This window comes from Anoplopoma fimbria, chromosome 22 (genome assembly GCF_027596085.1).
Source record: "Anoplopoma fimbria isolate UVic2021 breed Golden Eagle Sablefish chromosome 22, Afim_UVic_2022, whole genome shotgun sequence".
Classification (NCBI taxonomy): domain Eukaryota; kingdom Metazoa; phylum Chordata; class Actinopteri; order Perciformes; family Anoplopomatidae; genus Anoplopoma; species Anoplopoma fimbria.
This window is the reverse complement of record NC_072470.1, coordinates 1,632,263-1,687,847: the sequence shown is the minus strand read 5'-3', so window position 1 is coordinate 1,687,847 and position 55,585 is coordinate 1,632,263. Positions and strand designations below refer to the sequence as shown.

The 55,585-nt window shown below is 41.6% G+C and overlaps 3 protein-coding genes across 7 annotated transcripts in view; all 3 read left to right on the top strand.

The window, feature by feature from the left end:
- The window catches only part of LOC129111878 (insulin-like growth factor-binding protein complex acid labile subunit), a 6,311-nt gene extending 909 nt beyond the window's left edge, over positions 1 to 5,402 (top strand). The window contains exons 2-5 of one of the 5 annotated variants that reach the window (XM_054624025.1): positions 1,045 to 1,108; positions 1,651 to 1,774; positions 3,333 to 3,500; positions 4,049 to 5,402. In XM_054624025.1, the coding sequence (XP_054480000.1) occupies positions 4,059 to 5,126 (1,068 nt within the window). In that variant the 5' untranslated portion in view covers positions 1,045 to 1,108; positions 1,651 to 1,774; positions 3,333 to 3,500; positions 4,049 to 4,058 and the 3' untranslated portion in view covers positions 5,127 to 5,402. Of the gene's footprint in view, positions 1 to 1,044; positions 1,109 to 1,650; positions 1,775 to 3,332; positions 3,501 to 4,044 lie in introns of all 5 variants that reach the window. The other 4 variants (XM_054624021.1, XM_054624024.1, XM_054624026.1 and 1 more) reach the window with 4 other exon arrangements.
- An 11,533-nt stretch (positions 5,403 to 16,935) lies between these two features.
- LOC129111786 (major facilitator superfamily domain-containing protein 6-A-like) lies at positions 16,936 to 26,095 on the top strand. Its single transcript, XM_054623883.1, is given in 8 exon segments — positions 16,936 to 17,584; positions 17,661 to 18,537; positions 19,916 to 20,013; positions 22,488 to 22,649; positions 22,859 to 22,957; positions 23,275 to 23,378; positions 23,381 to 23,566; positions 24,617 to 26,095. Coding segments are annotated over 8 exon segments (2,286 nt in total). The 3' UTR covers positions 24,728 to 26,095.
- Positions 26,096 to 42,737: 16,642 nt separating this feature from the next.
- On the top strand, positions 42,738 to 55,227 carry LOC129111839 (NGFI-A-binding protein 1-like). Its single transcript, XM_054623967.1, is given in 10 exon segments — positions 42,738 to 42,805; positions 42,996 to 43,171; positions 47,130 to 47,657; positions 47,660 to 47,931; positions 48,031 to 48,164; positions 48,322 to 48,373; positions 49,639 to 49,758; positions 50,879 to 51,047; positions 52,386 to 52,544; positions 52,760 to 55,227. Coding segments are annotated over 8 exon segments (1,509 nt in total). The 5' UTR covers positions 42,738 to 42,805; positions 42,996 to 43,171; positions 47,130 to 47,131; the 3' UTR covers positions 52,837 to 55,227.
- Positions 55,228 to 55,585: the final 358 nt, after the last annotated feature.

Genomic DNA, 55,585 nt, shown 5'->3' with positions numbered 1-55,585 from the left:
GACATAATCCTTAGCTGAAGCCCTATTTTAAAATATAAAAACAAATACAGAAAAAAACTAGAAAGAGGAAAAGTGATCTGGAGATTTAAATGCTGCAGCAGCAGAACATGGAGGTAATCCCTGTAGTCCTCAGGGATTAACGATTAGCGTCTTCATTTCATGATCTTCACTGTCTCGCTGTAATCCTGCTGCTACAGCCGGAGTCAGGAAAGTACCACAGACTATATCTCTGGATACTAAGTACACACATATACACAGTATCTGTAGTTCACAAACAGACACTCTAATGGTGGATTATAATATCTGTGACACAGTGAGAACAACGATCACAAGTTATTAAAACTACCATAGAAGAAGTAGAAGTATGTGTAATTAACAGTAGGAGTATATGAGGGAGTAGTAGTATTAATAGCAATACAGGCAATAGTTGTAGTAGCTGTAATAGAAGTAGAGGTACTAGTTGATGTTGAAGAATAGTACAAGTAGTGGTGGTAATTGTGACAGGAGCACCCCAAGTAGTAGTTGTAGAAACACTAGTGGTAGTAGAAAAGTGGTACTATGGAGTAGCAGTAGTACTGTAGTTGTACTGTAGTTGCTAGAGGTACTATAAGAAGTAGAGATAGCAGTAGAAGAAGTACAGGTGGTAGTATTGGAAGCAGAAGAGTAAAAACAGTAGTAATAGAAGTAGATGGTATAGTAAGTTGTGTTTTTATAAATAAACTAATCATAATTCATATGATAATTCTAGTTTGTATTTAGTTTCCTTAGAGAAACTGAAGAGAGTTAAATGAACACGAGTGTCAACAGGTACACGTTTGATGGTATTAATCAAGTTAAGTGTACAGTAGAAGGTAACTGAAGTAGTTTCCAGCTGCCAAAGGCTGCAGTGAAACTGGATCCCTGCAGACACTTAATATATACTGTGTACTGTACCTCCATCACCGACACCGTCTGCACTAAACTCACCAAATACACACAATGAGTACGACTGAGAATCATTCTCTGAACTGAAACATGTTGTTTCCTTTTCTTTACAATCAACAGAAGAGGAACTGAGCCGTGAAAGCTGCCGTTTCCAAAGAGTAGAAGAAGACGAAGACGCTGACAGGTGATCACATTAATGATTAATACTCATTATATCTGGTTTGTCTTATCATTGTGTGTCCTTTTGATACTATACCTCAACTACTCCTACTTCTAATACTAATACTTCCTCTACTGCTATTTTTACTGGCTGCAGTATTCTGCTTCCTCAACTCCTACCTGTACTTCTGCTGCTACCTCTACTTCTTATAAATCATACATTTATATAAATTGAAGGTTTTATTTTAAGAAAGCAAACAGTTTTCATCTTGATGTTGTTCGCATCTTTATTTTCTACTTGTATTGTGCTATTTTTACACCCTGTCAGAAGTCATTTTACTTCAGTTATTAGTCTGAATTCGTACGTAAAGTAACTAAACTACTATCTTGAACACAGTCGAGGTTTTGGGGAAAGATGTGACTCAGCTTTAAAAAGCCCAACACTCTTTAAGCTGTGATTCCTCAGTGGGTGGAGGCGGGTGGAGGTGTTTGGACGGCGGCTGCAGAGAGCCGTTGATCCGGTATTTTGAGCGGTATTAGTGTAATCTTCCCCTCTGTGACCAACAGGTCCGCTCGTCTTCATCCATCCAAAAACGTCCTGCTTCATCGTCCAGATGAGAATAAATAATGTCACATCTGTCCGTGAGGAGCTTCAGCGTCGCAGAATAACACGTCACATTTTAATTTAAAGGTTTCCAGCAGAGAACTTTCTCTCTTTGGTATCAGGTCTCTTATAGTTCTGTCTTTTACCTTCTTTTGATTTGTCGACTTAATCCAGGAAATCCCTCGAATATCACACCCAAAAGAGCAGGCTCTGACCTTTGACCTCTGTTCTGTTGTCAGATAAAGTTTAAACAATCCTGTAATGTCAGCCAGACAACTACGATTCAAAATGTAGCTTCTGTTTTTTTCAAACACATTCCTACAGTTTTGTTATTCATATAAAATTATGAATATTGTTAAAAAAAACTAATATAAACGCACTATTATTAACAAATAAATAAATTAAACCAGTATGAGTCTCAGTATCGATAAATACAGAAAAGAACATAGAATATCATATATATATATTTTACTTTGATGTGGTTTTTTTGTCTCTAAATGTAGTCTTAAAAAGTGTTTTTAAAAGCACCTTAACATTTTTCTTAAATACCTTTTCTTGCCACAGAGGCCCATCTAATCAATCAATAAATAAATCAATCAAACTTTATTTCTAAAGCACCTTTTTATTAGTGCAGTTCAAAGTGCTGACAAGTGACCGACAAGAAGAACAAGTGTAGACGGTGAAACAACAAAAAATACTAAACAATTTATTTAAAATAGAAATGATGAAAAGTAAATAAAATAGATTTAAAAGCCATAATACCGGTAATTGTATTAAAACAATGTGAAATAAAAAAATTATTACACAACAATAGTATACAATACAACTTGAAAACGATAAAGTAAGTGATTAAAAAAATATTAATACAATTTTACAACCTAAATATAATTAAATAAGTGATTTAATAAAATAACAATAAAGTTTTACAAACTAAATACGGGAAAAAACATGATTAATATAATAACAAAAATAAATATAATTTAAAAAGTGATTAATTAAATAACTATAAAATACCAATAAATTCCTAAAAACCTAAATACAATAAGACAACTGATTAATAAAATAACAATAAAGTTTTACAAACTAAATACGGGAAAAAACATGATTAATATAATAACAAAAATAAATATAATTTAAAAAGTGATTAATTAAATAACTATAAAATACCAATAAATTCCTAAAAACCTAAATACAATAAGACAACTGATTAATAAAATAACAATAAAGTTTTACAAACTAAATACGGGAAAAAAACATGATTAATATAATAACAAAAATAAATATAATTTAAAAAGTGATTAATTAAATAACTATAAAATACCAATAAATTCCTAAAAACCTAAATACAACTGATTAATAAAATAACAATTAAGTTTTACAACCTAAATACAATAAAATAATAAAGATAATGTCTATAAACCATTCTTTAATCAAAAGAATATTAGAGGGTGAAACTTGTGATTATGGACAAAGATCTATAAATAAACCTGGAGATAAACACCCGTCTGCCTGCAATCAATCAAATCCGTCCAGACCTTCTAATTCCCAGCTCTGTGGCCCAGTTTGGCTTCAATCTCTTAAAGCTCCTCTCCATCACCCTCTCCATCACCCCCTCCATCACCCCCTCCATCACCCCCTCCCACAGCCTGGTGAATAATTGACGAGCCGTCCCTCTCTTTCCATCACTCTTTGTGGCGTCGCTCGTCAGGTTCTGCGGCCCGTGACAAACCTGCCCTCCCTCGCCTCATCATGTCCAGTTTCCACCTGCCACCGGCTGCGTGTTGACGGAGGAAGAAAACAGGAGCAGCTGCTGGTAAGAAAGAACCTAAAACAAAACAGAAAAGAGGAGTTTTTACAGTTAAAAGTATCTCTACTGTGTCTGTTCCTCAATAATAATCAGATTATACTTTAAAAGAAGAGGGATCAGTAACATTAAGAACTCTCTTCAGGCACTTTGCCAAAATATAAGTATGTTAAGACTTGTATTTAGTCTGTTTTATTAATGGATAATGGAAAATAAATATATTACCTCCACCCTGATGGAGACTCTGTGATGTTTGCATTTCAGAGCATTAGTCCGCACGACTGAATAAAAGACAGAAACAGGCTGATGTACTCTAAAGAGTATCTTAAGAAACGCATGTTTTTATCTTTTAGAGGACTTTAATGTTTCTTAGACACCTTTTTTTATCATGAATAAAAAATAATGTACTTTTTTTTAATCTCTTATTTATGAAAAGCTGATGTTTGTTGTGATGTGGGAACTTAATTCTGTTTATTTTGATGCACCTTTTATCCATTTATTAAGGTAGTAAATAGTTAAATCATGGAATAAACTCCTCTCTGTGTTGTTTCAGAAAGCTTTAAAGCCATGAAGGAGCTCCTGCTCCTCCTCCTGCTGGTGACGGAGGCCTCCTCCAGGTCTCACAGCAGCTGGTGCGAGGGCGGCTGCGACTGTCGAGGAGACCTGAAGTTCACCATCTGCTCTCGGGCGCTCTTCACCCAGCTCCCCTCCAGAATCCCCCCCAACACGGAGCTCCTCGACCTCTCCGACAACCACATCTCCGTCATCCCCGAGCGCTCCTTCAGCAAAAACCGCAAGCTCCGCTTCCTGCTGCTGCAGAACAACAACATCAGCGTGGTGGAGGACGGCGGCTTCTCGCAGATGGAGTTCCTTCAGAAGCTGGACCTGAGCTGGAACCGGATCTCCACCCTCACTGGAGGTTTCTCCATGGGCTTGGGGTTCCTCCGTGAGCTGCAGCTCGCCCACAACCGCCTCAGGAGCCTGGACAGCCGCAGCTTCCTGCACCTGGACGGCCTCCAGAGGTTGAACCTGAGCTGCAACGGCATCCACACCATCCAGGTGAGGTCGTTCTCCTCCATGAGCAGCCTGCGGCAGCTCCACCTGCAGGACAACCAGCTGACGTCTCTGCGGAGCGGCATGTTCTCCATGCTGCGCTCCCTGGAGGTCCTCAACCTGGCCGGGAACCGGATCGGCGAGATGGAGATGGCGGTCTTCAAGCCGCTCACCAGCATGACGCTGCTCAACCTGGCCGACAACCAGATGTCCACCATCTACTTCAAGACGTTCCTCAGCATCCACACCTACAGCACCCACATCCTGCTGGAGGAGAACCCGTGGGACTGCGACTGCGACCTGCAGAGAGTTTTCCGGAAGCTGAGGAGCATCCAGAGGCTCTTCCTGGACGACTACTCCAACCTGACCTGCGGGGAGCCGGCGGCCCTCAAGGACTACCGGCTGACGGCCGTGGACTCGGAGCTGTGCCTCGCCGAGACGGTCACCGTGCTCATCATCACCGTCACCGTGGTGATAACCGTGCTGGCCGCCATGCTGATGGGCGAGAGGAAGAGGAAGAAGAAGAAGAAGAGGAAGCACTGGACGCAGCAGGGGGATCTCTCAGACGAGTCGGACTACTGAACCTTGAGTTATATCACCATGAAGCTGCATCCTGTCTTTTTTACGCTCTTTATTTTCACATTAAAACAAAGTGATCTTCAGCATTTTGACTTTCAGAAGTTGACAGAAAAACATCTGCTCGCCTGGAAAGACATTTCAGATTTGTGGTTCACTGCTGCATAATAAAACCTTTAATTATTAACAGCTATATTAATAAACATGGTTTATTCCCTCATCTTTACATGAATGGATACAAATACAGTGTGTTTGTGACTGAAACATTAAATGGGATGTTGTGACATTTCATTGACTAAAACTTATTATTTAAGATCAACTTTTTGCCACATTTTCAGCACAGGACATTCACGTCGACCTTTTCAAGGTGACATGAAGGTAGTTTACAGCGCCCCCTGCAGGTAAAACAGGTGAATTGCTTTGGAAATATCATTATGACATAACTTTTAATAGTTTTAATTGTATTAATATATATAAGGTGCTGTTATTTCCCTATAAGTCACTGTAGGGACATCCACCTACCCACCTGTTCCTGCACTGGGGTGAGTTTAATATATATTTGTTTATTCTACTGACTTGTTTTACAGTTAAAGTTGTTCAGAGATATTTTAAACTGAATTGTTGGAATGTTTTTACCATGAATAATGGAATTTTCCCTTTGATGGACATGTTTAGGTGGAGTCGCTCTGCTTCATCAAAGTCGACCGAATTTAGCACGGATGTGACCGGATATTAACAAAATAAAAGCACAATAGTGTCTCTGGAAACAAATTCAGGAATGCCAAAGTATACTGACACACAGAATCAGACAAATAGACAAAATAATAATAAGGTATTATTGCAACTATAATTGTATGTGATTAACTACATTATAGAACATCTAGATTAGATTAGATTCAACTTTATTGTCATTGCACAGAGTACAAGGACAACGAAATGCAGTTTCAGCATCTAACCAGGAGTGCAAAAGAAGCAGTAAAGGATAAATAACAGTATAAATAACAGATAAATAATAATAAAAATAAAGTAAAAATAACAGTATAAATAACAGATAAATAATAATAAAAAAAAAAAAATAACAGTATAAATAAACAGATAAAAATAATAATTTTAAAAATAACTGATTATAAATAACAGATAAATATTAATTAATTTAATAGTGAAAAAATCTAAAAAAAGATACAGTTGAGAGTATAAACAGGATAGGAAAATACACTTTTTCATGAATATAATATAATTTGAACAGTAGCAGTCAAAAGTTTGGACACACCTTCTCATATTTTTCATTTATTTTTATTTTTTTCTACATTGTAGATTAATATTGAAGACATCCAAACTATGAAGGAACACATATGGAATTAGCATTTGTTTGTAAACATAATTATATGTGTTCCTTATAGTTTATGTCTTATATTATCTACAATGTAGAAAAAAACAATAATAATAAAAATAAAGAAAAATCATTGAATGAGAAGGTGTGTCCAAACTTTTGACTATATATATATATATATATATATATATATATATATAACGTTTAACCACGTTTAACCAAGCTTCAAAATCCACTAAACCAGAATGACCAGTCTAAAATATAAAACATATTCTGGTTTGTTGAGCATTTGTTTGTTTCCCACATAATTCCATATATGTGGTAATGTAGGTATGTTTGGATGTCTCCAATATTCCTCTACAATGTAGAATTGAATGAGAAGGTGTGTCCAACCCTGTGCTGCTCCTGTAGGAACATAGATAGTAGGTGTGTCCAAACACAGATAGTATTATATTATATCCACCACTGAGTTTTACTTTGAAGGCCCGGCTCGGAACCCTCTCCCTCCATGGACGCCTCTTTACGCACAGACAGGTGGGCTCTCCGGTTAGACGAGCTGCTGCTGCGAACAATAGAGCCGGAGGAAGGCGTCCTTTACACCCTCAGATCAGACCAACCACTGTGCTGGAACAAGACACTCATAATCCTCTTTACTGGGCTGTTTCTGGGTGAGAAATGTGAGAATAACCTGCAGAACCTGCAGTCCTGAACAGGTGAGACCTTTGTGCGTAAAAGTGGATCATTTCTGTCTCTTTGTGCTTTTATATGAGCTGCGTTTGGTTTTGTTTTTGAGCATGAAATAAGAGAGATTTGTTCAAGATAACAAGGACTTCCGCATAGGATCCTCAGTGACAGGCGGTGACGGGCAGACGAGGCTCAAACTGGGGCTCAAGGGACCTGCAGCGGCCGGGAGGGTCTCCATGAAGGGCCGCAGAGAAACACTGTCTCTGGAGGGGTTGTTCATGTGAAACACTGTCTCTGGAGGGGTTGTTCATGTGAAACACTGTCTCTGGAGGGGTTGTTCATGTGAAACACTGTCTCTGTCTCTGTGAAACAGAGGGGTTGTTCATGTGAAACACTGTCTCTAGAGGGGTTGTTCATGTGAAACACTGTCTCTAGAGGGGTTGTTCATGTGAAACACTGTCTCTAGAGGGGTTGTTCATGTGAAACACTGTCTCTGGAGGGGTTGTTCATGTGAAACACTGTCTCTGGAGGGGTTGTTCATGTGAAACACTGTCTCTGGAGGGGTTGTTCATGTGAAACACTGTCTCTGGAGGGGTTGTTCATGTGAAACACTGTCTCTGGAGGGTTGTTCATGTGAAACACTGTCTCTGGAGGGGTTGTTCATGTGAAACACAGGGGTTGTTCATGTGAAACACTGTCTCTGGAGGGGTTGTTCATGTGAAACACTGTCTCTGGAGGGGTTGTTCATGTGAAACACTGTCTCTGGAGGGGTTGTTCATGTGAAACACTGTCTCTGGAGGGGTTGTTCATGTGAAACACTGTCTCTAGAGGGGTTGTTCATGTGAAACACTGTCTCTAGAGGGGTTGTTCATGTGAAACACTGTCTCTGGAGGGGTTGTTCATGTGAAACACTGTCTCTGGAGGGGTTGTTCATGTGAAACACTGTCTCTGGAGGGGTTGGTGAAACACTGTCTCTGGAGGGGTTGTGAAACACTGTCTCTGGAGGGGTTGTTCATGTGAAACACTGTCTCTGGAGGGGTTGTTCATGTGAAACACTGTCTCTAGAGGGGTTGTTCATGTGAAACACTGTCTCTGGAGGGGTTGTTCATGTGAAACACTGTCTCTGGAGGGGTTGTTCATGTGAAACACTGTCTCTGGAGGGGTTGTTCATGTGAAACACTGTCTCTAGAGGGGTTGTTCATGTGAAACACTGTCTCTGGAGGGGTTGTTCATGTGAAACACTGTCTCTAGAGGGGTTGTTCATGTGAAACACTGTCTCTGGAGGGGTTGTTCATGTGAAACACTGTCTCTGGAGGGGTTGTTCATGTGAAACACTGTCTCTGGAGGGGTTGTTCATGTGAAACACTGTCTCTGGAGGGGTTGTTCATGTGAAACACTGTCTCTGGAGGGGTTGTTCATGTGAAACACTGTCTCTGGAGGGGTTGTTCATGTGAAACACTGTCTCTGGAGGGGTTGTTCATGTGAAACACTGTCTCTGGAGGGGTTGTTCATGTGAAACACTGTCTCTGGAGGGGTTGTTCATGTGAAACACTGTCTCTAGAGGGGTTGTTCATGTGAAACACTGTCTCTGGAGGGGTTGTTCATGTGAAACACTGTCTCTGGAGGGGTTGTTCATGTGAAACACTGTCTCTGGAGGGGTTGTTCATGTGAAACACTGTCTCTGGAGGGGTTGTTCATGTGAAACACTGTCTCTGGAGGGGTTGTTCATGTGAAACACTGTCTCTGGAGGGGTTGTTCATGTGAAACACTGTCTCTGGAGGGGTTGGGGTTGTTCTGGAGGGGTTGTTGTGAAACACTGTCTCTGGAGGGGTTGTTCATGTGAAACACTGTCTCTGGAGGGGTTGTTCATGTGAAACACTGTCTCTGGAGGGGTTGTTCATGTGAAACACTGTCTCTAGAGGGGTTGTTCATGTGAAACACTGTCTCTGGAGGGGTTGTTCATGTGAAACACTGTCTCTGGAGGGGTTGTTCATGTGAAACACTGTCTCTGGAGGGGTTGTTCATGTGAAACACTGTCTCTGGAGGGGTTGTTCATGTGAAACACTGTCTCTGGAGGGGTTGTTCATGTGAAACACTGTCTCTGGAGGGGTTGTTCATGTGAAACACTGTCTCTAGAGGGGTTGTTCATGTGAAACACTGTCTCTGGAGGGGTTGTTCATGTGAAACACTGTCTCTGGAGGGGTTGTTCATGTGAAACACTGTCTCTGGAGGGGTTGTTCATGTGAAACACTGTCTCTAGAGGGGTTGTTCATGGAAACACTGTCTCTGGAGGGGTTGTTCATGTGAAACACTGTCTCTGGAGGGGTTGTTCATGTGAAACACTGTCTCTAGAGGGGTTGTTCATGTGAAACACTGTCTCTGGAGGGGTTGTTCATGTCTCTGAAACACTGTCTCTGGAGGGGTTGTTCATGTGAAACACTGTCTCTGGAGGGGTTGTTCATGTGAAACACTGTCTCTGGAGGGGTTGTTCATGTGAAACACTGTCTCTGGAGGGGTTGTTCATGTGAAACACTGTCTCTAGAGGGGTTGTTCATGTGAAACACTGAGAGGGGTTGTTCATGTGAAACACTGTCTCTGGAGGGGTTGTTCATGTGAAACACTGTCTCTGGAGGGGTTGTTCATGTGAAACACTGTCTCTGGAGGGGTTGTTCATGTGAAACACTGTCTCTGGAGGGGTTGTTCATGTGAAACACTGTCTCTGGAGGGGTTGTTCATGTGAAACACTGTCTCTGGAGGGGTTGTTCATGTGAAACACTGTCTCTGGAGGGGTTGTTCATGTGAAACACTGTCTCTGGAGGGGTTGTTCATGTGAAACACTGTCTCTGGAGGGGTTGTTCATGTCACTGTCTCTAGAGGGGTTGTTCATGTGAAACACTGTCTCTGGAGGGGTTGTTCATGTTAAACACTGTCTGTGAGGGGTTGTTCATGTGAAACACTGTCTCTGGAGGGGTTGTTCATGTGAAACACTGTCTCTGGAGGGGTTGTTCATGTGAAACACTGTCTCTGGAGGGGTTGTTCATGTGAAACACTGTCTCTGGAGGGGTTGTTCATGTGAAACACTGTCTCTGGAGGGGTTGTTTGAAACACTGTCTCTGGAGGGGTTGTTCATGTGAAACACTGTCTCTGGAGGGGTTGTTCATGTGAAACACTGTCTCTGGAGGGGTTGTTCATGTGAAACACTGTCTCTGGAGGGGTTGTTCATGTGAAACACTGTCTCTAGAGGGGTTGTTCATGTGAAACACTGTCTCTGGAGGGGTTGTTCATGTGAAACACTGTCTCTGGAGGGGTTGTTCATGTGAAACACTGTCTCTGGAGGGGTTGTTCATGTGAAACACTGTCTCTGGAGGGGTTGTTCATGTGAAACACTGTCTCTGGAGGGGTTGTTCATGTGAAACACTGTCTCTGGAGGGGTTGTTCATGTGAAACACTGTCTCTGGAGGGGTTGTTCATGTGAAACACTGTCTCTGGAGGGGTTGTTCATGTGAAACACTGTCTCTGGAGGGGTTGTTCATGTTGAAACACTGTCTCTGGAGGGGTTGTTCATGTGAAACACTGTCTCTGGAGGGGTTGTTCATGTGAAACACTGTCTCTGGAGGGGTTGTTCATGTGAAACACTGTCTCTGGAGGGGTTGTTGAAACACTGTCTCTGGAGGGTTGTTCATGTGAAACACTGTCTCTGGAGGGGTTGTTCATGTGAAACACTGTCTCTGGAGGGGTTGTTCATGTGAAACACTGTCTCTGGAGGGGTTGTTCATGTGAAACACTGTCTCTGGAGGGGTTGTTCATGTGAAACACTGTCTCTGGAGGGGTTGTTCATGTGAAACACTGTCTCTGGAGGGGTTGTTCATGTGAAACACTGTCTCTGGAGGGGTTGTTCATGTGAAACACTGTCTCTGGAGGGGTTGTTCATGTGAAACACTGTCTCTGGAGGGGTTGTTCATGTGAAACACTGTCTCTGGAGGGGTTGTTCATGTGAAACACTGTCTCTGGAGGGGTTGTTCATGTGAAACACTGTCTCTGGAGGGGTTGTTCATGTGAAACACTGTCTCTAGAGGGGTTGTTCATGTGAAACACTGTCTCTGGAGGGGTTGTTCATGTGAAACACTGTCTCTGGAGGGGTTGTTCATGTGAAACACTGTCTCTGGAGGGGTTGTTCATGTGAAACACTGTCTCTGGAGGGGTTGTTCATGTGAAACACTGTCTCTGGAGGGGTTGTTCATGTGAAACACTGTCTCTGGAGGGGTTGTTCATGTGAAACACTGTCTCTGGAGGGGTTGTTCATGTGAAACACTGTCTCTGGAGGGGTTGTTCATGTGAAACACTGTCTCTAGGGTTGTTCATGTGACTGTCTCTAGAGGGGTTGTTCATGTGAAACACTGTCTCTGGAGGGGTTGTTCATGTGAAACACTGTCTCTGGAGGGGTTGTTCATGTGAAACACTGTCTCTGGACTGTCTCTGGAGGGGTTGTTCATGTGAAACACTGTCTCTGGAGGGGTTGTTCATGTGAAACACTGTCTCTGGAGGGGTTGTTCATGTGAAACACTGTCTCTGGAGGGGTTGTTCATGTGAAACACTGTCTCTGGAGGGTTGTTCATGTGAAACACTGTCTCTGGAGGGGTTGTTGAAACACTGTCTCTGTTGTGAAACACTGTCTCTGGAGGGGTTGTTCATGTGAAACACTGTCTCTGGAGGGGTTGTTCATGTGAAACACTGTCTCTGGAGGGGTTGTTCATGTGAAACACTGTCTCTGGAGGGGTTGTTCATGTGAAACACTGTCTCTGGAGGGGTTGTTCATGTGAAACACTGTCTCTGGAGGGGTTGTTCATGTGAAACACTGTCTCTGGAGGGGTTGTTCATGTGAAACACTGTCTCTGGAGGGGTTGTTCATGTGAAACACTGTCTCACTGTCTCTGGAGGGGTTGTTCATGTGAAACACTGTCTCTGGAGGGGTTGTTCATGTGAAACACTGTCTCTGGAGGGGTTGTTCATGTGAAACACTGTCTCTGGAGGGGTTGTTCATGTGAAACACTGTCTCTGGAGGGGTTGTTCATGTGAAACACTGTCTCTGGAGGGGTTGTTCATGTGAAACACTGTCTCTGGAGGGGTTGTTCATGTGAAACACTGTCTCTGGAGGGGTTGTTCATGTGAAACACTGTCTCTGGAGGGGTTGTTCATGTGAAACACTGTCTCTGGAGGGGTTGTTCATGTGAAACACTGTCTCTGGAGGGGTTGTTCATGTGAAACACTGTCTCTAGAGGGGTTGTTCATGTGAAACACTGTCTCTGGAGGGGTTGTTCATGTGAAACACTGTCTCTGGAGGGGTTGTTCATGTGAAACACTGTCTCTGGAGGGGTTGTTCATGTGAAACACTGTCTCTGGAGGGGTTGTTCATGTGAAACACTGTCTCTGGAGGGGTTGTTCATGTGAAACACTGTCTCTGGAGGGGTTGTTCATGTGAAACACTGTCTCTGGAGGGGTTGTTCATGTGAAACACTGTCTCTGGAGGGGTTGTTCATGTGAAACACTGTCTCTAGAGGGGTTGTTCATGTGAAACACTGTCTCTGGAGGGGTTGTTCATGTGAAACACTGTCTCTGGAGGGGTTGTTCATGTGAAACACTGTCTCTGGAGGGGTTGTTCATGTGAAACACTGTCTCTGGAGGGGTTGTTCATGTGAAACACTGTCTCTGGAGGGGTTGTTCATGTGAAACACTGTCTCTGGAGGGGTTGTTCATGTGAAACACTGTCTCTGGAGGGGTTGTTCATGTGAAACACTGTCTCTGGAGGGGTTGTTCATGTGAAACACTGTCTCTGGAGGGGTTGTTCATGTGAAACACTGTCTCTGGAGGGGTTGTTCATGTGAAACACTGTCTCTGGAGGGGTTGTTCATGTGAAACACTGTCTCTGGAGGGGTTGTTCATGTGAAACACTGTCTCTGGAGGGGTTGTTCATGTGAAACACTGTCTCTGGAGGGGTTGTTCATGTGAAACACTGTCTCTGGAGGGGTTGTTCATGTGAAACACTGTCTCTGGAGGGGTTGTTCATGTGAAACACTGTCTCTGGAGGGGTTGTTCATGTGAAACACTGTCTCTGGAGGGGTTGTTCATGTGAAACACTGTCTCTGGAGGGGTTGTTCATGTGAAACACTGTCTCTGGAGGGGTTGTTCATGTGAAACACTGTCTCTGGAGGGGTTGTTCAAACACTGTCTCTGGAGGGGTTGTTCATGTGAAACACTGTCTCTGGAGGGGTTGTTCATGTGAAACACTGTCTCTGGAGGGGTTGTTCATGTCTCTGAAACACTGTCTCTGGAGGGGTTGTTCATGTGAAACACTGTCTCTGGAGGGGTTGTTCATGTGAAACACTGTCTCTGGAGGGGTTGTTCATGTGAAACACTGTCTCTAGAGGGGTTGTTCATGTGAAACACTGTCTCTGGAGGGGTTGTTCATGTGAAACACTGTCTCTGGAGGGGTTGTTCATGTGAAACACTGTCTCTGGAGGGGTTGTTCATGTGAAACACTGTCTCTGGAGGGGTTGTTCATGTGAAACACTGTCTCTGGAGGGGTTGTTCATGTTGAAACACTGTCTCTGGAGGGGTTGTTCATGTGAAACACTGTCTCTGGAGGGGTTGTTCATGTGAAACACTGTCTCTGGAGGGGTTGTTCATGTGAAACACTGTCTCTGGAGGGGTTGTTCATGTGAAACACTGTCTCTGGAGGGGTTGTTCATGTGAAACACTGTCTCTGGAGGGGTTGTTCATGTGAAACACTGTCTCTGGAGGGGTTGTTCATGTGAAACACTGTCTCTGGAGGGGTTGTTCATGTGAAACACTGTCTCTGGAGGGGTTGTTCATGTGAAACACTGTCTCTGGAGGGGTTGTTCATGTGAAACACTGTCTCTAGAGGGGTTGTTCATGTGAAACACTGTCTCTGGAGGGGTTGTTCATGTGAAACACTGTCTCTGGAGGGGTTGTTCATGTGAAACACTGTCTCTGGAGGGGTTGTTCATGTGAAACACTGTCTCTGGAGGGGTTGTTCATGTGAAACACTGTCTCTGGAGGGGTTGTTCATGTGAAACACTGTCTCTGGAGGGGTTGTTCATGTGAAACACTGTCTCTGGAGGGGTTGTTCATGTGAAACACTGTCTCTGGAGGGGTTGTTCATGTGAAACACTGTCTCTGGAGGGGTTGTTCATGTGAAACACTGTCTCTGGAGGGGTTGTTCATGTGAAACACTGTCTCTGGAGGGGTTGTTCATGTGAAACACTGTCTCTGGAGGGGTTGTTCATGTGAAACACTGTCTCTGGAGGGGTTGTTCATGTGAAACACTGTCTCTGGAGGGGTTGTTCATGTGAAACACTGTCTCTGGAGGGGTTGTTCATGTGAAACACTGTCTCTGGAGGGGTTGTTCATGTGAAACACTGTCTCTGGAGGGGTTGTTCATGTGAAACACTGTCTCTGGAGGGGTTGTTCATGTGAAACACTGTCTCTGGAGGGGTTGTTCATGTGAAACACTGTCTCTGGAGGGGTTGTTCATGTGAAACACTGTCTCTGGAGGGGTTGTTCATGTGAAACACTGTCTCTGGAGGGGTTGTTCATGTGAAACACTGTCTCTGGACTGTCTCTGGAGGGGTTGTTCATGTGAAACACTGTCTCTGGAGGGGTTGTTCATGTGAAACACTGTCTCTGAAACACTGAGAGGGGTTGTTCATGTGAAACACTGTCTCTGGAGGGGTTGTTCATGTGAAACACTGTCTCTGGAGGGGTTGTTCATGTGAAACACTGTCTCTGGAGGGGTTGTTCATGTGAAACACTGTCTCTGGAGGGGTTGTTCATGTGAAACACTGTCTCTGGAGGGGTTGTTCATGTGAAACACTGTCTCTGGAGGGGTTGTTCATGTGAAACACTGTCTCTGGAGGGGTTGTTTCATGTGAAACACTGTCTCTGGAGGGGTTGTTCATGTTCATGTGAAACACTGTCTCTGGAGGGGTTGTTCATGTGAAACACTGTCTCTGGAGGGGTTGTTCATGTGAAACACTGTCTCTGGAGGGGTTGTTCATGTGAAACACTGTCTCTGGAGGGGTTGTTCATGTGAAACACTGTCTCTAGAGGGGTTGTTCATGTGAAACACTGTCTCTGGAGGGGTTGTTCATGTGAAACACTGTCTCTAGAGGGGTTGTTCATGTGAAACACTGTCTCTGGAGGGGTTGTTCATGTGAAACACTGTCTCTAGAGGGGTTGTTCATGTGAAACACTGTCTCTGGAGGGGTTGTTCATGTGAAACACTGTCTCTGGAGGGGTTGTTCATGTGAAACACTGTCTCTGGAGGGGTTGTTCATGTGAAACACTGTCTCTGGAGGGGTTGTTCATGTGAAACACTGTCTCTGGAGGGGTTGTTCATGTGTCCTGGTCTGCATCACCACAGCACATGTTACATACAGGTTTCACAGGTCTAAAAGTGTGTTTAAACAGTGAAAAATATATATATATTATTCAAAATGTGAAACCTTTTGGACCCATTGAGGATAAAGTAGTCTTTAAAAGAGTTAAACATTTCAAACTGTCTCTAGAGGGGTTATTAATGACTTTCTGTTGTTTCCATTCATTAAATACAGGTTTCACAGATCTAAAAGTGTGTTTAAACAGTGAAATATATATATATATTATTCAAAATGTGAAACCTTTTGGACCCATTGAGGTTAAAGTAGTCTTTAAAAGTCTCTGTAAGGGATTATTAATGTGTCCTGGTCTGCATCACCAAATCATATGTTAAATAAAGGTTTCACAGATCTAAAAGTGTGTTTAAACAGCGTTAGGGCTTTAAAAATGATATCTAATGTTTTACAATACAATAAGATGTGAAAGTGTTCAACCTTTTGGACCCATTGAGGATAAAGTAGAGTTTAAAAGAGTTAAACATTGTCTCTGTGGGGATAAAGTAGTGGGTTAAACATTTCAACACTGTCTCTTATTAATATGTCCTGGTGTCTTTTTGTTGTTTTCATTAATTAAATAAAGGTTTCACAGATCTAAAAGTGTGTTTAAACAGTGATATATATTATTCAAAATGTGAAACCTTTTGGACCCATTGAGGATAAAGTAGAGTTTAAAAGTAAACATTGTCTCTAGAGGGATTATTAATATGTCCTGGTCTGCATCACCAAATAATATGACTTTCTGTTGTTTCCATTCATTAAATAAAGGTTTCACAGATCTAAAAGTGTGTTTAAACAGTGAAATAGATATATATATTATTCAAAATGTTTTCAATACTTTTGGATGTGAAAATGTCAATCTTTTGATGTTCCATTGAGGATAAAGTAGTCTTTAAAAGTCTCTGTAAGGGGTTATTAATGTGTCCTGGTCTGCATCACCAAAGCATATGTTAAATACAGGTTTCACAGATCTAAAAGTGTGTTTAAACAGTGATATATATTGTTGAAAATGTGAAACCTTTTGGACCTGATATAACTTCTGTGTGTCTGTTTTATGAGCTCGGACAGTAAACATCTGCTACATCCCTTAATCCTAACTCTTTTTATTGGTTTTATTACCCAGAGAAAGCGATTTAATGACAGTGTCTGCTGTGTTTAATGCTCTATTTATATTACTATTGGCTGTGTGATTAATAACAGACGAGGACTGGTGTGTTTTTAAATACGTTCACTAATATATTTACAGCGGAGGACCCTCGTTTCTCTTTCTGGAGCAGAGAGAGTAGATTCAGCATCATTTGGTTATTTGACCTTTGTGGCCCTGTCGTCCTCATTTCCTTATCTTCCAGATATGGTTGCTGACGACAAGGTTGCCATCCTGTCAGATGACGAGGAGGATCAGAAGAGGAAGTATGTGTTGGCCGAGCCGTTCGACACGCAGTCGAGCGGTTCTGCGCCGCCGCCGCCGGCCTCGGACCCGCTGCCCGAGCAGCCGGCGGCCCTGCAGCCGGACTCCATAAACTGCTGCATGAGGATGTGTCTCCGCATCAACACCCGCCTCCTCGTCTCCAAAGTCTTCTACTTCTTCTTCTTCGCCGCCTACGGCTCGCTGCACCCTCTGCTGGCCGTGTACTACAAGCAGCTCGGCATGTCGGCCGGCCGCAGCGGGCTGCTCGTCGGCATCCGCTACTTCATCGAGTTCTGCAGCGCCCCCTTCTGGGGAGTGGTGGCGGACCGCTTCAAGAAGGGGAAGGCCGTCCTGCTGTTTTCGGTTCTGTGCTGGTTGGTCTTCAACTGCGGCATCAGCTTTGTGAAGCAGGCTGAGATGATTTGTGAAGAGATAGGTGCCGACACGACCACGACGGTGGCGCCCGTGACGACGACGCTACCGTACGAGAACGTCACGCAGCCGAGCAACTCCACCAACCACACCAGAAGGCGACGGAGCTTTCTAGACCTGGAATGGCTTCCTGAGGTCCTGGACTCCTATTCAAGCGTGCGCCACAGGCACGAGCGAAGCCTAGACACCAACGCCACTTCGCCACTTCAGCCAGCTACCACCACCCATGCTGCCAGCTACCACCACCCAGCTGCCAGCTACCACCACCCAGCTGCCAGCTACCACCACCCAGCTGCCAGCTACCACCACCCAGCTCATGCTGAACACCACCCTCCCATCACCAAACACCACTCTCCTCACCACCACGACCTCCCCTGCTCCAACCAAAGCCAAGGAGTACCAGATCGTCTACAACAAGGACCAGGTGGAGAGCATCTTCCTGCTCATCCTGCTCGTCGTCATCGTGGGCGAGTTCTTCAGCGCCCCCACCCTCACCATCGTGGACACCGTCACCCTGCAGAACCTCGGTCAGGCCCGCGACCGCTACGGCCTGCAGAGGATGTGGGGCTCGCTGGGCTGGGGTCTGGCCATGCTGCTGGTGGGCATCTGGAGCGACCACACGTACATCACCGTGCTGATCGAAGGCGTCGGCTGCGGAGAGCACCAACGAGACTTCCCCAACTACCAGATCGCCTTCATCGCCTTTGGCGTGCTGATGGGGCTGGCGTTCATCGTCGCCACTCAGTTTCACTTTGAGAAAGGTGGCGACTACCAGCAGGAGCCTCCAGAGGGGGTGGTGGAGGACACGGGAGCCCCGAGAGCGCTACCCGAGTCCAACTCCTCGGACCAGACTCCCAACCCTGATCCGGCTCAGGAGTTCCAGTACAGCGACCTGCTGAAGCTCCTCTGCAGCGTGCGCTACAGCTCCGTCCTCTTCGTCGCCTGGTTCATGGGCTTCTGCTACGGCTTCGTCTTCACCTTCCTCTACTGGCACCTGGAGGACCTGAACGGGTCCACCACGCTGTTCGGGGTCTGCTCCGTCCTGAGCCACGCCTCCGAGCTCGCCACCTACTTCGCCAGCCACAAGTTCATCGAGCTGGTCGGACACGTCAGGTAAGACTCACACCTTTGGGGGTCACATCTTATGAGAATAACCTGATGACACTTTTTATTCCCACCATTATTTCTTTAGTCTATAAAATGTAAAAAAAAATGTCCAAAATAATCATCTTAAAACAGAGAAAAGCAGCAAATGATCTCATTTGAAAACCTGGAATCATAGAACATAAATGATAGAAAAGGTAATAAACAAACTAAACCTCTTATCCTCTTTAAGGCCTCCTGAGGTGAATCTTTGGGACAAAGCTGCCATTGGTGCTCGGGGGGGGGTTCTGTTGGAGTGCATTCGTGGGGGAACATTTGAGAACGTGGTGTTAGATTTCAGCTGCAGATCCGATCTGCAACAGTTGCCTCAGCTCCTGAGTCAACAGCAGAGACGTGGCAGGTAGAGAGCTGGAGGTGAAGTCGGAGGGAAGGCAGTGCGTCTGCTCATTAAATACCAACTATATACACCAGCTGCTGCTGGGGGGGATATTTATGAGTTACTTATATTAATCAGGAACTAAAAGCATGTGTCGAGGAAATTATTATCCCCTCAGATTTATCCTGCAGCCACTTGTGTGTTAATCATGATATAAATCATAACTCATTAAAGCTTCTGTTTTCTTTTATGTTAATTATTGAACAGCTGCATGTGTTCACGGAGCATCAAAAGATATTTTCATATGAATAAATATGCTACGCTTTGTACAGAAAAAAAGAAGATATAACATGTTTTATGATTTTATTTTTTATCTTTAGAGCTGGTCGGTAGATTTTGTAGCATTTGTGCAGAGCTAGGCTAGCAGTTTCCCTCTGTTTCCAGGCTTTACGCTAAGCTAAGTTAACCAAACCATCTGCTTCAAAGCCATTTCTTTGCTTTCAGCAGTCGTGCAGCAGGTTCATCTCAGACGTTGTGCTTTCTTCATGTTGTTTGCTCTTCACAGGATGTGACACACCTTCCTGGAAAGTCTGTTTCAGAGCAGAAACAAGCTGCAGCTGCAGGTGTTTAAGCATCACATTCTGGTGGTTGTCCATCTGTTTATCGATGGGAGGATGTTAATAAGTCATCACTTAATAAGATAAATAAGTTTGGCATTGAACCGTGCATCTGTCTGTGTGCTCAGCAAACCTTCTTTGTATGAACAAACATGGAGGACATTCTGTCTGGTGCTTTTTTGAGGGTGTGTCTGAGCTGTTTGACTTGTTCGTTTGTCCTGGTGAGAGCAAAGACGTTCAACAAATGAAGAAAGTCAAACCAACACATTATGTAACGCTGTCAGCTGATGTTTAATCATCATTATGTTTCCCTCTTAAAGACTTAACTGAAGCTATGATTCCACATGAAGTCATATATTTACACTCCGTCCTCCTCCACCTTTATCCCTCTCAGGGTTCTGTACATCGGCCTGGCCTGTAACACCGCCCGTTACCTGTACATCTCCTACCTGGAGAACGCCTGGACCGTCCTGCCCATGGAGATCCTTCAAGGTAACCCTTCTCCGTCTGCAGGGAGGCGGTGGGAGCTAGGACCCCGGGGTCACCACAGGAAGCGGCTGTTTGTCTAACAGGACGCTTATCAGGCCGCCTTTTCCTCCAACAGCTTCCAGCTCAGCCTCTTTTATTATCAGCAGGCATTAAGAACCACGCCAGCACCCTACTTCACCTGAAACGACCGCTAACACCAGAGGAAGTCCAGAAAAGAGCCGCTCAGTATCAAAGGAATCCACTGATACTTATCTGAACATCCAGGAGTTCATCACAAACATGAACTGCTAATATTTAATTCAGCATACTTTTAATGGTTCCAATTTGACTAAATGTAAACAAATATAGGCTAAAGAAACATTATACATCCTGTTTACATCCTCAAATCATTATAGGAAGGGTGGTTTCAAAACGTAACAATTGAAGTCTAATTTATTTTAGAACTGGCACCAAATTACGCCAACTTTTTAAGGAACCCTCAATAAAATAACAGGAAAATATGGGACCAGTAAATTTAAGCTTTAGGAGTGGAACATTTAGTTTATTTCACATATAAACAACCTTACGTTTATGTAGAATCAATCCAACCAATGAGGCATAAAAACAATGATGCTGAAATATCAGGAATGTTTGCAGGAAATGTAACAATGCAAGAAGGAATTTAAAAGCATATAATTAGATTAAAGATGGTGGATAACTATAGTGAAGACATCAGTGGGGAACAACTGAAAGTGTGTGTGTTTTAGTTTGAGATTTCCGCCCTGAGAAAACGCAGACGCCTCGCAGAACAAACAAGTGAAAACCAGTTCCGTATTTGACCAGCGAAACCATAGAACAGTTTTAAGCTGAGTACGTTAAACTGGACGAACATCAGGTCATCATTTTAGTTTTACAACGCCAGATAAGCTGCAACCGGCCAACCTTGCGGTGACAGAGTCGCTTCACGCCGCGAGAGCGAACTCTCTCTCCTCTGTCCTGATCCTCCTGGACCTGTCAGCGGCGTTTGACACGGTGGACCACCAGATCCTCCTCTCCACCCTCGAGGGGATGGGCGTCTCAGGCTCTGCACTCTCCCTGTTTGCATCCTACCTGACAGGCCGATCCTACCAGGTGACATGGAGGGGGGCCGTGTCGGAACCACGCATGCTGACTACGGGGGTTCCACAAGGTTCAGTTCTGGGCCCCCTTCTCTTCTCGCTCTACACAACATCTCTGGGTTCTGTTATTCGCTCGCATGACTTCTCTTACCATTGTTGCTGCGTGCTTGGCTGACATCTCGAGGTGGATGGCGACACACCACCTGAAGCTCGACCTGGACAAAACCGAGCTACTGTTCCTCCCGGGGAAGGGTTGTCCGCACTGAGACCTGTCCATCACCATTGACGATGCCGTGGTGACGCCAACATCAGGAGGATTCGCCCCCTTTTCTCTGTCCTGACCCCTCAGTGGTGGAATGAACTCCCCACTGACGTCAGGACAGCAGAGTCGCTGCCCATCTTTAGGCGCAGGCTGAAAACTCACCTCTTCATGAAGTACTACCCTGAGCCTTCCTCGTAGCACTTATCCTATTCGTATTAGTTGTTGCACTTTTGCATTCGTATTAGTTTACTGCACTTATCCTATTCGTAGTAGTTTGTAGCACTTATTATATTCGTATTAGTCTGTTGCAATTATTGTTTTCGTAGTAATTTGCCTCTGCACTATACTTTTGCTCTGGTTTATGCTTTAAGATGCTTGTTTAAGAAAGGAGATGCACTTATGACTTCTGGTGACTAGTAGTTCTCTTGAATACCTATGTTGAATACACTTCCTGTAAGTCGCTTTGGATAAAAGCGTCTGCTAAATGACTGTAATGTAATGTAATGTAATGCATGGGGGGTCATGTGACTTCAGACAAGACGTGGGCAAAATGAAAGTGTAAATGTTGTGTATATATAATTCATAATCAGATATTAACAAAGAAAAAGAAAAGTAAGAATAAGACGAGCACAGAGCGACACGTAAAAGAAGTAATGTGCTTTTTTTTTTTTAAACAAAGCAGTGCTTAGGATGTGTTAATAATCATACCACTGTTAAATCGTTTTTCACTCTGCGCTATGGTGTGATCACAGTTTCAGTAACCCTGATAAATAAGGTGTGATTTCTATCACTGAAGACTGAGCCAAAACACTTGAAACCAATGTGGAGACTCTCAGCTGCTCCTTCAAACACGTGGAATGTTACTCGAGGGCAAGTCTGTCCAGAAATGAAAAGGAGCCAACAAGATCCTGTAACATCTAATGGACATTTCTCTCAAACACTATAGCTGCAGATTTCACACGTACAGCTGCTATATAACACGTTTACAAAGTTTTGTAGTTTAATGAGCCGTAAATGTATTTTGAAGCAACGCTGCAGACACGTTTTTCATTTTGAGTAGTTTAAGATGTCCCTCCTCCTCCAGCTGTGACCCATGTCTGTCCCTGTGTGTCCTCCAGGTATGACCCACGCCTCGGTTTGGGCGGCCTGCATCTCCTTCCTGAGTGCGGCGGTCCCTCCGGCCCTGAGGACGTCGGCTCAGGGCATCCTGCAGGGCCTCCACCTGGGCCTGGGCCGCGGCTGTGGAGCCATGGTGGGAGGAGTGTTTGTCAACTACTTTGGTACGAACCGACGGAGCTGAATGTGTAGAAGAGCGTGGTTAATAGTTGTGGTTTTGTGGTGGGGTAATTGTTAAATAGTTTTGTTATAAGAATAAATATATTGGTGGCTGTTTTACTAACAAAAATGGAGAATTCCAGCTCTAATTCAACTTGATACTGGCTTCAAATTAAGATTAAATGACAGTGTTTTCCTCCTGTTTGCTTCACAGGTGCTGCAGCGACGTTCAGAGGAATCGGCATGGCCTCCCTCGTCATCCTCCTCATCTTCGCCTTCATCCAGTGTCTGACTGGAGAGGAGGAGGGGAAAGGTGGGGAAACACTTTTATAAAATAGGAAGGCACTTTTTGAATTCAAGCTTTCAGTATGATCTCCTTTCTAAATGGAAAGACTAGAAATAATGTTTGAATGTTGGTTGAAACGATCGTTAAAAGATCACAAATGTTTTTTATTTATACATTTTTCGTATTCGTTTGCAGTCATAGTTCTCCTCTTTGCTTTTGATGCTTTTTTCTGGTCCCTCTATGAGTTTAGAGCTTCTTAAATTTAAATCTGAGTCTAAAAGAAGTTTAAATGAAACTTTATTCTAACAGAAAGCTTGTTTTCCTCTCCCTTCATCGTCTCTCAGAGGACAAAATGCTGGCGGAGAACATCCCGGTTCCCTCCAGCCCGGTCCCCATCGCCACCATCCACCTGGTGCAGAACCAGACCGACGCCGGTAGCCCCGCCCGGTTCGCCAGGCCCCCGCCCTGCCCGCCAAGAAGACCAAACACCAGGAGGACCAGGAGGAGCTGAACAGGCCGGCCTGGGTGCTCTCCGGCTCCCCCTGGGTCACCATCGCCTTCGCCATCGTCCAGATCAAGGAGATGATGGACATGAGGAAGAAAGGAGCGCCGCTGACAGAGACTCGATCGCTGCAGGTGAACAAAATCACAATAAATAACGTGTTCAGTGCTGTAACTAAAATACTTAAAGTACCAGAGATAAGGTCAGGCTTTACCTAGATTATATTATATTATATTATAATATATTAGATAGATAGATAGATAGATAGATAGATAGATAGATAGATAGATAGATAGATAGATAGATAGATAGAGACAGAAGTATTAAGATCCTTTACTTGTGTAAAAGTACTAATACTATACTGTAAAATACTCTGGTAAGTAAAGTCCTGCATTTAGTATTATTGTGATGATTATTTTAGTTTTAGATTATTTTAAGTTGATATTTATGTAGGTGTCATACAACAATAATAATAACAATAATAACAATGATAATACATTTTTTTCCATCTGTTGTTTCATTAACTTGAACTTTCTGACACTTCTCTGTCTGCCCCACACACACACACACACACACACACACACACACACACACACACACACACACACACACAATCTGAAGACAGGTGAGACATTTCTGTGTGCAAAGGTCGATGGAAAACTTCTCTGTGTGTGTGTGTGTGTGTGTGGGGGGTGTTCAGGGTTTCCTCTGTGTGTGTGTGTGTGTGTGTGTGTGTGTGTGTGTGTGTGTGTGTGTGTGTGTGTGTGTGTGTGTGTGTGTGTGTGTGTGTGTTGACGCATGCAGCGATCGCAGTGACTCATCTATGTGGGTGTGTGGGCGTGTTCATGCATGCATACGTGTTTAGCAAACCTCCCCCCCCCGGGTCATGGTGCCATGCATTCCTTTAATTTCGTACTTGGTGATGTCACCGCCGACCCCGCCCTCCGGCAGCCATGTTTGAGGCTGAGGACAGAGTAGTGCAGCAGATGAAGTTAGACATTTGATCTAAGTCATAGTCAGCTTGTCCAGTTAGCACCCTGAGGCTAACATGTTAGCATTACCTGCATTAATGTGACTTCCAGCTAGTCCTTCCTGGTTTGTGGTTATTTATTCAAATCAGAAACATGTTCCTCCATGTTGCCGCCTGTCAACCGCCATCACTGTTTTGTTCCTCTTGTTGCCAGGTACCTAATGATCAGGCGTCAGCCGACTACGAGGCGGTGGCGACCTCGCACAGAAACCCGAGTGATGACGGCACAGAAACACCCACACAACAAAACGCCACAGACTCTTAACGAGAACAAAGACCGAACGCACCCAAACCCAGACAGAGCGAGAGAGAACCAACACACACACACTTTAAACTCTTAACAAGTGTGTTTGTGTCCGGTTCAGTCCTTAAATCTGTCTGAAGCTTAACAAACTGTATTCATGTAGATTTATTGTAAAAATTAACTTAACAGAAAGTATTCTGGGGACACGTTTTTAAAACGGTTTTAAGTTTTCATTGTTTTTCCAGAAGAGAGTTTGGATTCAGTGTTTGGATGGAGGTGTGCATTGTGGCGTTTGCCCCTCAGAGGTGGTCGAATCAAACCCACCCGGCGGCGCTGTGCGCTATATTTAATGCCCTTCACCGGTGGAGTGTGAAGGAAAGTCCTTCACGGTTATTTAATCTCTTCATTTACTTAAAAAAGTGATGAAATCTGACAAAATGGAGATTTAGAAGCATTCCTATGCCTGCACACAGAAGGAACACATTAAAGTTCATTTTTTAAGAACTAGTATCGGTAGTTAGTCTCTGAAACTAGTGATATTATTTTAGAGATTTTTAAATTGCGCCAGTAAGTTTTTATGCAGTGTAAAACAAAAGTTCCCCATTTTTTTGCACCACAGTCTGCTGAGGGGTCTTAAATGTTAATTAAATCAGTTTGCAAGAATACATGAATATATAACACTCAACTTATCCTCCCAGAACACAAATAAGCCTTGATATGAGTTTGGAATTATTCAAATGTATTGAAAATACTTGGACCAAGAAATCTGTATTAAATTGTATTCTCTAAATTATTACAGTCTTAAATCTAGCTTGTTAATTCCTGCAGAAACCGTTTAATAATATGCTTTTAATTAATATAGTTATTATTGAACTCTTTCCTCATTTCCTTTTGGGGTTGGGAACAAGTGAAATTCTTGCAGGTAAATAGGTAAAAAGAACAGTATTTGTAACATTTCTGATTAATCAATATTTAATTTGTTTCCAACTCAGGTTCAGATGAGAAGAAACAAAAAGTGAGAGACTCCTTTTCTTTCAGATTTCATCACTTTTAATACTCATATATTTATATGACTTACTGAAGAAGTGCCTCTTTTAAACTGTAATAATCATCTAACTTATTATTATTATTAATATTATGAGATGTCAAGCAAGGATCCCTTTACTGTGCTGCTCTTCGTCATTCCGAGGGTCTTTTTGAAGCCTTTCTTCCAATATTTTCCTGTTGAAGCTGCCAATAGCCGACACGCTATATTTACTCCCTTTGTTTTCTATTTTCATGCCAAACAATTCACAGTATTCTGTGTTTACTGTGTCTGGAGGGAAACGTCTTCAGAGAAAACAGAGCGATGAAGAAAGTCTGTTGTTTTTTCTTCTGTAAATTAAACAATTAAAGGATGTTTTTTTCTCTCTTACAAAGAGCGTCGGTGTCACTTAATCCTGTTTGTGAATTACGTTTTTAAATAATGTGTATCTCACAAATAACACCCCAGGTTGACTTTAATGGCTGTGTGTGTTTGTGAGGACCAGTTTGAGACCTTTAGAATTAAAGGAGCCTTATTTACGTTTTTCTGAGCACTTTTATTATAATAAATGAAATATTATATTAGTATTTACAATGTAATTTAATGTATATTACTCATAGGGGACATTTAACAGACCAACAAGTATTTATACTAATTATTCTAATTGTTAATAATTTAGGAATATTATCTACATTTTGAATGCAGGATGTTCTAAAATGTACATTTTTTTAACGACAAGTGTTTTGATTAACAAGTACTGGAGTAGAAGTATTACGTAAAAGTACTTACAGTAAGTACAGTAGTACACTGCAGGATTCTTTAGAGGCAGTTTGTGAAATCAGCCACTTGATGGCAGTAGCGTTCTGCGTGCGTGTCGGTGGGTTCAGATGGTCTGAGCCTCTGAATGTGTGTGAGCGTGTATGTGTGTGTGTGTGTGTGTGTGTGTGTGTGTGTGAGCGTGTATGTGTGTGTGTGTGTGAGTGTGTGTGTGTGTGTGGAGGGTTATTGAGGTCGTGGTGCGCCTGCTACTGATGGGTGTGTGTGGGAGGACAGTAATAGGCTTCCTCAAAAAACTAGACTGTGCTGTCGTAAATATATTTTTATATATATATTTATATATATATATATATAAAAATGATCAAATCAAACGGTCTTGGCACACTCAGCCGTCTGATATCCGTGGAGACGTTCCTCCAGCCCCTCTGCTGCTGTTGTTTTGTCTCGCTTAATAATGAACATTGTAATCGTGTTGTTTTTTCCCAGGTCGTCATGACCAGAAAGCTGCTAAACGTTTTTAATTCAGATGACACCCAGATGACACCCAGGGGGGCGAGACAGGCTTCTCCTGTTCGCTGACAAGTCTCTGGAAACCACAGCGCTGACCTGCAGATGTTTCCAATTACTGCAGCAAATGGTGTCGTGCGTGTTAATAGCTTCAGTGTCTTGCTTGTGGGCACTGTGGCAGGATATTTTTTTTATTATTTTGGATGATTGTAGACACATCAGCTGGGACTTTGTTTCCACACTTGATCATCTTTTTCTGATCTAGTAAGGTGAAAGAAAATGACAATAATTGTTATTTTATTTAGATATTATACAACATCAAAATGCATCAGCCTTTAAAAGTAAAAAAAAGGACATAAAGGAATATTTTTTGTACCATTTCTTGTTCTTTGACCCCATGCACAAAAAAAGTATTCTTGAATGATCCATTGTCGTCTCACCAAGAGCCCATTTTGTTAACTCCACCTAATAACCATCATATTAAAAATCAGGACTATTATTCTAATCAGAGGCTCTCGGTGAAACCGCTGCCCGGATACAACCTGGAGCTATTTTTATCCTCTTTGTGCAGTGATGGAGAGGCAGCCAGACGCCCTGAGGAGGAAGGATCTGTTGAATGAAGGTGATGACGGCTCCTCCCTGGACTCTCTGGAGGTCGGAGACACCTTCTGAGACGGAAGAAGATCAGAATCACCCAAACAGCACCTTGAAGAGCGCCGTGTGGAGACGTGGACTCATTGGTCAAGAAACCAAAAGGTTGTAAGCTTCTTTTCCATCGGGAAGGAAACTTAAAACCTACCTTACTTTAAAAGATGATACGATTATTATGGTCAAAAGCCAGCTCAAAATTCATACACAACTAAATCTATGTGGCTTAGAATCTTCATAATTCCTAAACTTTATACCTCTTAAATATTCTCCAATTATTTGTGTTCCTGATGTCAAAGAATAACAAATGGAAGAACGTTCATCCCGTTCACTCCTTTGTTTTCTTGGTTTCAGAGACTTTTCTTTCATTTCCCAAACTGTTCGGCTTCTTGAGAATCTTCATCGAAGTCATCATGTTTATCTAGATTTTAAGAGTTTTCAGTATTTCACAAGAAAAGAATAAGCTCAATTTTCTGAAGCGGGAATATTTGATTTAATTCTTTAACCCTTTAATTCATCTTGTGACCCCTCAGATTTATCTTTGGGACCCCTGAACGGGTCCTGACCCCTTATGTTGGGAACCACAGCCCTAAGCAATGGTCTCAGTGGCGGTTTGAAAACTCTAAAGTTGAAATCAGTAATTTGTGTGCATTCGTAGACAATAAATCCCCCTCAAGTCATTAACACAGTCGTACTTTATAGATATAAGAAGTGAAAAACTCAATAAATAGGAACTTGTTTTGTTTTGACTGTTCTTGTGTTTACAAAGAAGTGAAACCACGAAGCTGCTTCGGGCAAACTGCAGGAGACCGCCGAGCTAAATGACTAAACTGTGAGGTGTAACTGAGCGCTGACAGAGCGGATCACGGGTTAAAGATGAGTCCTCCACAGACGACCCGGGACAGACCTCGTTCAGCAGAGCGATCAGGACCACCTGAGTCAAGACTGAGTCAGACTAGAGACCACAGCGAGTCATATTATTGGCAGGAAGCTGCAGACTCGTGTCAGTTGTGCCTCTTTTAAAAACACACATCTGCTGATTTTGAAGTATTAAAAACATCCTGCACGCTCCGCATGTTACCGGTGACACATTTCCCATGTGGGGTGTTTGTATTTGTGTACAGTTTAGTACCACGGTGTGTTGAAGTATCATAACGGCACCAAAAAACTCAAAATACTGGTTGTGTTTGTGCGATACTCAACAGGAAATCTTCCAAAATCTGTCACTTTTATATGAATGACTAGTTTGACAGTTTCAAATTCATAGTTTTTGTTGTAATATATTTGGTTGGGCAAAACAAGAATTTAAAGACGTGAATATGACATTTTTCTAAAATATGTTGACATTTATTGATGAATTATTAATTTAAAGACCTGCTAACTTAATTTATAAAGAAAATATGTATTCAACACACTTTTTGCTGATTTTCTAGTTTTACTGAATGAAAAAGAGGCAGTTTGTACCACAAAGCCTCCATTGATCCCTGATTTCAGCCCGTTAGCTGTTTGGTTTCTCAGTACCGTTAACGGGAGAGCAGGACCGTCGCTGCAGTGTGAACCGTGTGCAGCAGACTAAGACTTATAAGAGCAGACAGCTGTCATGGTCGCTCTGGCATCAACCCTACTGTTCGTGTTCATGCAGCCTCGCTGCTGTTTACACAGCAAAGTGAGGACGCTGCAGTGTTACCTGAACGAGAACAGCAGGATAAAACGGACACATTTAAATCCTTAAATTATTAACTTGTGTTTGTTTCAATGCAGGAAGCGGATTGGATAACGGCCGTGCTTCACAATCAAGCAAGTTCATCCAAAGAAGTTTCTCTGGAAGTGATTGGATCCACTGCACATCAGAGGTTGTTTTTGTCACAAATGACCTTTATTTAACTGTAAATCCTTAATCCTGGGGTTCCTCAGGGAACCGTCCCGGTCCCGCTGTAGTTTTAATCAAAAAAAAAAGATAAACCTTAAAGGTTTCCTTCAGGGTCTTTTACATTGCACAGTGTGCAGACATGCTAATGTATTTTAAAACATCTTAAGCACATTACAGGCGTGTTACACACCATTCTGTTTGTATAATCACATTTGGAAACGACACGCATCATTATCAAGGGAGGAAAATTAACATTTTCATCCACCGGTCACAATGGGTGGTGCTTTCCAAAATATTTTTGCCGGAGCCTTTCACCGTCTCATCAGCCAAATGTGATTTTTGAGTGTCAGCAGGTCTGGAGGTTAGCAGTGTTTTGAGGTTGAAACACGATGGAAGAGAATAAAACGACAGACAAAGCATTGATAATTTATTCATTGTTCAGTGTATCATTTATACCCTCACAGTGTAGATCAGAGAGCAGAGACAGAGTGCTTGTTATATAATGGACATGCATTATTAATCATTAAAAACCAATGAGAGGCCGCCAGCAGCCGTGTAGGTCTATGATGTGGCTAATGATGGATTATGATGATAATTACCGTGAGATGCAGGTTGAAGTGTCACTAACCAGACTAATTACGGCAAAATCTCATTTCCCCAGATGCATCAACATCTGCAGACTCCAACAGATGTTGCTGTCAGACGGGCTGCATCCAAGAAAAAGTAAGATTATTGTTAAGATTTCATATAAATATAAATGTTTAGTACGTTATATTGATGTATTTTGTGAGCTTCTTTGTAAAAGCCTTTTGTCCTGCTATCAATTTCTGAGGAGATTTTGTTCTGTTTTGTGGGAAAAGATCCTTCATTTTGTCGCATCTGGAGTCTGACAGAAGTTTAAAAGACATCGACAGCACGAATATAATATCATCACTTATCTTTTTTTACCCAAGCAGAGTTTGATTTTAACTTCTTTAGAGGCTTTAACTCAATATTTTAGTCATATCTGTGCTCTGTTAATCAAGAAATTCTACTAATTATTGAGTTAATCAGTCAAAACACTTGAGTTTTATGGATTTAAAAGTAGGAATATGAACTTGTTTACTTGTGAGAATATACTTTTTGATTGTAAACCTGCAAAAAAAAAAAACATTTCTCATTTTTGACCACGCATCTTTTCAGACTATGAAAAGTTTCAAACCCAAAACTCCTTCAAAGCCTCAAAGTCAGCACCAAACCTACAGCTCCAAAAAACAAACGTGCTCGCCGGCGCTCAGCTGTGGTGGTAAAGTGTGCGCGCTCTGTAGCCGTGACCTTTCACCCTCTCCAGGCAAACACCTCCACACTGAACCCACAGCAGCAGGAGAAACGCTGGAGAAAGTCATGCAGTACTAGTTCTACACTATACGCAAAGTTTTAACTCCACAGTTACACAGCTGCCTCACGAGTTCATATAAACGTCTAATGTTAGTAGTACACATTATTATCATGGGTCCCCTCTGACCTTTGACCTCTTTAATCTGTATCGTCTTGAGCTCTTCACATACAGAAAACTAAATTAGAATAGAAGCTAAAAGAGATATTTTTATTATGCTTCATTCAAATCATTCATCACATCAAGTCCAGATGTTTTATCAGCAAAATGTACCCAAAGTATAAAAAATACTCATAATGCAGAGTGGCTAGTGTCAGTGTTATACTATTGTATTATAATTGTATCATTATTATTGATGTATTAACATGTAAGCAGTACTTTAAAGTGGAAGAATGGGTTTTATTGTATGAACTGATCATGTTTTTATATAAAATTTTATCAGTAAAAAAAGACATTTCTCTCTGAAATTAAGTGAAGTAAAAGTATAATGGCAATACTCAAGTAAAATACTTTAAAATTGGACTTAACAACCATAGTTGTGTACTTTCCACCACTGCTAGAACAGTACAATATAGTAAGTAGTAGATGTAAGAAGTACACATTTTCAGAAGTACAAAATTAGTAAAGTTGATACTCTGTAGTCCAATTCAAGCACTAGTATTACTGTAATTGTAGTCTTAGCTATTCTAGAAATACATATTATCAGTCGTTCTAGTAGTAGTATCCCAGCACATCTTATCCTATGAGCTAACTTGTTGTTGAGTATTCTTAAATAGTGTAGTAGTAGTAGTAGTACAACAGTATATGTGTACTCTGAGCACTTTCTGAGTGCTGCTGCTGGTGGAGCAGGACAACAGGGAGACTTTGTGTCCTGTGCTGGGATCAATCGCTCCATAGATGACGCCCACCCAGCCAGGCCTCTCCGTGGGCGGCCGGGAGCCCAGCAGACCAGCAGGCCGGCTCCGTTCGGCCCCGTTCAGCCCCGTTCAGCCCCGCCTGGGCCCTCCTCCGGCCCCCGCAGCCCGCAGGTTCCAACACAACAGGAGAGCTGCACTTTACATCTGAAAGCTCTCAGTCGGCACTCCAGTGAACTTTTAAAGTCACTGTAGGCGAGAGCAGAGCCGTCGTATTGGGATCTACTTCCTGCTGGAGGCGGGGCCAAACTCAACCAATGAGATGTCAATGAGGAAGATATTTAAACTTCAAACTGGAAACACCCCTCAAGGTTAAATAAAGAGACAGAAAAAATAAATGTGGTTGAAACCGCAACACGTCAGTAAAGATATTTAAATATTTAAGCATTATATATATTTCTCCGTTAACCTGACTGCATCTGTTGCTGTGGTTACGATACGGTTGAGAGTGCGTACAGATGATCTGGTTTCACGCTGCAGTTTAGCAGTTTACATTCTTCCTTTTTTAAATTGACATCATTTCTCACAGATTTGTTGTTGTCGTTGAGCAGTTAAAGAGGCAGATATTTCCCTCAGGAGGGGTGGAGACCAAAAACAGAGCAAAAAGAGAGAGAATATTGGACACAAAATTAAAATGCATTAATCTAATTAGTAAGGATTTTAGGATAAAGAACTTTTCCATTTGTATTTTAGATGTTTGTAGCTGACTCTTTGCTCCAGAGTGACGTCTGATAGGACCAACATTACCGTGAGCTCATGAGCCACAACCAACATTTACATTTTAGTCATTTTGTCCAGAGCAGAGTGCAGATTAAACTCTGCGTCATCACATTCACATTTTGCATTTTACTCCAGAGATTTTGTTTTATCTGGAGGGACTTCCAGTCAGCAGCTCCGCTTCCTGGATCGCTGACGTGACCGTGAAGCAGCGTCCTCACCGAATCTCTGGAAATAATGACCCATGTTGTTTATGCAGAGAGGCTGTAGCAGGAAGAGAATGTGTTTTTACACCTGCAGGGTTGACGGTTCAATTCCTTTTTGGGTTTCTGATTTTTTTATTCTGTCGATTTCCCCCCCCAAAGACGAAAACGAACAAAGACAATCAATTGTCGAGTTTCTCTCTGCAGGCGGAAACCTCCGTGGATGATATGTGATATTTAATTAACGGCAGATAAATCTTGATTTCCTCTGTGTGTGTTCGGCCCTGTTGTCTTATCAGTGTGTGTGTTCGTTGTCACCTAGGCAAGTCCCTGTGCGTTCATGGTACCCTGTGATTCTCAGAGATGCTGGTTGTGATGTGCTGCAGGGACGTGGGCAGGGCGATGTGGGTATTTGTGCGTGAGGAGCCCTAAGTTGCAGAGGTTTTTTTCTAATTGAGTCAGGGACTTATGCTGGCAAGGTAGGCGTGTGAGTGGGGGGGAGACTAATCCCAAGCTGCTGTTGTTTTTCGTGCCTGCTGGCTCGAGATCAAAAACTTAACAGCAATAATCATGCAAAATGTGTGGCTTCACTTCAAAGCCTGCCTCAACTTTGCTCGCACCCTTGTAGCTCGCATTGTTTCATCAGCAGCTCTTCTCCTGCGAGGGAAGTTTTCCCCCTTCAGAGGTTTGAAGGCGATCAGATCTGACCTTTCTGCAGAAATTAATGCACTTAACAGATTAATCACACCTTCGGATGAGCTCTAAATGGAGGGTGTTGTTGTTACGCACACACCGAAGGCCGTCGGTTTCCCTCTGACTGCAGTGTGTGGTCGTGGCGGAGGAGCGTCTGCAGACATGTCAGACGTCAGCAGCACTCTCGGGGTGAGGACGGCGTGGGCGGCGAGGGTCGCTGAGGCCCGTACGTGGCCAAAAGAAAACGGGCAAATCCCCTCCACGTCAGCCCACGGCCTGTCAGCAGGGAGCCTGTCAGCAGGGAGCCACAGGGCTTCCCACTGAAGCCTTAAAGGTGCAATGCACCGCATTATCACTGAAGCCTTAAAGGTGCAATGCACCGCATTATCACTGAAGCCTTAAAGGTGCAATGCACCGCATTATCACTGAAGCCTTAAAGGTGCAACGCACCGCATTATCACTGAAGCCTTAAAGGTGCAACGCACCGCATTATCACTGAAGCCTTAAAGGTGCAACGCCTATATTATAAAGGCACACAATGTAAGATGAGAATGTTTTGTGATAATTACAAGTCCAAATTCTATCATTATTATTCTATCTAGTATTTTTTTTAAACCACAAAAAAGCTTTCAAATGTCTTTGTCTGCAGGTCCACCAGTCCAAAACCTAAATATATTTATTTTACAATTACATAAAGCATAGAAAAGCAGCAAACTGTCCCATTACAAAACCAGGAAAAAATGACTTTATTATTGACTTAAATTATGAATATATTATCAGAATCTGTTAATTAACTTGCGTTTCATCAACGTATTGTCAGTGGTGGAATGTAACTAAGTACATTAACTTATGTGCTTTATTTAAGTAGTTTTGAGGTACTTGTACTTGTATTTCCATTCTATACTTACATCATAAGTAATTAAACATAGCTCCACATTTACACTTTACTGCATCAATAATTATAATCCGGTAATGTATATATATATATATATATATATATATATATATATATATATATATATATATATATATATATCATATAGCGTAGTGAGTACTCTTACCTTATTCTGATGCTGATACTTTTCGTACTAATACACAGTGGTATTGCTACTTGTCAAGCTGTCAGGACGACTTTAGAATAACTTTCCTGTGGAGGTGATTTTCACTTTAACTTGCAGGAGATGAGAGTGAAGGCAGCAGCACATTAGCAGCAGGGCCCCTATAGCTGTTTCTGCAGTAAAGTTTCACACACACACACACACACACACACACACACACACACACACACACACACACACACACACACACACACACACACACACACACACACACACACACACACACACACACACATAAACACAGTGCAGGAACACTGCAGTCTCTATCTGTATGTCACATAACCTCCGCCTACACTCACGACACCCACACACATCCTTGCCCAAAACGCCCACACGAGTGTAATCTGTGTGCAAAGACACACACACACACACACACACACACACACACACACACACACACACAGACACGTCGCCCCTATACACACTCCCCGCCCACGCATGCACACACGTGTTCAGTCAGACATAAGCCGCTCATACCATCCCACACTTTCTCAACAGACACAAAGTAAGACTCGGCTAAGCAAACACACCAGCTTTAACGTATCCACACACACATTCTCTCCCAAGACACACAACTCAACAAAAGAAAAACAGCTTTCTGACCAGATTTTTTGGTTTCACAACACATCCACGCCCGTTAAAAGGAGTCTGCTCCTTAAATTCTGGGTGGTGACGACGAGTTTTTTTAATATATTTTTTTATCTGCAGCTTTTTGTCATCACAGTCATTCTGTAACCCATATTCCCTCCAAATGAAAAGGGACACTCCATGACAAGCTCTACCACCGCCTGGAGACCGAAGCTGTTGTTCCTCTTTTCAGATTATTTTTTTCTTTCTCCAAAAGAGGAACTTGGATGAAAAGAGCTGCTTTTTTAGAGCGCAAAGTGTTGAGGATGTGGGAAGGAGAGGAGAGGGGGGGGAAGGGAGAAGGGGAGCAGAGCAGCGTGGGCGCTCTGACAGGGCGAGGGGCTGACAGGCCCAGGCGTGGGCGTGTCATTGAAATGTGTTTCTACTCCGGAGGGGGAGAAGAAGAAGAAGAAGTAGAAGAAGAAGAAGAAGAAGGGAGAGGGGGAAAAAAAGTTGCAGGGAGAAAGAAAAAGGAATCAGAAAGAGAGAGAGAGAGCTGCAGAAATTAAACGAACAGGCGTCTCCTGAAAAGTGAAATATGAAGCAGCTCGTTGCCAAATGAGATACATCCACTGTTTGGAGGTTTGGTTGTGGAGGGGGGGGGAGGAGAGGGGAGGACTTGGGAAAGAAAATAAAAAAAAGTGACGCCTACTCTTTGGGAATGATTGACAGGACGACATGAAAGCAGATTGCTGCTGTCGTGTGAAAACCTTGCACTTCTTCCTCTCGGCGGTTTTAAATGTTTTTATGACTAAATTTAATTTTTTGTTTTTGTTTTGGGGGGGTTTTCAAATCTGATGAACTCAAAATAAGCTTTTTGTAGAGATACAACGACGCAGAGAAGGGTGTTATGGGTAACAGTCTCGACAAGAGCAGACCTGTGCGTCAAGAAAAGTTCAGAGTTTGGTATATTTCAGCATATTTACCATATTTATCTTCTAGCAGCACAGAAACATTTTATACCGTATATGCCATTTGTTTCATTAATAGAAAAGATCTGAGTTAGCCAAGCAATTTCAAAAGTACATTTTCCATCTCACTGAATTGAATCGTCACATATTTCGTCCATTTGCGTCAAGAAATGAAAAAATAATTTCACGTTTGTTTCGAGACGGTAGTTTTCTGTTTACGATACTGAGATTTAGTGCGTATTTTAACCAAACATGCTGAAGAAAAATGTGATTTAATGCACATTTCCTTCCAGTGTGGTGACATTAAAGCTCTGTAGAAGAAGAAGGTGTTACGAGATGATTAAAAGAGCAACAGTCAAATGTTAAAGAGTATGTTTGTTTAATGTATTCATTCAGCGTGTTAGCATGTGCTAATTAGCCCTAAACTCAAAGTACAGCTGAGGCTGATGGGAATGTTTTTAGCTCTGCAGATTTTTAGTCATAAACCAAATATTAGACACTTAAAATGTTGATCTTTTGACTTCTGTGAATGTAAACAAACTCCATTCGGAGAAGTGAGCTTTAAGAAACAGGTCAGTGGTGATTAATTGGGTAAACTGGGTGAACTGGGACTTGTGGGAACAGGCAGCATGGGTGTCGACCTACCTCTCAGTGTGGGTGGACATCCTATTTCCTGCCGGCGCTCTCGCTTTAATTTGTTCTTGTTTCGTTCCTCTTGTTATATATTGAGTGTGGTGTGTGTGTGTGTGTGTGTGTGTGTGTGTGTGTGTGTGTGTGTGTGTGTGTGTGTGTGTGTGTGTGTGTGTGTGTGTGTGTGTGTGTGTGATAGGGTGAGGTCAAAAGAAAGAGAGAGAGATATGGAGCTGATATTTTATTTTTTTTCTTGAGCTGATAGAGTTTGATTTGATCCCCGTCTGCTCGGAGGCTGATCCAAGGGAACGCCGTTAGAAGGTCATATCTTCATATCAACACACACACACACACACACACACACACACACACACACACACACACACACACACACACACACACAGAAAGCAGCCAGACGTGGATTTAGAGGCTGAAGGTGGGCGGTCTGGAATCCTACCTGCCTACCTCGGTTTGGAAAACACATCACAAGCATTTGCATGAAACTTTATTCTTAACTTTAGAAAAACTTAGTGTGACAAAATGATATTTTTCACCTTTTCCTGAGCTTTCACCCACATGACATGGTTGTTTCTGTTATACTGTAGAAACTGTATTTTAATTCAAACATATCTTAATGTACACTTCAGTGAAATCAGGACTCTTTTTTGTCAGAAAACGCCTCTTTTATCTCCTTTAAACGCCTTCTTTTCTCTGAATTTGTGTTTTTTTAGCCTGTAAAGAATAATTTATGATCATATAAAAATGTAAAATCAGTATGAATTTAATAATTAATTTGCTCTTCAAGCAGGAAAGTTCTTTCTTTACCGTAGCTCAATACCACTCTCACACCTGTACGGTAAATATGAAGCTTTAGCCAGTTAGCTTAGCTTAGCACAAAGACTGGGAACAGGGGGAAACAGCTAGCCTCACTCTGTCCAACTTAACATGTTTATATTGTTTGTTTCATTAATAGAAAAGATCTGAGTTAGCCAAGCAATTTCAAAAGTACATTTTCCATCTCACTGAATTGAATCGTGACATATTTATACCACCGACTGTCTCGTTACGTTCCTATGAACCTGTAATATTCCAATACTTAGTTTATGCATAGAAAAACAAATTCATCTTTCAGTTTAATATTCCTGAAGGAATTTTTTTCAGCCTAATCTGCAGTTCTGCTTTGATATTTGTTTTATTTTCCTTCTGAATTTAATTAGAGGATCTGAAAAGCAAGCAGTCCCACCCCGTCCACCCCCACACGGAGAAGCACACACACACACACACACACACACACACACACACACACACACACACACACACACACACACACACACACACACACACACACAGTACAAATACTAGTTTTTTCTCATCATTTGGGCTTTTGAAGAGCTGCAGCGTTGCGTATGAATTGTTTTATTTTACTTTTTGGCTGCTGTGTTCAGGGTGGTGTAGGTGGGAGGGTGGGGTTTTATGAGGTTGGCGGGGGGGTGTTTGACAGAAGCCGTTCTGGTTTGGTCCCCGAGGTGTTTGGCTGATGGCAGCTGGCCTAATTCACCAAAATAGCTCATTGATGGGGAATCAGGCGGAGTCAAAGTGATCGGGTGGAGATTCCAGCACTGAGCGCTTCTCCGGGCTTTTTCTCGCATATAAATGTTAAAAGTATTCACACAGTACTACGCAGTACTTGATACTTCAGTTGTGTTTTACACCTTTGCGTCATGGACGCCGTGACCTCTGACCTTTCACTTCCTTCTTGGTGGTTCCTTTGAAGTTGATGATTCATGAAGAGAAGCTTTCTCTGCTGTTCACATGTCAGTCTACTCTGAAATGGTGGTAAACATTGTTGTATTTATAGAGGTATACTAGTATTGGTACTTGTGATTTCACTACTACTTGTATCAGTAGTAGCAGTAATATATGTACAATATATATGTCTTGTTATTTGTACTAGACAGAGCTGTACTGGCGCTGCTAACAGTAGTAGAAGAAGAAGTAGTTCTTAGAATGAGCAGCAGTAGTATTTTATAAGTAACAGTAGTAGCAATAATAGTAGCAGTAGGGTCAGTACACGTAATAGTAGCAGTAGTATCTTTTGAGTAACAGTAGTAGCAGTAATAGTAGAATCAGTGGTAGTTGTAGAAGTAGTCGTAGGGTCAGTAAAAGCAGTAGTATTTGGACAATAATAGAAGTATCAATAGTAGTAGTATTTAGACTAGTTGCAATAATAATAGAAGCAGGAGTAGTTGCAGTAATAGTAGTACTTGTCAGAATAAGTAATAGCGGTAGTATTGGGACAGTAGTAGTATTTAGATAAGTAACAGTAGTAGTTGTAAGGTTATAAACGTTCTGCCACCTTCCACCCAGTGCTGTAAACCATTTCTCCCAGTCCCACCACTGCCCGTCCATCATTAGCATAGAGCCTGTTTCACTGACGCACTCGCCCTGTCCTCACACGTGACTTAAGAAATACTCCGAAAGATATCAGTCAGTGTGGTTACTTTGAAGTACTACCTATACACTCGTTAGATGACACACGTGAAACTTTTGTCATCAGCACGTCACCGAAGAAGGAGTCGAAAAAAACTTCTCAAACACTGTCAATAAATATTTTGAAAATGTCACATAAACATAAAAAGATTACACATAATATATATATATATGTGTGTAAATATGTATACAAACATATAAATAAATAAATATATATGTGCATACTACACTGTTTACAGTATATATATGTATAAATGTACATATATAAGATATATACTCAACTTATAGATATAATATTCTCATTTTACAGGCAGTGTATATGTAAAAAGATTTAAAGATATAAATATACTACTACAGTAGGATATAAATGTAAAAACTGAACACACATTTTACACCAAAATGTAAATGCTGCACATATAAAATATACATATAATAAACTACATGCTATACATATACACATTGTATAGATGTCAAATGTACATATGCACGCATATACACATAAATGTATTCTCATGCTGCTATTATTATTATATTCCTTTATTGATCCCCATGGGGGAAATTCAAGTGTTGCAGCAGCTCAACTACACAGACACAGACAATAAATACACATACTATACAACTACACAGACAATAAATACACATACTATACAACTACACAGACAATAAATACACATACTATACAACTACACAGACAATAAATACACATACTATACAACTACACAGACAATAAATACACATACTATACAACTACACAGACAATAAATACACATACTATACAACAGACAATAAACATACTATACAGACAATAAATACACATACTATACAACTACACAGACAATAAATACACATACTATACAACTACACAGACAATAAAGACAATAAATACACATACTATACAACTACACAGACAATAAATACACATACTATACAACTACACAGACAATAAATACACATACTATACAACTACACAGACAATAAATACACATACTATACAACTACACAGACAATAAATACACATACTATACAACAAAATAAAGTGCATATACACATAAATGTATTCTCATGCTGTACATATACACATTTTATAGATATGCACATAGTATGTAATATAAATACTTGTATGTATTGAGTATTGATTTGGATACTACTACTACTACTACAGTAGGATATAAATGTAAAAACTGAACACACATTTTACACCAAAATGTAAATGCTGCACATATAAAATACACATATAATAAACTACATGTTATACATATACACATTTTATAGATGTCAAATGTACATATGCACGCATATACACATTAAATGTATTCTCATGCTGTACATATACACATTTTATAGATATAGTGTGTAATCTAAATCCTTGTATGTATTGAGTATTGATTTGGACTTCACAGTTCATTGAGTTTGGAGAACATGAAGTGCATATACACATAAATGTATTCTCATGCTGTTATTGTGCATATACACATAGTATGTAATATAAATACTTGTATGTATTGAGTATTGATTTGGACTTGTGTTCACTGTTCAGGACTGAATCTTCATTTAGTTTGGAGAACATGAAGTGAACACACATTTTACACCAAAATGTAAATGCTGCACATATAAAATATACATATAATAAACTCCATGCTATACATATACACATTGTATAGATGTTAAATGTATTCTCATGCTGTTATTGTGCATATACACATAAATGTATTCTCATGCTGTACATATACACATTTTATAGATATAGTGTGTAATATAAATCCTTGTATGTATTGAGTATTGATTTGGACTTCTGTTCTTCATTTAGTTTGGAGAACATGAAGTGCATATAGACATACATGTATTCTCCTGCTGTACATATACACATGTTATAGACATGCACATAGTGTGTAATGTAAACCCTTGTATGTATTGAGTATTGATCTGTGTGCACAGTTCTTCCCTGGGTTTGGAGCCCATGAAGTGTTGTGTCTCTGTGTCTCTCTCTCTCTCTCTCTCTCTCTGTGGGAGTGGAACCTGCCTGTGTTTGGTATTCCGTGCAGAAAGCCTCCCACGCCCCGTGTGTCCTCCCACGCACGGATTTGCGTCACGCAGGGAGCTGCGTGGGCAGGAGCTGCGTGGGCAGAGAGAGAGAGAGACGCAGAGAGAGACATAGAGAGAGAGAGAGAGAGAGAGAGAGAGAGAGAGAGAGAGAGAGAGAGAGAGAGAGAGGACCCACTGTATCACTCTGTGAAGCCGGCGGGGTTAGAACGCAGCTCACAGGACGTGCTGATAAAATAAAAGCCTCTGGATGTGGTGACAGTGAACAGTGAGTCAGGGTGGAGAAAATAAGTGTTTTTTACTGAATTTAAAGTAGCAATGCAGCTCTATACAAAATGTTATTATTATTATTTTTATTTTTTTTATTATTATTATTATTATTTTTTTAATTATTATTATTGTTATTATTATTGTTATTATTATTATTATTATTATCATTATTGTTATTATTATTATTATTATTATTATTATTATTATTTTATGAGTAGTATTAGTAGTAATATTATATTTTATATATATATATATGAAAAATAAAAATAAAAGTATTATTATTAAAATATTATTATTATTATTTGTATTGTTATTATTATTATTATTATTATTATTTTATGAGTAGTAGCATAGTAGTAATATTATAAATATTATATTTTATATATATATATATATATATATAAATATATAAAATAAAAATAAAAATATTATTCAAAATATTATTATTATTATTATTATGTTATGAGTAGTAGCATAGTAGTAATATTATAAATATTATATTTATTTTTAATGGTATTTTTTATTTTTCATTGAAAAGTATACCTAATTTAAAGCTCTATAAAAAATATTATTATTATTTTTATTATTATTGTTATTGTTATTATTATTATTATTATTATTTTATGAGTAGTAGCATAGTATTAATATTTTCCTTTTCATGGTACTTTATACTTTACTTTATACTTTAGACTGTATAACAACAGTACATTTTTTTTTTTATTTCTGTTCTATCTTTATTTTGTTGTGTAGTATGTGTATTTATTGTCTGTGTAGTTGAGCTGCTGCAATATTATAAATTTCCCCATGGGGATCAATAAAGGTATTTCTTATTTTTGATTGAAAAATATAATAATAATAATAATAATAATAATAATAATAATAATAATAATACTCCACTACATTTATCTGACTGCTTTAGTTTCTGATTCCTTTGAAGTTCTAAATAATATAAAAAAAATATGTGAATACATTTTCCCACATGAAATCAAGTAGAAAACTTAAATAATAAATAAATCTTGTTCATGTTGAATCTGCAGAAGAAAAAAAAATATATATTTGCCATAACTCTACACTTTTTTTATTTTTATTCTAAGGATCTGCCCTTTATTCTCATGAGGTGCTTTTATTGTGTCACTGCAGCCGGAGGTGTGTGACTGTTTGTGGCTTGACTGGTGAGCAGTGCAGGGGAGTGGAGAGACTGGGAGAGGACTCACACACTCACACACTCTCACACACACACTCACACACACACACACTCACACTTGGAGGAAAAAGACGCACTAAGGTCAGAGGAGGGTTTTTTCTTTCACTGATATTCTCTCTCTCTCAAGGGCTGCAGAAAGAAAAAAGTTTCCAGACAGAGAGGAAGACTGGTGTTCCTCCGTTTGAGCACAGACAAGACTCTGGCTTCTTCTTTTTTCTTTTTTTTTTTGGGTCCAGGGAATAATTTCTTCCAATTTCTTCCCTTTTTTTAGATTCACTGGTTTTACGCACTGGTTTTACGCACTGGTTTGCCGGGGATTCCTTCTGTGCTGGCTTTCTCTCTCTCTGCACACATCCACAGCCTGGCTCTGTGCTGACACACTGTGAAGAAGAGGAAGAGGAAGAAGAAGAGAAGAAGCGGACCATAAGGGGGCCAAACACTCTCCAGGTAGGCTTTAATTCATAATTCTGTCATATTCTGTCATATTATGTGCCAGATATTGTAGGAAAATGCACCATAGGATGTCTGTGAATAATCTATGGAGATCAAACAGAGCAGCACACACATGTTTATATGATTGAGAGATGAAAATACTTTATTATAATGAGTTGAAAAATAGCTCAAACTGCCAAATGCGATTCTGAACTCACTGTATGAATATGATAGAAGTACAATTAGAGATGGAAAATACCTTAAAGCACAATGGTTTCCACTCCTGTGCATGATGACTGTGTGTTATGTGGATGTAACAGGAGTTAGAGTTCCACGGAAGGTGACCACTGAGCCTCATAGAGACATTATTATAGGAATATTACAGGAATTATGATGTTTTTCCATTTAAAAAGCTTTGGTGTCATTGTGATCTGTGCTGCTTGGATCCTTTACGTTATTTATGATCAGCTAAAGAGCCGTCTTTAACACTACTCTGTACTAACTATGCTGCTTTCAAGGACACACATGTGTGAACACACCAGTGCAAAGTGATGATTGCAAAATTATTGCTCCACATTGAGAAATTGCAAAGAAATTCCTGCTGAATCACATAGAAATCAAAGTATTCCTCACTTTAGATAAGCTCGGTCTGTTGCGTGGCAGTTCACCTGGAAAAATACACACCAGCCCATGTGTGTGTGTGTGTGTGTGTGTGTGTGTGTGTGTGTGTGTGTGTGTGTGTGTGTGTGTGTGTGTGTGTGTGGGTGTGTGTAGCTGCGTGTGTGTGCGTGTGCTCCATTGTGCCGGCACACGCCTCGCTTCTCCAGGTGAAAAGCCAAACTCGCCTAACTGGCTTTTGTGAAGCAGGACTTCAATTAAAGTCTGCCATTCACAGCCACCTATTACTGCCAGAAAACACACACTCACACACACACACACACACACACACACACACACACACACACACACACACACACACACACACACACACATCTGCTGTGATTAAACAGGAGTAATAAGGCAGGCTGTTGGATATCAGAGTGTTTGTGCAGACGTCTGTTGATCTAAAACACTCACAATAAGCATTATTGAATCCGTCTCTATTTGTAGAAACACACTGTAGCTGCAGGACTGTTTTATTCTCCCAGCTTACCGGCTGCTCACGCTGGAGTTCACACTGCAACTAAATATAGTTATTCAATTCACACGCTTGCGCTTTATTGTGAAAAAAAAAAAACCCAGCAGCAAACACCTCCCAGGACAAAAGAATCAACCTCTGTAAGATGTGTTATTGCGTTTAAGGCTGCAGCTAACAAGTACTCTCAATGTACGTCTATGAAATCTTAGAAAATATTGAATTATATTCTCTTATTTCATCTGTCACACAGTCCAAAACACAAATATAGTTAATTTACTATAATATATGTCAAAGAAAAGCATAAAATCCTCATTTTTTTAAGCTAAAACCAGAGAATATTCTGCACTTCTACTTGAAAAATAACCTGTAATCAGAATATTTTCTGATTAATTGATTATCTCCATCTTTTACCTCCAGATGAGGCAGATCATTAGTGTAATCCATACTTATCTTAGATATATACCCAGTGGTGGAAAGTACTTTTGATCAAATACTAGTTACTTTACATACATAACAAGACGTCATGTTTTATAAGTTCGCCAACAGTGTAAAAGAGTTAAAAACTAGTTCCACCTCAACAAATACAACAGTTAAATGTTAATTCACAATTGATTGCATTGATCCAATAATTCTTTATATAATAGCAAAACACTCCCTCGCTATTCAGCATTATGAGTAATTAAAGTAAGTAAGTCATTTTCTAATCTGCTTAAAGACATTTTACTTGCATGGAGTATTTTCCCAGGGTGGTACTTATACTTTAACTCAAGGAAATTATTTGAATACTTCTTCCCCCACTGTAAATACCAGTTATGATTAGTGTGCGATGTTATTTCCCAAGATAATGTATGAGACACTTTACTATAAGTATGTAATATTTGTATTTCTTTTAACCCAAATCAAGAGATTTTTAGTGTGAGGTCCGTTAGATTCTATCAAATATGAATCAGTTTTTTAAACCTTCTTTATTTAGTCCTTCTTTTAAACTTTCATCTCTTGATCAGAGTACGAAATGTGTTTTTAGCAGCTTTAATAAATTACCTTCTCGTCATAATTGAGGAGTTAAGTTGAATCACGTTTTCCGTTGATGCATCATTGAGCTTCCTCCCTCTTGTCTGATAATATTTTCCCACAGTGATTTCTTTTACGGCGCTCTCTCTGGCTGTAAACGCATCACTTTGTTTGTGTTGACGCAGGTGAATCAATGGAAACTCAGCAGGTGTTTCTGGTTCCCACTTCTAATTCCCTCCCTCATGTGTAAAACAATATAAATGTTACATTTAGAATGAGAACAAAGATTTGATGCTCAGCTTTAATGTTGGTTTCCATCTCAGCTGTCGCAATCATTTTCCTGTTTTGGAGTTTGGCTGATTTGAGTCAAAATTGTAGCTAAAAAAAGGAAAAATGAATAATTTAATAGATATAAAGAGATTAAATAGGTGAGTTTCCATCTTTGCTGTTTTCCAGATGTGTTTAGTTGTTCAGTTTCTGGGAACATAACGGTATGTTGTTGGTCTGTATGTAAATGTTGTAGTATCTTAATCCTGTAATTCTGCTTTTAGAGAACTTCTAAAAGCACGACACCATTACGGGTCAAAGGTCAGCAGCAGGAGATGTTGTTTTAGACAGCAGAGATGACTTTTGAAAAAGAGGCACTGCTGATATTATTGATATAGATTCAAAGATGCATGATAGGCTGGAAAGGACTCATTGTTTGAACTTTTAAAGTGATACTTTTCACAAAACAAACGTTTAGTTTGTAAAAGATTTATTCAACAATCCGTCCTGTGATCAGCAGGTTGGTGAATTAGCAGAAGTTTTCATTTTCCCGACTCATGGCGGCCCTCCTGGCTCTCTGGTGTGAGGCTCTCTGGTGTGAGGCTCTCTGGTGTGAGGCTCTCTGGTGTGAGGCTCTCTGGTCTGAGGCTCTCTGGGCCTATTCTGGGCGAGGCGAGCCCACCACCTACACATCCTGCAGGGGCGGAGAGAGGCATGTGGTCCTCCCAGCAACCCGGGTCTGCTGACTGCCACTCCTCTGTGATCAGGCCTCCGCAGGGCCTCGCACGCACAAAGGAAGAGTCAAGGACAAGCCTACACTTTCTGCTTTTCGCCTCAAATTAAAGGTGGCAAGCGACAAGAATTTGGCTCAGTGTTTCCTCCGCTTTGTTAAAGGAGGCAGAGAGAATGACAGCGAGGAATAAATACTAATCCGACAGCCAAACGTCACGAGAAAAAAGTTTATTCTGCTCTGATGCGTGTAGAGACGCACTTAGAGCTAAAGCAGGAGATTATAAATACCTTGTTTATGGCATTTTAAGTGCGTTCAAGCTGAATATATTACATTCCACATTAGTAAACAAGTATAAGAAATACAAAATGAGCCTTTAAAACACGGCTCTATACTCTTAAACCCATGCACCTACATGGTGTGTTCTGTCTTAATCCCACACATGGAAGAACATGAACATTTCACCTGAAAGGATGTAGATTTCTCAACAGGTTCATACCTGGAACATTCATTCCAGAAATGTGAGGCACTCACGGCATTCTTCATCAAATTGAACCTCTTCACGCAGCTGCTGAGGCCTGATACACTGCAATCACGCACCTGCTAAGAATATCAGTCCAAATATAAAATGCCTCCATGTCGGTTTACTCTGGTAGTTCTGGTGAAGAATCAGAAGGATTTAATATTTAAAATGAGTTTATTTCCACATAAACTGGCTTTCAGTCTTTGTGCTTTGATCTTCTCATCCAAAATGTCCCATGAGCGTCAGATAACCAGTCTTCTGTGGAGCTGAGGTCTCATCAACCGCTCTGTGCGTCCTCCCTCAGGTATGGCGGCGGTGTTGCCGAGAACCCTGGGTGAGCTGCAGCTCTACCGGATCCTGCAGCGAGCGAACCTGCTCTACTACTACGAGGCCTTCATCCAGCAGGGCGGCGACGACGTGCAGCAGCTGTGCGAGGCCGGGGAGGAGGAGTTCCTGGAGATCATGGCCCTCGTCGGCATGGCCAGCAAGCCGCTGCACGTGCGCCGCCTGCAGAAGGCGCTGCGGGACTGGGTCACCAACCCGGCCATCTTCAACCAGCCGCTGACGTCGCTGCCCGTCTGCAGCATCCCCGTCTACAAGCTGCCCGAGGGCTCGCCCACGCTGCTGGGCGGGCAGGACAGAGCCAACACCGCCAGCGTCAAGATGCCCAAAGGCGTCGCCGCCGCCTGCTCCGACCCGGGGAAGCTGGACGTGGCGAGGGACAAAGTGTCCGCCGGGTCGCCCCTGCAGGGCGGCAGCGAGGCCCGGTTCTGGTCGGGTCACAGCAACGACAGCGAGCACAGCCTGTCGCCGTCAGACCTCGGCTCCCCGTCCCGCCCAGAGACACGTTAGAGGCTCTGGACGCCGCCGCCGTCCAGTCGGTCCTGGAGTGCGTGGACAGGATGGCGCCGGGACTCCCTAAGACGGACTTATCGGAGGTCAAAGAGCAGCTGAAGAACAACAAGAAACTGGCAAAGATGATCGGACACATCTTTGAGATGAGCGACGACGAGCCGCGGAGGGAAGAGGAGATCCGTAAATACAGCGCCATCTACGGACGCTTCGACTCCAAGAGGAGGGACGGCAAACACCTGACGCTGCACGAGGTTGTCCACCAGAAGAACATCACATGACCGTGGATGAATGAGTCTGTGCTCAGGGGGCGTTGAGGTTAACGTGTTGTTCTGTTTGTGTGTGATGAGCAGCTGACGGTGAACGAGGCGGCGGCCCAGCTCTGTATGAGGGACATGGCTCTGCTCACACGCAGAGACGAGCTCTTCGGACTCGCTCGCCAGATCTCCAGAGAGGTCACCTACAAATACACCTACCGCACCAGCAAGTGAGTGACACCGGATTTATTATTGATTTTAATGTGCAACTTTAAGTTTCCTGATTTGAGATTTATAAATAATGTCTTTTATTTTGTAGTAACACTTTGGTCATTGCCTGTTGAAGAATTAAAGTATTTTTGTGTTTTTCCTGGTGTTTCTGTGCAGATCTCGCTGTGGAGACAGAGACGAGGCGTCCCCTAAAAGGATTAAAACAGAGGTGAGGTCATCACAGCACTCAGATTAAAGCTGTGCAGCAGGAATATTAAAGCTTTTTTTTTTAAGTATGGTCTTCATATGTGTGTTAGATAACATAACAAGTGTTTTTCTTTCTTTTTGTTACCTTGATGTTTGAGCTTCACTGAGCAGGATGATGTCACATTGATCTGGAAAGTTTCTCACCTTAAATCTCAGATAAAGATCTTTAAAGTGACTTTTTTTTTACTAAATACTATTATTTTATTTTGAGAGAACAAGTAAAATAACCTGATTAGTAGATAATGAAAACACATTACCAGCCATTGATGCACACCCAGTTCTTCTTCTTCTTCTTCTTCGTTTTCCAAATAAAACCAAACTTCCACCTGATTTGAAAATCATGATTTGAAAACATATATGATGGAGGCTCTCTAGCACTTTACTTTTGGTTGCTTGTAATAAGAAATGTCGACTCGTTGGTTCAATAATTACAATGTAAAGTATTGAGCGGTCAGAATCCGAGTGGACCCAGCAGCACCGGAGCACAAAGCGGTCTCTCAGCGCTCGTCTCCGGACTCTCTCTCTGTGAGCTCTGAATGGTTCCTCTCAGTTTGTTAGCTGATTGAAAACATCTGGCGGCTGAAAACTCTTTAGGGATTTTAAACCAAGACAAAGAGCCGACACCTGCTCACAAAACCTACTCTGAGCTCCAAGAAGAGGGGAATTCCTGCCAAAACTCCCAGAAGTTCCACTTTGTTTTGCTTTATTATTAAGTTATAACTGTTGCATTGATAAAACAAAGTCTTAATTATCAGAGGCAGCAGAAGTAATACTAGTGTTTATTGTATTTATTTAATGTTTTTTTAAAAGGTAGTTATGAAAGCTTTTCAAACTCATACAAAAGGAGAATGTATATGTATGTAGAGTATGATATTGATACATAATATATGCACAAATGAATAAGTTAAATTAAAAGTAATATAGTTTAATTAAGGCACCTCAAAAAATAAATAAAAATAAAATAAAAACAATAAGGAAAGTCATGCAAATTATTTAAACAAATTAAAACAGAATTATGTAGTTAACATCAATTTTAACAATAAAATAATATATAAAATAATGATAAAAAAAACTAAACAACAGATGCTGATTTGTGTTTTCTTTACAATACCAATAATTTGTGTGTAACTGTAGAAAGAAAAATCTGACCCATAATCTGCTTCTCTTGTGATCAATAAGTGAAAAACTAATAACTAATCAGAACCTTTTTCTTCTGCGCTCCTTCAGGAGAACTTCTTCGACATCCAGGAGGCGCTGCAGGCGATCCACATGAGGCAGGAGATGCTGAGGGAGCAGCTGGCCTGCGCCAAGTCGAAAGGAGAAGAAACGGTCGGACGGAATCTGCAGGTATTTAGACGGATATTTATTCAAATGAATGGTCACAAGTCCTCGTAGGTCGCCTCTCGTCCAATCAAAGTGCTCGATTGAAAACCACTCATTCAAAAAGATGAAGTATGAAAATCAGAGATGAACGGCTGAAACAGTCGTGCGTCATCTGCCGGGTTGAAAGGATTCCCGTCATCAGACACGGAGACAGATTTCCATGTCAGCAGATGTTTGTGGCAGCAGGATCCAGTTTGATCCCAGTAATGCTCCTTATTGGTTTCCAGTGCCTCTGCTGCCGTGGCTGGTTCCTCATTAGAGCCGGAGTGTAGGAGGAGAGCTTTATGATAACTCATTACCAAGAAAACATGTCAACTGTCTGCAGCTACACACGTCATTTTGAAGTGATTCCTCAGAAGAAGAAGAAGAAGAAGAAGAAGAAGAAGAAGAGGCAGACTGACAATACGATGGTTTCATTCCTCTCTTTACTTATAGATGTTCTCCAGTTTAGAACATGGAGAACAAAACGCTGTTCAATGGTTCAGCTGAAAGAGACAAAGATCCTCTGAGCAACAGTTGAATAAGAAGAGAAGAAATCAGCAGTGATGGTAAAAGAAACTGGAAGCTTGGATTTAAATAGAAACAGCTTCCTGTTTCACTGTCATTAGTTTCACAATAAAAGCGGCCTAGAACAAGCTGGAGTTAACTTTATGATAGAAACAGAAGGTTAGTCTACAGTTAGGACTGTGGGACAGTTTAAACATCATGAATCTATATTTACAGTTCAATAATCAAACTCATTCAACAGCAAGCTCAACAGGATTCTGTCATGTGACCCTGAGGGGAAGTTTGAGTCATTTCATTCTTCTTCTTTCGGGGCCAAAAATATTCCACATGTAAATGAAACATTTGGTGGTAAAATAGTTGTTGTTGGCGGAGAGAAGGAAAACTTCACTTCATTATTGTCACTATCTGAACTGCGACAGAAAGAATGTAATATATCCTGTAAATGTTGCCTACGTATCATATATTTCTTGACTAAAATGAATCTTAAAGTCGACCAGATATCGAGATAATCACACATCTGACTCGAGTCAGAGAAAGTAGTTCCTGTAGTTCTCACAATAAGTTGTGTGTGTCTCAGATTCAGCTGGAGCGTCTGCTGGCCCGGCAGATGGAGATCCTGCAGGACGCCGCGGTCCAGGAGCGTCTCCAGGCTCTGGACTGGAGGATCCCCCCCGCTGCCTTAAAGTACCTCAACGACGCCCAGAACACCAACGGGGCCGCCGCCGACGCCAGCAGAGACCACCAAGGTACGGGAGGAGAGGTGTGAAACATTTCAGGATCATAAATACAGCTTTGGTTTCAGTGTGAAATCAGATTTAGTCTCTGAACCTTTTAGACGTCCTATAAAAAAGTTTTGAGCTGTTGGTCTGAAGATACAAGCAACCTGAAGATGTCGTCTTGGGTTTGAGGAACTTTTCTGACCTTTAATAGAGCGAATGAGTAGTTAATTAAATCTTAAATCTTTGTATTTTGAACATGTGTCCTCTGATCAACCCTGAGTGCCTCAGTGATCCCTCCAGAAGACTTCCAGCTCCGTTTAGCACACGGTGTGGAGCTCGCCTGTCCAATAAGACTTCAGGTTTAGGCAGCAAAATTTGCTCTTCTTTCTATTTTCACAAATCCTGTCTGAGTACAAATATTCAAACAGTAAATGGGCGTAGAATTGTCTCAGCGCTGCCCCTGGTGCCCGACCAGGAGAACACCTCCAGCTGTTGTCGTGTTAAACACAGCCTGGATGTGCTGAAGCCAGTCAGAGAGTATGTCGTGTCATTAAAGCCTCTCCATGTGGAGATGTCACTTTTTCATCTCAAACACAGAAGAAGACAGAACAATAAAACCGATGCATCATTATTCAGATGTGACTTCTCCTCCGGGCCTAATCTCATTTTCCTCCCTTTCCTCCCTCACCCACTCCCGACAGCTCATTATATCGCTGTTCCCACAAATCCCACAATGCACCTGTAATTATCACGCCCACGCCTGTTTACCTCCAGCCAGTTGCCTGGAGGGGGGTCTCTCTCTCTCTCTCTCTTTCTGTGTCTCTCTCTCTCTCTCTCTTTCTGTGTCTACCTCTCTCTCTCCTCCCCCTCTTCTCCTCTGCTTTCCTTCCTGTTTTCTTCTTCTTGTCCCTTTTCTTTTTTTGCTTCCTGTCATTTCTCATTTCTTCTATTCTTCTTCTTGTCCTCTGCTCGTCCTTACCGAGCAGAGGACTTTCTGTATATTTGTCTCCCTTTCGTCACCATTTTTATTGTTTTTTCCTTTCTTCTCATCTGATCTCTCCATCTAACCATGTATACTTTTTATGCACATTATTATTATCTACAATAGCCTATAAGGGCGATTGTACATTTTTTGTCATATATGACATTAAACTAAATATATTTAGGTTTTAATCTGATGGTTAAATAAATTTAAATTCCGTGTTAGAACAGCATCTGGCCTGGTGTTTGCTTTGGATTCACTTGTGATTGATAATGAATGCATTCAAATACATTAATGGTAAATACTCCACTGAAGTTTGAAATGAGCAAAAGGAGAATAACTCTGTTTGCCTTTTGTGTTTCTGTCTACGTCTGTCCTCTCAGATGAGCGGCCGATCAACCTGCGTGTGGTTAGTCAGAACATGCAGGAAGGAGACCTCCCATTGGGCAAACAGCTAGCCAATGAGCTGAAGCGCCATCACAACCACAACAACAACAACAACAACAGCAGCAGCACAGACGAGACCAAAACACCAGCAACAGGTTCGTGATGCTAGACGTCTAGATGGAGCTATTATCCAGGCTTAACAGTGGTAGAGGGTTGAATGCCTTGCTCAAGAACACTTCTGGAAAACACAATCTAAAAATGTACCACTTTGAATTAGTTCTACTGTTCCTACTTGATGAGTTTCAACAAGACCTTCTGCTGCATTATCAACCTCTTTGCTGATGATACCGTCCTTTATCTTTGTCTTCAGAAAACGGGACGTCGCATCGATCATCCAGCAACGCAGAGAAGAAGACCATCAAATCAGAGCCGGAAGACTCCACATAGTGCCTCCCGCCTCACTCCACCCCGACTCCCCCCCGAGCACCCACCCCCAAAAACCATTCTACTCACACTTGACAGTATGCAGTTATTACCCGTCAACAGATACTAAGCAAGCACAGACACAGTAGAGCCTTAACAACCAATGTTGCCTCATGAATAGCATTTATTTTTCTTTGATTTTGTCTTTTTGTTCAAAAGGTATTTGCCAAAGCACCTAGAGAGCATGTTGAGGACCGCTCAGTGCTCTACAGGTCTTTGTCTGTTGATTAACTGTACACGTTAGATGTACATGTACTATAAGAGCGATCTGTTTGTGTACTCTTTACCTCTACCTGGGTGTCATTGTACTTGTTGCTTTCTTTGGACAGCCAGGTTGCAGGCTGTGTTGCCGGGGCTGAGTCTTTACTCAAACGTAGATTCAGAGATAAAAGCAGAATTCGGCTGTGTTGCTGCACGTCTTCAGCGTCATGGTAACACTTTATATGACTGCCACGTAGCCAATGGCCTTCTTCACTCACTTGTACCTTCAAACTGAAGCTGCAGATGCTGTAGCACCACCTGGTAGGAGTTTCAAATTGACCAGTGAAGTATCTCGTCATTTTAAGGTTTCATCGAGACCCATCATGAAGCCAAAACGTATCTGTCCAGTATTTTAGTTTATGACCAAATACCTGCAAAACTAAAGACATCCCCATTAGCATCAATGGTGCAAATTGACAATAGCTAGCATGCTAATAACTAAGTAGGGGAGTTTGGTAAACATTACGTGGTAAAAAGTGCAGCCTCACAGAGGGGCTCGACTTGAAGTCATTATAGATCCACATTAAACTACGTACAAGCATATATGAGAACGTCATCAAAGCAAAATAATGATGGTAGACATTTAAAGCGTTACCTAACTTTGAGATTTATGGCTAATTGTCTGTAAGCATCCAGAAACTCACACTCTTAAAGATCCGACCAGAGACAGCCAAAGACTTTTTGTCCCTGGTCGTCCTCTGAGCCTCCGTCGTTCTCCCAAACCTAATTTAGGTTTCTCCATTTGTTCTGTCACTCAAAGGACGTAAACGTACTGTAGGGAGATGAGTGAGGACTCGGCCCCTTTAGCAGGTTAGATTCTGTGTCGTTCACTTCAAATGGGAGAACAGGAGAGGTGGATTAATCCTCTCCTTCCTCTCGTGTATATTTATGGAAGGTAATTTAAGAGAGGATGTATAGGAGCTGTTGTGGAGGAACAGCAGGAGGCCTCCGTCATTCGTCTTGGTCGGATGGCTGGGCTGAGCATGCCGGAGGCTAATTGGTTCATTTCACTTTGTAATTTAGCTAAACACTGCTGTTGAGGAGAAACCACGCATCTGTAAACAGAGTATTTCAGGAATACTTGTGTTTTTTTTTTTATTAAAAATGATCCAATAACCTTTCAGCAGGGTTGTAAAATACACTCAATATGTAAACTTTTAACAGAATCAAGTATAAAAGATTGCAGATGTGTGGTTTCTCAACAGCACTCCCTAAAAAAAAAAAGAAGCTAAATTCCTGTTTCTTGGTGTTGTTGGCGGAGCAGCAGCCTGGTGTCTGTAAATATACCGTGATAACAAACAGTGCTAATCTCTCCACCAGGGTTCTCCTCTGTCAAATGTAACTTTGCTGTATTGGTGTCGATAGTGTTTATGTGTGTAGAGCAAATACACAAAAAAAAGAAACTTAAGTGTCATTGAGGAAAAAAATACAACCGTGTGAAAGTGTGTGGTATATAAAAACCTGCTTTACATGATGATGATGTTGATTAGCCTTAGCTCTTAACAGTGTTTAATCCACCTGTGATGGCCACCTGTGCATATTTCAAAGACGTGTTTTTGCTGTTTAGAGGTAGATCCATTAATAAGTGTTCACTGTGTAAATATGTCTCCTCTTCCCCTCACTCCCTGCAGATAGTTTAGTCTCACTCAGCGTAACGGCAGACCAATGCAATATTTATGTAAGTAATAAGTCTATTTGCATTCTATATGGATCCATCATTTTGTCATGTGCGCAGTAACTGTACGTCTGTCTCATGAAACGTTTGTGATGTCTCACTTTTAGTGCGCACAATGTTGTATTTAAACACATCGTGCTCTTTCCGTGAGGTTTTGTTTTTTGTTTCAAGAACCAAGTCGTGATCTAGTTTGCTAAAAGCTATAAGAACCAGCCAGTGGATTCTGGGAGATGAAGTGGTGGCGGTTTCTGGCTCAAACACTGGCCTAGTTAGCGTGACTGTCGTACGATGTTTCAGAGAATAGCGCATGTCGTCTCACTGACCAGCGTTCTCCTCACTGTTTATGTAAAGTGATAGATTAGGCTTCACCTAGTTATGCACCTGTTTTTTAAACACTAATATATTTTATTTGTTATACAGCACATGAACATTAAACTTTATTTTTTTGAACTCTATTGTGAGGTGTGTTCTTGTGATCAGTGGCTCGCTGAATGAAGATCTGGAAGTGCCGTTGAGCAAGGCAGGGAAGCCCCGGCTCTTCTATGTGTGAGTGTGTGTGAGAATGCAAAGAGCTTGAAGAGAAGAAGAAGAAGAGAGTTATGGGATGCTGAATTGGTTCGGCTTCCTTTAAAGGAGCTTCTCTGCCCTCTGTCTGCTTTCTTCTGGTCTTTTCTTTTGCCATAGCGCTGAGATGAATCCCTGTGCAGACCCATTTGCATCAGCGTCACATCAACACATTGTGAAACTGGCTGATGACTCACTCTGACGCAGGTCCTT